This window comes from Octodon degus, unplaced genomic scaffold, assembly GCF_000260255.1.
Source record: "Octodon degus isolate 3935 unplaced genomic scaffold, OctDeg1.0 scaffold00081, whole genome shotgun sequence".
Classification (NCBI taxonomy): domain Eukaryota; kingdom Metazoa; phylum Chordata; class Mammalia; order Rodentia; family Octodontidae; genus Octodon; species Octodon degus.
Window position 1 is genome coordinate 1183971 of NW_004524657.1, and position 70669 is coordinate 1254639.

Genomic DNA, 70669 nt, shown 5'->3' on the forward strand with positions numbered 1-70669 from the left:
AAGCATGGAACCCCAAAACATTAGATACTATCTCAGTTGTGTAGTGCAAATTACTCTGCATATCCTTCTCTGCATATTGCAGAGATAAATACAGGTCTCCTATCTAGCCCAGCTCACAGTACTCACCTACTTCCTGCCATTCTCAGTCACTTGTCCTCAAGCTACTCCTCCTTCATGTCTGAATAAAACCTGGGTCCAGCCTTGGGTTCAGGCCTTTGTTCTGGATAGCCATTACCATGACTGGACTTAGGACCCCTTGGCTCCCCATAACTATAAATATGCTTTAGTGTCTTTATTCTTATGCGCCATGGGTTGCACTAGAAGTGATAGATTGGAATTAACTTGATGAGATTCCAATATTTTATCCATGGAATTATAAATATAAATATCCTGGACTGAGAGGAGGACCAGAAAGGGCTCTCTACAAAAAACCAGCAACTAGTCCTAGACTAATTTAGAATACTGTGGGAGTGTGCTCCCCAAGGTTACCTGATCTCTACCACCTTGTACACCCCTTGATGGGAACCTCCAGGGCTAAATCCTGAATGGTAAAAGTGGACTGAACTCACCAGAAAAAGATACAATACAATAAACACAAGAAGGTACAAAATGGCTCAAAACATTGGATGAGATATCCTAGAAGCTGCACCTATGATATTTCCGACACGAAAGACTGCTTTACAATTCAATCATGCAAACAGAAAAGAGGTATCTATAGGAGATTTTTGGGGTATACTAGTAAGTACATAGTGGGAATCATCTCAACTTGGGAGTTGGGAAAATATCCCCCCATCTCATTTTGTCAACAGTTAAACTGCAACCCAGGATGTAAGCCAGAAACAGATCAGACGATGAGCAGCCCTGGAATAGAAGCTCCGGGCATGCACTCTGCAAGCAAAAAGGCAGATGGGACCCAGAGCAGACTGTGGTCCTGTAAGCCAAACCTGGTGTCCACAACCCTGCCCACTGCCCACCCACGAGGACATTCACTGGTGGTGTCAGTAGAAGGGACACTGGAAAAAAAGTCTGTCCTTTGTTACAAAAGAAAAGACAAAGCAAGAGAAAGACCCTTGAGCCTAGCTAGTGAATTGAGTGCTCAAACATTGCCTCATAACGCGCAGGGGAACCCACTGTGGGTATAAGTGCTGTGCTAGTTTCCTGGGGTTGCTGTCACTAATTGCCACATGCTGGGTGTTGCAAAACTACAGAAAGGTAGTCCTCTCAGCTCTGGAAGCTGGTGACCCAAATCAAGGTGTCGGCCTGACCTGGCTCCCTCGGAAGAAGCTGAGAAGGAGCTCCTGGACTCTCATAATTTCTGGTGGTCATATTTAGATGCCAATAGAATATTCACCACTGACAGGACAAAAAAATACAAAGGAAAGATCATTTTGTATTTACATAGACCAAATAGGATAAATTTACAGCTACTTTCGCTTAACTCAATGAGAAGAAAGAGGTGTACTAACAATGTTTGGACAGAATATCCTGTCTGCTTCTTGTACTATGGTTAACCACTAAGAAGATAACAATGTACAGTGTATTGACTATCAAAACTGTCCTATTAATCAGCTATGAAACTGTCTCATTCATATTTATTTCTCAATAAAAGATAAATATAAAAAATAATTTCTGGTGGTCACCATCACACCTTGGCATTTCTGGGCATATGGCTACATCATCCAAACTTTGCTTCTGTCTTGCAATATGTCCTGCCCCCATCTTTTTTTTTTTCTTCAGTTATAGGGTTTGAATTCAGGACCTCTTGAATGCTGTCACCACAGAGTTGCATCCCAAGCTCCACATATCCCCATAACTTTAAGTGGCCCAGTTACTGGATTCAGCCCCTGACCCATGTCTGGGATGACCTCATGCTAACTTGACACATCTATAAAGACCCTGTTTCCAGGGTCTTTATAGATGTCAAATCTATAAATGTCAAATCCACTGGCCCATGGGTGGGAACTTGAACATAAGTAAGTGTTGCCAATAGCCCATGGGTGTTCAGTGTTCCCACAAGCACTTCCAAGCTTTGATTCTTTGCCCCTTTAAACACTTTTTTTCTGCTCTGTGACATAATCCCTGATAATTTAGGGAGAGATTTACTTTAACCCTAATATCCAATGCTAGCCAGAGCCTTTGGGATTACTTACGAGGTGGCAGAAGATCTCTCTATGGGCATGTAGGTGGCAACTGCTCCAGTGAGTTCCTAATTCTTCATTCATGGGCTTCAGATACAGAGGAGTCTGACATTGTACTTGACGCACTGTGGACCCAAAATTCCACTGATATGGGAAAAATAATTGGAGTTGAGCTAGATCTACCAAACCAGAACGCAGAACCCCCCACCCATCCCTTGAAGCTAAGCCAGGGAAAGAACCAAACCTACACTTCAAAGCTGATATCCCATGATCTTCTGAGCCTGCATTAGCATTCCCGACACCCACCCTGCCAGGAGAAAGCCATTCACATGGGAGAATCCATTGGTTGCAGACTGCAGAGCCATCTGCAGAGTTGCTATCCTTTATGTCCTTATGGAAAGGGTAGAATCAGGTGCCCTACTTACTCTTCCTTGCCTTTGACCTGGACACAAAGTTAGGGCAAAAGTTCCATGAAAAGATTTGTGGATGTTTCTCCTGACGAGGTAATCCCCCACTTAACCTCCAGATTCCTCATACAGTGAAGACCTTGTTAGTGACCAACTGGTTAGCACATTCATCAGCCCACTAACCTCTGAGGATGTCCTGATGTGCCCTCCCTCTCACATATCCAACACCACTGCACCACAGACTGGCCATACTGACTCTGGCTACCCTGACCTTGTAGTGTCTGTTGAAGAAGCACATCTCAACAGTAAAGCAGGACATTTTCAAGCAGGATGTACTATCACTAACTTTAATTCTTCTTTAGAAAGCAGTCTCCTACTTGTGATAAACTCATTGCAAGTGACTAATGTCACTTGGGGTCACTGGCCAACTCACCAAAGCCAGACAGCAAATACCCATAGATAGGAAACATGCTTCCAAGTAGAACATGACCAGGAATGCTGGATTCTCTACTGAACAAAACAACATATTAAGCCACTTTTGATGCCTTCTGCCTCACTAAAGATGACTCTCAAAGTTAGAGAGGTAGAGGAATATGCAAAAGGGATAGTACTGAACCTAAAGGGAGCTCTAGCAGGTCATCATGCAAGCCTCAACCCTGGTTATGTTCTCATCTAGACCTTCAAAAAACTACTGTCTAGTAATTAGGCCATCATAAAATACAAATTGTTTAGTACCTGACTCTGAAAGGGAAGAAGAGGGAAAACTGTACCCTTCATTCAGATACTCAGGTGCCCCCAAGATGGTGGTGTGGGGCTGGGGAGATGGCTTGGCGGTTCAATCCCAGGTACCACATGCTATGCCAGCCCTGCAACCCCAGGCACGCTGACCCAGTGATTGAATCCAGGTGTGGTGGTGCATGCCTATAATCCCAGTGCTGGGGAGGCTGAGACAGGAGGATCACTATGAGTCCAAGCTGTGCATTGAGACCCTGTACCAAATAAGTAAATAAGTAAAAGATTAAAAAAAAAATTTTTAAAGAGGGTGGTTTGGTGGCACCACATGGATCTTACCTAAATTTCTCCATGCAACTACCTTTAAAGCACTATTGACTATTTTGAATCAACACAGAAGAGATGCATTAAGGAGCAGCTGAGGTCATTTTGGGTCATGTGTCACACCTGTCAACATTTCCTGAAAATACTGTCAAGATGGAACATGGCCAGGAGCCCAGGCTTCAGGGTTCTTTGACACACTCAGGGCACAGTGTCTGCTCTCCACTGTGACAGCAGTGAGTCCTGGTCCAGCCTGAGCTCTTCATGTGTCTCCTCTGAACGGTTCCTTTGTGGTCAGGATGCCTGTGCTCAGGTAACATCTTAGGTGCTTTAGGAGCATCACTCCAAAATTTGTCTGCACAGAGAACCTCATTCTGTAAGTCACCAGGGCTAAAGGTTCTAACTCGTGTGTGCTCCGAACATAAGCCACCTATCTCACTGTGTTTTGTGTACCTGTAACAGAACCATCTGAGCAATGCGAAATGAAGGTCATTTATTTTTGGTGGGGAAAGCGCAGTAGTAGAGCTCAGCAGCCACAGCCCCTGGATTCCATGAGTAACACCCAGAACCTGCTAGTTCTGGAGGCTCAGAAGCACAAGACAAGGCATGGCACCCAGTGAAGCCTCCATGGTGTCACCATATGGCAAAGGGGGAAGGCGCAGCACTCAGTCTTATAACAGCACAGCCCACCACGAGGGAGGGGTCCCCATGGCTTTATCCCTCCACAATAACAATGGACTACCAGCGTAGGTTTGGGAAGAGACAAACTTCAAACCTGGAAAGGAAGACTGCAGACCCATCTGTGGGAACCACATGGTGGGGACCATGTCAAGAACCCTGGCCAAACCACAGTGATGCCACCTCCCTCTCTCTTGTTATTTGTGCATTGGTGGCTTTTGCTAAGGCTGCACCTGGGTTAGGGAACAGGAAAGGCAGAATGAGCTTCACAGCACTGGCCAAGGCCACTGGCTCTCAGGTGTCCTCCTGCCTAGTGGGATTTGGTTTTGCTGCAGGATGATCAGCTGCGTCCTTGGTTCAAGCACTTGTTATTGTTTATTCTTGTCACACTGGTCAAGATGCCGTCCCACTTTTTCCTGCCATTGTCAAGCCATTGCCACGATGATGTAACAGAAAACACAAAATCCTCCTAGTATAGCCAGCTGGATGCCCCAAACTGTGGAGATCTGGGTCTCTTACTAGCTTGTATTGGTCAAGGAAGCAGGATCAAGACCCAGAGGGGAGACAGAGAATATTCTTCACAAGCAGGCCATGCAATGGGAGGACTCATATGACCCACGCAGTGACTGCCCCAGACCCTGTACTTTCAGTCTCCCATGACAAGTGGCTCAGAATGGTTAGAACTCAGACAATAACTGCCAACTTCTCTATTTTTTGCCATTTACAACTGAAGAGCCAACCAGAGAAAACAAGGTATGTTCTTCTAACAAGAAGCCAAGGTGCTCTGCTGCCACCCAGCAGCCAGCAGCTCTTAGGCTAGCCACCTCCAATCTCTGCAGACCCAAAGCCTCCCTCACACCCCTGTATTCCCCTGATAAAGTGTTTCCACTCCTCTGTCTGCCTTGGAGTCTTTGCCAGGAAATGACAGGTAAGGCTGGATGACTCCATAACTGTACAAAGCCAGGATGAAGGGCTTCTTCTCTCATTCGAGTGGTGTTGGTCTCATTTTATACAATGGAAAATTAGATAGCAGCCCTTATCTGTGATTTTGCTTTCCATGTTACATGTACCCAAGGTGTGAAATTAAATGAAAACCAGAAATACAACTCCATGTCTTAACCTGTGTGTCCCTGAGTAGCACAAGATGTCCCTGAGACCACACACAAACCGTGCCCTGTCCACTGCCTGCTGGCTTATCATTATATGGTGGCCATCCTGGCCGTCAGAACAGACAGCTTGCCCTGTCTGTTTTCCAACACCCATTGACATCTTGGGTATCTCTTTGGCAGATAAGAGGCAACTGGGGCCGGGGAGATGGCTCAGTAGAATAAGCTCTTGCCTGGAAAGAGCAAGGACCTGAGTTCAATCCCTGGTTCCACAAAAAAAAAAAAAAAAAAAAAAAAAAAAAAAACAACAACAACAAAAAAAAAAGAGGTGACTTCTGGCTAGGTAACTGGACATCTGTTACAAAGCACAATTTCCTGTGATGACACTTCCTTCACCTCCTCCAGTGAATCTGGTGAAGAGTCAGAATTCTTCCACCATCCAAGTCACTTTTTTTTTTTTTTTTGAAACAGGGTTTCACTATGCAGTACAGGCTGATCTCTACAGTAATCCTCCTGCCTCAGCCTCCCAAGTGCTGAGATTAAGGTCATTCTTATTCTTAAAAACTTCCGTAATGCACTTTGCCTTCCATACTCTGATGAAGTCCCCAAAGCCTTGATGTGCACCTTTCCCCTAAGGTTCTGAGGATTTCAGCCTCCTAGGTCCTGTGGCCACAGCTGGCAGGAAAGTGCTCAAGTCTTACCATCTCTCAGAAGAGAGGTATAGGCACAGAAGTCACGGAGGGCCTAGTTGGGAGGAGGCTGTAGGCCAGGTGCTAGTGCTGGCCCTGAAGTCCTCCAGCCAAGGCCTGGTTTCCTGAAGCCTCATGTGCCTTCTTCACTGGGACTAGAACCCAGGTCCAAGACCACTGAGACCCCCAAGGCCCATTCCTCCACTGGGCGTGTGGATGGGGACTGGCACACTGGCAGGTACTGTTTATGCTGCTGACAAAGATAAACAAAATGCTCGAACACCTGAGCTGGACTTCATATTTTCCTTGAAGAAGCTGACATTTTGTATGGTAAATATCATCTATATATGAAATGTCAAAATTCTCTTTTTCTCCAAAACAATGACAATTAATCCTTAGCTTTAGAATGTACTTTCCTTACCTTACTTGCTGGCATCGTTTCCAAATGGAACTATAGTGTCATCCGGAACGATACAATCTGTGGTCTCTTCCACACTACCTGGCCTGTTCCCAACCCCCACGCTGCCACCCCTGGGGTAGGGGACTGAGCTGAGCTGAGCACATCCTTGCCACTCAGCATGATGCTCAAAAGCATGAGCAGAGACAAGCCACAATCTCCCTGGGGTGTCCATGGAGTCTATGTGGTGAGCCATGGGGTGAAGCTGGCCCTTTCAGGGTCCAATGGCCACTGGGGCCTCACGAAGGACACAGTCAGTGCCTGAGTTGAACCACTGGCTCTGGGTCCTTGTGATCTAGACTAAGATGATCTTTCTGATTTCTTTTTTGCTTTGTTTAATTTATATATCTGGTACAGGGTCTCACTGCACAGCTCAAACTCGTAGTGATCCTCCTGTTTTCAGCCATCCCAGTGCTGGGATTATAGGAATGAGCCATCATGTCCAGACTTGGTGTCCTGCTCAGCATGCCCCAGGCAGGAGTGGCACAGCATGTAATGCTGGGGGTCCTTGCACTTGCCTAAGTAGGTGCTTAGTCTGCTGAGCTATCTTGTCTGCCCTGAGATAATTCCTCTAGTAGGTCCCAGTTGCCTTTACAAAGTTCCTACGAAATTTTAGCCAAGGGTGCTGCCTGCCAAGGAGAGGGCAGAGGCAACTTTGTGTGGGCATGGCCATAGAGGCTGAGCGTGTGGACAGGCCAGGCCTGTAGCATGTGCCCTCAAACCCTGCTCATGGCCAGAGGTGGACAGGCTGAAGCCCTCCTGCATCAGCCTTCAAACGTGCCGAGTGCCTGAAGGAATGCAGGGAGCCTCACTCCCTGCTCCACAGCTCAGGGGAGAGTGCTTTCTTTTTGTGTGTGGAAATGACAGTTTCTCTTGTGTATTTCTTTTCATGGACTTATCTAAATGAGCAAGCCTCATGTGTCAAGGGTTAGGAAACAAAAGAACAAGAAATACACATGAGTACTCCTCACAGGCTGTCACTGTTTTTTTTTCCTTCTGTGTACTGGGAACCCAACTCAGGATCTTGCACTTGCCAGGCAAGCACTATGCCACTGAGTTCTCTCCAGCTGAGTAGCAGAATTGTAAGTATATTATACTGAGTTTGCTTATCCTTTTGGAGACTTAACTTTCTTCTTTTTTGTTTTCTTTCTTTGTCCAGGGATTGAACTCCAGTGGCTCATGTGCCACTGAGCTATCGCCCTGGCCTTGACTGTTCTTGAAAAGGGGCTGACAAGATTTCACTTTTCTCAGCCAGGGTCTCTTGCCCCTCCAAGGTGAAGGCTATAGCAGGCTCAGCAGTCAGTATGGAGGCCTGGAAGGTCTACGACATGTCAGAGGACAAAGGCCACCCACAGCCACTCTCTTATATCCAGCCTCTGTGCCTCAGACTGGAGCAGGACACTGTGGACGGACACAGGCACTGAGGGCTGAGCCATGCCCTGTGGCTGAGGCGCGCAGAGCCTGGGCACACCTGTGTGCAGGAAGTAACAGGGCACAGCGTGTACGGGGCAGGTGTTTTCTGGTGACAACTTGCCTTTGTCAACTGCACTGATTGCTCCTGGTAGGGCTTGGAAAAGAGCCCTGGGGTCTGGTGCTGCGTGCTCAGCACCACCCTCCTATCAGGCTGCACCCCCGACCATGTGGGCATCAGTAACAGAGTGGTTCTACTTCACACTCCTAATGCACTCCAGCTTCAAGTACTCAGCTCAAATGACAGAGGACCTCCAGGGTCTGCGCTCAGGGTGGCCCATTCGGCTCGGGAGGCAGCATGGAGCAAAGAGTGGGCACGTGGCCACCATGCTGGGTCACGTCAAGTGTGAGCCTCATCCTTGATAACTCTCAGTCCCCAGGTGCCCTCTGTGATGGATTCTTGTGGACACGATAACTCTTGTGTGGAAATGTCAAAATTACAGATCTGATATTGCCAACTGGGAAGCTAAAAAAATAAGTTTGCACATTTTATGATATATGATTTTATTTACACAACTGAAATTACTGCCTTAGTCACCTTGACTACAAGAACAAATTAACATGGCATAGTTTAATAACCTTTCTTAATGGATTTCACACATTTAATAGCTGACAGATTGCTACTTAACACTCGGCAACACTTAATACTTAGCAATGCCTGCATATATGTGAGTGAACATTTTCTGACAGGATTACTCGGCATGGGTTCTTTTGTAACTCAGCTGGCCGGGTTACTAGGCAAGTGTTAATTCCCCAACCCTGGCTGAGTGTTTGGACCCAGAGGTCTCAAGCCATGAGAAGAAACCAGCTATAAAATTCATACGTATTGGGTGGGCACTTAAATAACTATCTTTAGTTCTGCATTTAATAAAACTATCATGAAACTCATCTGAAAATCAAGACTTTGCCATGACTATAGCAATGCAAAATTTATCACAGTGTATCTGGAAAGTGGCCCCAACTAAAGCCGTGTCACACATCCCTGTGAGCATGTCTGGCTCTCTCTGGATGTGTGTATATGCTTCTACACACACCTACCACAGGGCTGTCACACTCCCATTCAGGCCTTCCTGCCACACAGCAGCCATCACTCGCTGCTTGTGAAGTGCCCACCAGGTGCAGTGTTTATGGAGACCACCTGAAGTCCCTCACAGTGCTGATATCTGATAACCAGGCAGTGTTCTGGTGGTGCAACGCCTTCCTGCTGCATGACTGCTCTGGACTCCTGTAGTCACCCCCACGGCTGCAGGGGTGCAGGGTGTGTCCCCACCAGAGTGCACAGTGACAAGAAACTTACGTCTGAATCTTGGTCAGAATCGAGGAAACCAAAAGATCTTGCTGTCTGCCAGCCGGAAGAGCTGCACTGAGGCTTCCCCAGGCAGAGCTGCAGTGTGGTGCAGTGGTCTGTGGCACTGTCAACATCACTTGTAACATGACTAGCAGATCGGTCCCTTCAGAAGAGAGCACTAGGGGACCTACTAACACACACGCAGCCCCACCTGGTCTGAGTGCTGAGGCCTGTGCTGCTCTCCTCAGGGCACGTGGCAGGGCAGTGGTGGTGTGATGGAGCACCTAGGCCGCCGTGTTCTGTGCTGTGGTGGTAGGGTCATAGTCCTCTCACACGGCCACTTGAGGCCTGCACCTGTCCGTGATCTCCTCCCCAAGGTTGCTGGGCACACAGCAAGGGCAGCATCAGATTTCCATTGTGCTAGATCTAAGAATCGCTTTAATAATGGAGAAGCAAAGTGTCTTCCTAACAAAAGGCTATATGATTTTAAAAACCATTCCTAGCATTTCAAATTTGGAGCTGAGGCCTGTCCTGGTACCCCCTTCCCCTCCTGCTTCAGGGTGGAGGTGGGGTTTGCTGTCACCACTCAGGCCCCACTGGCTTCTTTTGAGTAAGGCCAGTCTACTCTGGTCAGGGTTTTCCTACTGCCCGTGTGTGTGTGTGTGTGTGTGTGTGTGTGTGTGTGTGCTTCACGGTTTCACCTTGTTGCACTGTTTCAGTGGCAACTAGGAAAATCAGACAGTTCAGATACAATATCTTGTACAAGGTAGCAAGTGGCAGGCCCACACGGGACTGGGAGCACATGGTAGTCACCAGTGGCCATGGACAAGAGGGGCTGCCTGGTGCGAAAGCGCAAGGATAACTTAGCGCCAAGACTCAGCACTCACCCAGCGGCCACATCTGCTAGGAGGGACATCACCACCAGCCATCAGGGAAGAAACCACTTTGGAAACCAGTTACAACCAATTACTAGGAACGAGTCTGCCACCTGGGTGTGGCCTGGCCAGGGTGACAGGCACAGCAAGGACCGGTAGACTGTCCATTCTTGGCACGTTCTTCCCCTCCTGAGTCCACGCTCATGCACACAGAAATGTTAACTATTAAACGTGTCCGTTAACTTCGCCGCTGCGGGCGAAACCATCCAGTTAGCATATACACTATCATTTGCATATCTCGGAAACCCAGTGTTAGTGCCATCGGCTCTCGGGAGTGGTACAGGACTCTCTCCAGGCCAGCTCGGGTCTGACATGCCTAAAAATGAAAACACATCATTTGTTCTGCACCGAAGGACCCACATGTCAGGTGCAGACAGTGAGGCCTTGGCAAAACTCCCTTTGATATTCAAGCCAAATTTGTGCTTTCAGTGCTAATTACACTCATGGCTTTACATTCCTGGTTTCCAAAACACTACCCTGTTGGGGCAAAGATCATGTGCTCTTAGTAAAATGGAATTTAGCAGACACTAACACTAACAATTTTGACCTTTCAGGGGTTCAGACTCTCAAATCTGCTCTGTTTGCTGAACTGCTTAACTGTCTTCCTCCGGGAGTGTGAGGCACCGGCACAAGGCTGTACAACAAAGCTTGCTGTGGTGGGAACATCCTAGAAAATGAGCCTGTTTTTCCATCTGTTGGCCACCACGGTGAGGAGCATCCCCGTGTGAGTACACAGCACCCACAGCCTTGTTGGCACACACCCGGCCCAACGTCAGTGGGGACTGTGAGCTCAGGGTAGTGGAAGGAGCATCCTGGCTTAAGAAATGCCTGGATCTGAAGTGCTTAGTGATGAAATTAGGAAGCAGGAAAAATTTCAAGTATTTAATGCAAGACAAAAGAAGGAGTTTTGGCAAGAACCTTATTTACTGTCCATTGCAAGGCCACAGCACCACAGACTATGTTCTTTCAAAAAGCATCGGCTCCAGCATTTAGCACTGGCTTCATAAGTGACAACCACGGGGAAGGATGTGAAAACAGCATGTCTGTGTGTCTGGCAGAGCCATCCGGCACTGCCTCACTACACCAGCGGGGCTGGGGCCCGGGTGACCTCTGCAAAGTGGCCCCACTGCATCTAGTGCACACAGAGTCCGACCCTCCCTTCTGATTTAAATCGCCCCCATCAGGCAAATTTACCCAAATAACAAAACTGGAAATACTGAGTCTTGGATCACTCCTGAAATGACATGTTCATCACTTCTACAATGTCCCCTGAGAATTCAGCCCTGATGGTTTCTGCTGTTTTTGTTTTTGTTTTTTTTTTTTAAGTTGCTGGGCAATGTGGTAATGACGCTTATTTTCACATCCTTTTGGAAAGACATAGTCAAAAGAAAAAAAAAAGGCCCACATATAAACTGGATGCAAAGTCAGACATTTACAAAGAAAAGGGTTCAGCGTAGACTTTGGTTTTGTTCAGGTCAGAGACACTTTTAGAAAGCATTACAGATAGTAAAGACAGTGCAGAGGGTAACACTGCTAGAACCGAGTAAAGGCATGGGAGATTCTACCATAGAGTTTGTTTTCAATCCATGTGGAGGGGAGGGCACGAGGGAGGGGGGCACTGCTGCAGTCCACCAGCGGCGTCTCCTCCTCTGAGAGGCCGTCGTCATACAGCAGCGAGTCTGACGGGGTAGACGCTGCAAGGTCCAGGTAGTCCTGGAAGACAGGGATGGCCAGTCACCCCCAGCTCATGATGTCCTTAGACAAGGGTTCTGGATGTGTCCCCACCTCGTAGGACTGGCAGAGCCTCTCTCCAGGGTGGCTCTAGCTCTGCTGACACCTGAGTGTCATTTGTTTCTTCTGTCCCCCTTTGGGTCTCCAGGGCCTGTGGGACAGCCAGGGATGCCTGCCTTGCAGGGAAGGGCTGGTGACTGCCTATGCCAGACACTGGCATGGAACAGCTCATTTGACACTCATCACTTGTGGAAGTGACCTGTGTCAAGCACAAGATGCAGTCTCCCCCTTGGCCCTCCCCCTGGAGCTCATGTCAGGGCTTAGAAATGGAAACTACCCCACTGATACTGGCTGTGCTCAGGATAATGCCACAGGTGCCAGCTCCCAGCATGACTGTCACATGTGCATGTGTGTGTACATACATGTGTATATGTGCGCACACATGCACAAAGGGCTGGCACAGGTCATGCTGTTCCTTGGCATTGTCCCCGGAGCTGGCTCTTGGAGTCAGGACAGCCCAATTCACAGCACTCAAGGTTCCACCCCAGCACTGACCGTGCTATAATGCTCTGCTGCACGGGCTTCACCAAATACCCATTTTACGTTTGTAAAGGATGCCCCTACTAAGCATACCAACAGGAGCCAGACTTCTATATGAGGCTGTGAGGGCTTGGCTGGTTCACTGCATTCCTGGCATCCAGTACTTAATAGTTCCTCAAGAAGTATCAGCCCAAGGCGAGCCGATGTGCTCGCTCCCTCAGTCGTGAAGACGTGTGCAGGCCAACTGATGCCTCCACATAGGCTTTGCTTGGCTCACACTGGGCTTTTGAAAGCTTTTAAGTGAGTTAGCAGAACTGGGAGACTTGACACATGCCTCTTGAAATCAGGGTGATCTGGCACCTGGGATGGTACCTGGCCACAGATGGTGACAGCCTGGGGCTTGTGGAAGGATTAGAACCATAGCCCCCCATCCTCTCAGCCCTGCTGCACCCACTGAGAGAGCTTCAACCCTGTGAGAGATCTTCTAGGATCAAGAGAGGAACTGTGGTTGCTCTGTGATTTGAGGAGCAGGTCAGGTCCCCTCCTGACACCGACTGTCTGACCTGGGGGCAGCATACCCTCCCCCTGCCTCCCGGGCCCTCTACCGCAGCCCAGGAACTGTAGCACCTAGGGGAAGGCCGGGACTCACTCTGCTCTTGACCATCATCTTCTCCAAGTCTTTGCTGATGTCAGCAAACACAGGCCTCTTGTCTGGCTCCTGCTTCCAGCACTGCAACATGAGTCGGTACCTGGGGGTGGGGGAGGCATGGTGGTAAGGATCTGTACTGAAGCTCTGCTGCTTTGCTAGTCTTGTTAGGATATGGGACATGGCCTCATTCCAAACCCAGAGGCTCCCCTGCCCTCCAGGTTTACCTTCCCTTTCCTTAAGAACATCGTAAACAGTGGATCCAATATTGCTCAAGGGTGGTGGCTGAGCAGAAGTGCCAGACTGAGCTTTCAGGTGTGGGTGGCCGAACCTCCAACTGACATGTTCCTAGTTTCTGCAGGAGCCCAGGCACGGCCAATGGACAGGGATCCAGAGCATACTAAGGTGTGTGATGCTGGTTGGGCACCATGTCCCAAGCAGGGCACAGACTGTGGCACCAGTTCCTGCCTCTGGACAGCTCCTCCTTGTCTGTTTTTACACTGGAACCATCTAGAACCTTCTGGAACCACCTTTAGCTTTTTGAACCCATATGGGACCACCTGGCTGAATTGCTTGATAGAAAATAGGATGCCTCTGGTGTTCTCAGGCTGAGTATTCTCCATCGCCTGCCTGTGTGTCTTATGGGCTCTTAGGCTCACTGCCCCATAGCTTGTTGTTGTCCCAGCATCTGTCACCATGTAATGGGCTCTCTGCTGTTACTTTGCATTTCCTGAGGTGGCAGCCCAGCACTGCTTGGGTAGGAACTGGCTTGCTGTATCCCTTCCATGGGATGTCCAATGTGAGGGGCAGAGGTGGGTGGGGTGGCTGTGTCCCCTCTCATGGGAGGCCCAATGAGTGCGGCAGAGCATAGCTGATGAAGCAAACCAGCTCACATCTCTTCGCTGCAGTTGTCTGGCCTGTCCATGCGGTGGCCCGTCTTTAGGAGGTTGAACAGTCGCTCAGGAGGAATCCCAGGGTATGGGTTACCCCCGAGGGTCACGATCTCCCACAGTAGGACCCCGAAGGACCACCTGCAGTGACCAAGAGGACAATGAGTGTCTCTACCTACCACAGCCCAGTGCCCACCCCACAGCTGCCAGGCTTGCCAGCCCCTAGTACCAAGAATGGACTGCTGGCTGTCAGCTGGGTCTTGATAGCCCTCCTGTCTTCTTGTTCCCTGGTTTCCCTGTCCTCATGGCTAGCACTTTTCTGGCCAAACTATACAGAGGGCATTGCAGCCTCCACCTCCCCATCTGGACAGCCATAGCCACACTTACACGTCACTCTGTGTGGTATAAATGTGGTCGAAGAGGGACTCGATCGCCATCCACTTGACAGGAATCCGGCCCTGTAGGGGGCACTCGTGTGACTTGTAGTCCCAGTCAGGGCCAGCCACAAGGCCCGGAGCCTCAGCCAGAGCTACAACTGCAGGGAGCTACTGAAATGCTGGTGGGGAGCTGCCTACTGCCACACTGGTCCCAGAGGATCTGGGGCTGTAGTTTTGCAGGCCACAACCACCTCTTTAAAGCCTCCAGAGACATGGACTTAAGGCCACAGCATTTATTGCAGTTCCCCATTCCCAAAAGCATTCTCTGAGACCCTGTGTTCACATCCACTCCTTCTGGGGGGCACAGGAGGAGGCTGTCTGTGAGGCTGCAGGCCCCTTCCTGCCCTGTATCATGGGAAGGTGCCATCACACACCCTGTCAGGCCCATCAGCAGTCCCCCACTCTCCCCTCAGTGGTTCTGAGATCTCTGTTGCCATGGAAACTCTAGAAAAAGCAAACAGGGCCCTCAAAACCAGCAGCAGTGGCTTCTGCTCCTCATAGCACAGCTGAGCTGAGAAATTGTGTCCAGGGCTACTCCTTCCCTGTGGGGTCAGCCCATGACCCCTGGTCACAAACTCACCCCACCTGGACCATTGCTAGGCTTTGGGACAGTGGCAGATACTGACAAAACTAAGGTGGTTGCCTGGGGGAAAGACAGTATTAGGACTCCAAAGATCCTGAGCTACAGCCCCATACCAAGCCTTTTCCAAGGCCTGAAGTAGCCTTGTAAAGTGACAGTGATAGCAAGCCAAGCATCCTCCTGAAGGCCTCAGGAAGGAAGGCCAGGACATGGAAGAGCAGGGATGCAGGAACAACAGGAAGAGGGTCCCTGCAGACCCAAGGTGGAGACAGATCAGGGCTGGCAGTTTCAAAGAGTTCAGTGCCCTGAAAGTTGCTGCATCTGCCCAGAGGACCTGAGGGTACCATCGCTGCTGTGACCCCTTTTGGGGCACTCTGTACAGAATACCTTGCTCCTTTTCACGTAGGAGTCTTCCTCATACACGTCGCGGGACAGCCCAAAGTCTGAGATCTTCATCTTCCGCCCTTCGGCCACCAGGATGTTCCTGGCTGCCAGGTCCCGGTGCACGAGCTGTGGGGAAGGACAGTGGGACCCTCAGGTGACCAGTGGGTGGGCTGGGCAGGGCGGGGGCGAGATGAGGAGAGCTGGGCAGACAGCCCACGCCTACCTTCATCTCAGCCAGATACTGCATACCCCTGGAGATCTGCCATGCGAAGGAGATGAGGTCACCCATGGTCAGCGCCCGCTCATCTGGGTGATCCAGGGCACCAGAGTTGCGGCTACCTCCACTGCCCACATAGCCGGGCCCCACCTTGCGGCTGTCCCGGAGGAAACCTCTCAGGGACCCATACTTGGCATACTCCACGATGAGGAGGAGTGGTCCTGGAGGCGGGAATGTGGGCATAAGGCCACATGGCAGGTGGGGCAGCAGTCACCTAAGTGAGCACAGGACCCTGACACAGCCCTGCTGGGGTGGCTCTGAGGAATGCAAAACCTGGAACCCCCACAGCCATCCCCAAGGGCACCAGCCCCCTCCAGGGAACAATGGCCACCAATCCTTTCAATGTCCTCATCTACTACTGCAGGACTCTGAGGGTCAGTGGAGGTGGGAAGGCCTGAGTGGTCCCGGTGCTGGGCTGGTGCTGCCCTGTCCCTGCACGGATGCACACATTTACGCACACACACACATGCTCAAAAGCCTTGAGCAGCACTGAGGGTTTGAAATGAAGATGTATGAGGTGTTCTCCTTGTTCTCAGCTGAAAAACAGTGACAGTGTCCTGCTGTGCAGGTCTGCATCAGGTCACCTGGAGGCCACATACACCCAGGATCTGCAAGTCCTTGGAGCTCAGCTAAAAACTGGAACCCCCTAGAGACCCATGAGCACCACAGGCACGAACCCTAGCGGTACAGGGGTGGAGCCATCGGCCTGCTCACCATCCTGGCTGCAGGCCCCGTACAACCTGATAACATGCGGGTGGTTGACCTGCTTCAGGAGGTTGAACTCAGACATCAGGTCACGAAGCTCGCTCTGGGATGCATTCTCTGCAAGACATGTGGACAGCAGGCTGCACCCCAGGTCCCTGCCACTGTGCTGGGCTGGCACAGCATCTCTCTCAGGGCACAGGGACCAGGATCTCCTGAGGGCCTCACAGTATCCCACAGCACTGGAGCAGGAGGTGGAGGAGGGGCCCGGGATATATCTGAAGTATCCTTCTGTGGAGCCCCCTCCTTATCCTTGTGACAAGGACTCTAGGCCACATGCCAGCTGCTCTGTCCTGCATTTGCAAGGCTGGAGCCTGGCTATGGGGGAGGGCCAATGCCCACATGGTCACTGGAAAGTCTAAGGGGCTTCCTGGTAGGAGCTTCTCACAGGACCCCATGGGGGGGGCAACTGTCACAAAAAGACGCAGTACTCGTAGTGCAGGATACTACACGTTCTGTTGCCTCTCCAGGGGCATGGCTGCCCTGTCCACATACCTTTCAGCATCTTCACAGCCACCGTGGTGTAGCCAGCTCTGCCCTTCAAGCGGAAGGCTGTGGCCTTTACCACCTTCCCAAACTCGCCCTCTCCCAGCGTCTTCCCAAGAACCAAGTCCTTGCGTGGGAATTCCCACTTTGGGTCCTCCTGTGTGGGTTAGAGGGACGGAGGAGAGAGAAGTACAGTGAGTACAGAGGCATAACCACGGCGGAGTCCAAGGACAAGTCCTGAGCGAGGAGTGGCTGCCTGGCTGGGAATCCTCACCTGGATCTTGACGGTGTCCACAGAAACCTGGTTCTCCATGGAGTCCAGCGAGGGCCGGCGGGCCCCTGCTGAGGAGTAGCTGACCGGGAAGGTCTGGGAAGGCCTGCAGAAGGTCATCTCTGCAGACGCGATAGGCGGTTTATGTGTGTGCTTGTGATAGCGGTAGATGCAGAAGGAGGACAGCAGCACCGAGACGATGAAGGAGAAGAACACAGCCACCACGATCACTATGCGGCACAGGTCGTCACACAGCGGGCCTGTGTGGGTGGACACAGCGAGGCCCTGTGAGCCCAAGGCACCCACCAGTGGACCTGCCCCACCTTAGGCTACTTTCTCCTAAGCACCGTGGGGACGGAGAGCTTGGGCAGCCTGCCCAGGTCACACAGCTGGGCAATACCCTCTGCAGATGACAGGGACCCAAAGGTGACAGCTGGACAGGGACAGGATGGGGGCTCAAGAAGGGACAGGTGCCAGATGAAGAGCTTTGTACTGCCTCAGCTGTTATCAAAGAACACAGGGCAGAAGATGGCAGAGGCCGCTGTGCCTCTGCTGGGCTGCACCCATGGGAACACTGAGGCTTGGCAAGGTACAGACTTGAAATCTGCTGTCCTTGTCCTAGCAGCTACACCCTCACCCTGGCTGTCCTCAGGCTCGCAGAAGCACTTTCTTTCCTCTGGGAAGCAGCTGCAGGTGCCATAGCCAGCTCTGATCCCCCGGCGCTCCCCTGGCTCATGGCCGCCAACGATGCTGCCCCCTGAGGATAGATGTGATGATTACCCAGGGTAGCCTTAAGCTGAGTTCATGGACATGAGGGCTTCTCCCACCTAGACCTTGTTTGCAGGCTCAGTCAGGAGCTGCTTACCTGGGCAGGGCGCTTACCGCCATGCCCCCAGGCCAACTCCCTGGTTGTGTAGGGGAGGAACCCAGATTGCCCAGGGTCGCTGCAGAGCCCCCAGAAAGCACCCCTGGGTGTCTCAGGAGCAAAGCAGGGGTAGGGTAGCCCATAGGGAGCAGAAGAATGCAGTGCTGCAGGTGAGGTTAGGCACTAGGGCCACCATGTTGGGGACGGAACCCTTGTCTAGGTGAGAGGTAGGAGCCTGCTCATCTTCATGACTAGTCCTGGCTCCTCCTGTGACACTTAGTTCTGTGGCCATGCCAGGGATGAAACCCAGATCTGCACAAGGCACCAGCTGCACTGCCATGCCCAGCCTGCTCCCTACATATGGATCTGGCCACTGTCCCGCCAGCCCCACCATCCTCAGCTTACGTAGGCAGTCCTGGGGGCAGATGTGGGGGTCCTGGTTCTCCACAACATCACAGTGGCCATCGGGGCAGGTCTTGGTGCTGGGGGAGCAGGTGGAGAAGTTTCTGGAGATCCCTGCAGTGTGACATAGCCATCACCACATGGATGCTGCCACAGAGACACCCCACGGCCTCTCAGACCCAGCCATGTGCTTCAAGCAAGGGAAACTGAGGCCCCACAAGAGAAATCTTATAGTACTCCTGGCCACCATTGAAGGCGCATAGGGTCCCCAGTGGACAACAATGGTGACAGGCTCACTGCAGTGAAGTGACAGTGGGAGCCACTGTCCCACACATCTACCCTTGACTCTGATCTGCCCCATAGGCAGTGCATCAGCCTGGGCTCCTCTGGTCCCAGTGGAAGAGCCACGGTGGGTACCCAATGACTGGCATGCTGCAATCAGGCAGGCTGAGTGTAGGATCCATGTTTGGTGCCACCCTCCCCAGAAGCACCCCGCCCCTGGCTTGGCCCACCTTTGCCGTCACCCTGCCGCCACTCGCACCGGCCGGACAGGGCCCCCAGGCCACCGCACTCCTCGCACTCGGAACGCCTCTTACTGACTGCACAGGACAGGGGGCAGCCCACTGCCTCGGCCACATCTGTAGAGCAGACAAGCCAGGGTCATAGAGGTCATGCTATTCCCAAGTTGTACTTGGTGACCCACAATACCATGGTGGCATGGGGGCACCAGGGTCACAGGTGGGGGACACTCCTTGGAGAAGAAGGAAAGACATCCTCTGCAGATGACAGGAACCTGAAGGCGACAGCAGGACAGGGACAGAATAGGGCTCAGGAAGGGACAGGTGTCAGGAAGAGTTCTGTACTGCCTCAGCTGTCATCAAAGAACATGGGGCAGAAGATGGGTTGATGATAGCTGGCTTGACGTCATACCACACTGGGGGCACTTCAGTTGAAGATGGACGAAAGCTCTGTGAATGCCTGTCCCTAACACAAATAGAATGCCCTAAACTTTGGACTGTGTCTCTCACGTGCAGAGTGGCACAGAAGCTCTGCATTTTGATCCTGGGACTGTCATGTGTGCATCCTGAGAGGTCCAGGGTGGGACCAAGGCTAAATGGGAAGTCTGCAGTGGCTCGCAGCACATCTGTCCTGGAGCCCCAAGCCCACCTGTTGCTCCTGGAAGTCTCAGGGCACTGTATTCTGTGACCTGACACCAAACTGAACGTGGGATTTTCTACCTACACCAGGTCAGCACTGAAAATGTCCTGATTCTGAAGCATCTTGGATTTAGGATTGAGGGATACTCAGCTTGCTCCAAGCCAACTGCATACTGATCATGCAGAACTCAGATTTAAGCAGGGTTCTGAGTCTTATGCAGCAGTTGCAAGGTGAGTGCACTGACCAGGTGACAAGAATGTTCCCCACACAGCCATACTGTCCCCATCAGCTTCCTGCCAGGCTTTGAGGAGGCACTGTGATTCAGGCACAGGGAGGAGGCTCAGGCACAGGGAGAAACTGGGGGTGACTCCCCCAGCCTGGACTCACATGTCCTCTCCACAGTGACCATCAGCATGGCCTGGGCCTGAATGTGGGTCTCCAGGTCGGTGGCCACCACCGTGTACTGCAGCTCATCACACTCGGGCCGCCGTAGAGCCTCTGTGTCATTCACGAACAGGGTCCCTGAGGTATCCTTGGCCGAACTGAGCACCCCCAAGGCGCTGCAGTTGGCGCTGGATGGCTGAAGCTTGTACTGGACATGGATACCGCTGAGCTCCTGGCAGTGCTCCACACAGACCTTGCCGACCTGGGGGCACAGGGTGGCTCAGCAGTTGTGACTGGCCTCAGATTGTCCCTTGCATGGCCAAGTCCCTGAGTCATCACTATCTCTGTTCCCAGGAGCCAGAGGTGTAGGCAACACCCTGTCCTGCTGCCTGCCAGCTGTACAACTAATGCAGCACAGACTCCTGGCCCCCACAAGACCAAGGACCCTCACAGCTACAACAGCCAGAGCCAAGAACTCCAGATGGGGTAAGGGTGGGGCAGGTGCTGCCCATGAGCCAGAGCCAGCCCTGAGAGTGCCCCACCCAGGCCCCATGCAGAGCCAAGCACCCCTTCTCCATGGGAGGGGTAAGGAGCCAGAGGCTGAGGCTGGAGGGAGAGTAGAACAGTGGGTGGCCCTCCACCCATGGCCTCTCTGCTCCTAGCACTCTCTGCTTGTCACTCAATACCTGATACTGCTATGCATGCCCAACTTTTCAGACATATCCCTTGTGTGGTAGGGATGGGTATCTCTGGGCTGGTGCCAGGACCAACAGAGAGAACTGCCAAATCACTGGGATGAGAGGAGCCAGGCTTGATGTGACATTCTGTAGAGGATGTGCTACTCCCTGAGAGGCCATGCACATAGACAGGGGCTCTTGGCTCAAAAAGTGCTTAGGAAACAGTGCTCATTTGGCTGTGGGTGTGGAAGGGGCACTCTTCCCCCTCCTCACCTTTAACAAGTCCTTATGGCTTTATCTGTCCACATCTGATTGTTTTCCAGCATAAACATATGCACGCCATAAGCTCTGGCAGATACCCAGGCTGAGTAGAAGCTAGGCATCCATCTTCCCCCAGAGGGCACCATTGCTTACTGTACGACACACATTTGGAGACTGAGTGAGGTTTGGTCTGCAGAGGCCCAGCCTGAAATCTTTTCTGCAAACACCTTCCCATTCCACAAATTTTCCAGGGGCATGTTTCCAAGTGAGGGTGCACAGGTTCACCTGCTAGTACTCTTATATTAGGGCAAAATATGATGTAAAGACACCAAGGAGGAAGAGGAAATAAACAGGGCTCAAGGAGCCCCAAGCTGCACCTCAACGAGGTCCCCCAGCCTGCATCTACGGCCCAGCTGACTACTTGGGTATCACCCAACCACCTGCCTGCCACCTGTTCCTGTGCCCTTACCTGGGCGTAACGGTGGGCCTGCCTGCTTACAGAGAAGGTATAGGTGCTGGGCAGGCGTAGGTGGACAGGCAGCACTGACACGTTGAAGTGGAGGAGGAGGATGCCTGAGCCTGGGCCCTGGAAGGTGGAGTCATTGACCAGCACATCCAGCTGCAGTGTTCGGCTCTCTGAGATGGGCAGGCTCTGGTTAAGAACCAGCTCTGTGGGTGGGGACAGGACAGTGACAACCAGGCTTGGAGCACAACATGACACCTCTTCCCAGGCATACCCTGTGAACATGTACTTTCACATTCAGAGCCCAGACAACAGACCAAAGTCAGCCCTAAGAATCAACGTTGGATGCTGGCTGCCCAGCTGAACACACGTCCCAAGAGCCTGTCTCAATGAGGGCAGCCTTTGTGTGCATAAAAGTGTGTGAAAGGTATGTGCTGTGAGGAGGGTCTGCATGGTATGTGTACACACAGTGTGCATAGATCTGGGTACAGACAGACCTATGAGGTGTAAACAGGATGGGTGTGGTATGTTTGCATGCAGTATGATACCTATATGTGGTGTGCAGGTGTACACAGGCCTATAATATGTGTGGTACAATACGTGTCAGTGCACATAGGGGAGTGTATGATATGGAGTGTGGTGTATGCACAGTATCTAGACAGGAGCCTGCTGGATACACATGTGTTGTGGTATGTGCAGGGCATACATGAGTGTGCAGTGTGCATATGTGGCGTGTGAGGTGTGTACGCAGGAGTTTACAGTCCACACAGTAGCATGTGGTGTGCACATGCCATAATGTGTGGGGTGTTCACACGTGGTGTGTATAGTCACAGGCAGGCAGACGAGCCCCCTTACTAAAGTCGTGCACAGTGGCACGCACGGTGCCGCCGTCCTCAGCCACCACACGGGTCTCGTTGGGTGCATGCTCCAGGCGGAAATGCTGATGGGCCCAGGGATCCCCGGGCAGCAGGGTGCCGGTGTAGCGTCGGACTAGCTCTGCTGAGGCCGGTACCACATCTGCGTCAAACACCCGTAGCATAGCCACTACAGTGCCCTGTGAGAGGCGGAAGGGCTATTAGAGGACCCAGGACAACCCCAACAGCCGTGTTCCCAACTTGCTGCCAGGGTCCACTGCTCCCTTCCAAAAGGAGGCCCCGCCCACAGCTCACCAGAGACACCCCCCGCAAGTCCCCTAACCCTTTCCAGCCCACCAGGGCCCCGCTTATCAGATACCACCCCCCACAGTCCACATAGGCCCCGCTCACCTCCAGCCCACCAGAGAGCTCCGCCCCACAAACCCACTAGGGGGCACTAGCCCCTCTCCGCAGGTTCCTGCAAGCAGAGGTTCCTCTTGTTTGCCGCCAGCCACTTCTGTGGCTGGCTGCCTGCCGCCTCTGTCGCTGGCGCTCCCTCCATGGCCCGGGGGTGGGACAAGGAGCAGCTAACGGTGGCGGCGCACTCATACCTCCTTGCGCCTGAAGGCCACCTCCGCGTTGGCTGTGTCTGAGGCTCCCGCTACTACGCTGGGCGCCGAGTCGTCCTCGTCGTACACAGTGATCGGGAAGGGCTCCCGCACCACCTCCTCCTCACGTGCGCCGGACCTCACCGTGCACACAGCCACCAGGTCAAAACGCTCCTGGCGCTCACGGTCCAGGGTGCGGCGCGTGCTCACTTCCAAGCTGTCCGGGGCGCAGCGAAAGGGACCACTGTCACCACCTCCTGAGGCAGAAACAAGCCAGGTTGACCGTAGGGCCTCTCTATGAGCAGGGCTAAAGATGTTTACGTTATGAGGGCAGCCTTTGCCTGTCTTGGAAAGCACCACAAGTAAAACCACCACCCTGCCCTTGATCAGAATAAGTGGTGGCTCTCTCTGCCCTGTGGAGATTTCACCGATGCTGTCACCAGGCTGGCGAGTGTGGCTCTGGTGTGGCCCTAGGTCCCCAGCTGAGTGGCCTCCATGACCATCACCACCTGTCCCATACCAGCCCTCCCCAGGCCCAGTTTCCACAGCGGGTGGCTGTCTATCCCGTGTGCTCAGGAGCAACCTTGGAACAATGATCAGTACCCACAGCCAGAAGAGGAAGAAATCAAATCCCCTGGTCCCCTGCCTGCTGGCTTCCAGGCTCACACAGTCACACTGGCTCCGGGGTCTCCTTGCTTCCATCTACACCTGCAACCCCATACCATGCCCAAGGCTGGAGCCTAGCTGGCCCTTTTCAAGTTACGTCAACCTCCCATGACTCCCTTGCCCCTCAGGTTGCCCTCTCAAGCCTGGGGACGAGCTGCTCACCAGCCTCAGCCCCATTGCCTGTTCTAATTCCTATTTGCCCTGGGGCCTGCGCCTTGCCTACCTGGCTGAGTCAGTGTCTCCACTTGTCCACCCCATCCTTTCCTGTCCTTTAGAAGCCACTGGCCCTGGGGATGGGAGGACAGCTGCCTGTGACCTTCCCAGGCACTGCCTTCAGGTCAGGATAGCATGTGGTCAGCACAGGCCCAGCAGTGACCAGCCACTTACCTTGCAGAAGCTTGTAGACCACGCTGATGTTGGGGCACAAGAAGTGCACGGGCAGCAGACGGAACTGGTGGAAGGTGCCAGGTGGCCTGTTCTCTCGGATTCGGAAGGATAGCCCATTTTCTGGGAAGCAGATCTCCCGGGATGAAAGGGAGCTGCAGGCCGGGAAGGAGGCGTTGATGAAGGAGAAGTATACTCGGGCACACCCTGGCCAGTGGCACTCGCCCTCACGCAGGGGTGGGGATGACAGGAAGACATGGAGGAAGATGGTCAGCAGGGGAAAGCCACCGTCTGTGGGGAGAGAAGAGTCAGGCTGGGTGCAGGCCTTACTTATCCAGTGGACATGGGGCACGGAACAGATAGGGGTCCAAGGTTCATATTCATCAGCGATTGCTTCCATCTCCCAGCTCCATGTAGGGCCCTAAGGTTGTAGCACCTAGCCTTCCATGCCCACCTGCTGTCACTGGCACTGGCCTCATGGTGTCCCCATCTCCTATGGTGGCAGGTCCCCAAGGTAGGCTCCTACAGACAGCCCATTGCTATGGGTCTTTGACTGGGACTCACCAAAGACAGACATCCCCAGACCCTGGAGGGCATTTCCATGGCACTCCTACCATGGTACCACGTGGCAAGGAAGCTGGGGTCCAGCAGAATAGGGCGCTCTGGGGCACTGGCTGCTCTCATCTGCTCACTCTGCTTGTCCCTAACCTGACCTTCTCCATCTAACCCCAGCTGTGGTCAGTCATTCCTCACACAAACCCCAGGCTCCTTCCCTAATGGTGTCCAGCAGTGTGTGGACATAGCCAGTTCCGGCCTCCCAGGAAGTGCAGACCCTGCGAGGCCCAGGAAGAGCCTGGCCACAAGCAGGCATACCTAGAATCTAGTCACATCCTCTAAGACCTGGATGGCTACTTATCTGGCCTTCCCCTGCCCAGTGACCCCAACTGGACCAGGGCTGTGGCTGGTGTGAGCCTGAGGCACTTGATCCATTTTCCCTCAGAGTGGGTTTCATGAGGCTGAGACTCTGGTTCTGGCCAGGTCTCCCAGGCTACCTTCCTTCTAGGACCCCTTGGCCAGGACCAAGTGCTTGCCTGTGGGAGGGAGGAGCTCTCTGGGACTGACACCACTCCAGCAAGCTTTGGTGCTGGCTGAATCAAGCCCTGAGGCTTTTCCAGTTCCAGGTAGCTCTTACAACTTCCAAACCCTCAGTGCTTCCTGGAACGTACCCAGGTTCTGCTGTAGTGAGCACCTAGACCCCTGAAGGTTCCATCACCACTAGACATGGGCACCAATGCCATCTTTGCTCTCTACCCCCACCTCCCTAATGGGAGCATGGTGCCCTTGCAGCCTCTGCCAGGGCTGTACAGGCTGAAGCAGTGCTGGTTGTTCTTACTTCGCAGGCTGAGCTGCTCCCAGGAGCCGAGGTCCAGGCTGCGGTTGAGGTAGAGAAGGCCAGTTTCCTCCACACGGATCCAGTCATTTCTGTGCAGCGGCTTGTGGTAGACACCATAGAGGTGCTGGCCCAGGTGAAAGCTGGGCACCTCCCCGGGTGCGTCACGCAGGGCGTGCACATAGAGCAGCGGTGTGCCAGCTGGCTGGTCCAAGTACAGCCGCTCCCAGTAGGCATCCCTTGGGAAGTACAGGCCCAGAGGGGCTGCAGGAGTCAGGGGCCAAGAGAGAAAGGCAGGGACAAGAAAGCCATCAGCCTAAATTTCTGCTCTTGATGGGATTCTTTATCTCTGGTACAAGGAACAGAAACAAAGGAACACACGTACACAAGGCTGAAAATACTTTTCATTACAACAGAGAGGAGAAGGAGAAGGCAGAAATAAGACATGTAGCAGAATCACCATCAGCCACCCTGGAGCACCTACACCCCAGAGTCCATGCTAGCTTCTGAGCAAATCACTGTAGTATGTAAGGGCATATGACACCACCAGACAAGCAGGACAGGGGGTGCTAGGCAGCAACAAAGGCAGCCCTGGGAAAGAGACTGACTGACCCTTACCCAAACCCACTGCTACCTAGGACCCAGGGGTTCCACACCATTCAGTGGCAACACACCTACATGAGACTTTGATCATATGCAGGATTATTTGCAGTGGCCTCCATGACCATGAAACCCCACACAGTGAGAAAGGATGTGCTCTTGCAACACGAGGCCTCACAGACACCACACAAACCGAAGTCATGGCAGGAGGCCACATGCCATGGCTTCCAGAGTGAACCCTATGTGCAATCAGATAGCTGCTGAGGGGGCAAGTAGCCTGGGAACAGCAGGAAGGCGTCCTGAGAATGCCAGTGCAGGCACAGGTTATGGTAGTATCTACACACTGACATGGCACAGCTGAGACCCGGGTCTCCACCTACAAAAGTCCTGCCTAAAAGACTGGAAAATCAACGTTAGGCTGAGGGCAGATATGGGAGGACTCGGGATGCTGGCCATGCCTGGCCTGGTCCCACCTGGAGCTCACTGCCTATGTTGTGGCTGCGCATGCCCAGACTTTAAAAATGAAAAGCATTCTCTGGACAGTGAGTGTGTGAGCCCTGTGTACTGCTGGAGGGGGGACGCAGAGTGTGAAACTTCATGGAGGATGGTGGCTCCTCAAAACATCACACGCCAACTCATGCATGACCCAGCCGTTACCAGCCCAGCCCGAGTCCAGACTCAGACCTCCAAGCTGGGTACCGAGGGCCCTGCACAAGCACTCATAGCAGCACTGCTCACCACAGCCCGAGGGGGAAGCCCTCAGGTGTCCATCACAAGAGTAGTGAGCCCTCAGAAGAAAAGGAAGTTGTGCCGAGTGACACAAGCCAGTCTCAAAGGGTCCAACCCTGCACCTCACTTCTATGAGATAGCGGAAATGGTCACATCTAGAGACAGAGAGATGGACAGTGGCAGTTGGGGGTTGGGGGTGGGCTTGGGGATCGTCACTTCATGGGCAGAAGCTCAAGTGGGTGGATGGAAAGTTCTGGGGGTGGGCAGTGTTGATGGTAGCAACGCCCACCGTGGGTGTTCTTCTTTTCTTTTTCTCTTGTTTTGGTTTTTGGAAAAAGGGTCTTGTTGTGTGGTCCAAGCTGGGATCAAACTCACAATGATCCTCTTGCCTCGGCCTCCTAAGTGCTGGGATTACAGGCTTGTGCCCCAGGCCGGGCAGCACTGTGGAGGTTAACAGTTCTGAACCAACACAGTTGAAAATGATTAAGAAAGTTCACTTTATGTGGACTTTTGAATAAAAAAATAGTAAAGATATTTTAAAAATATGGGTAAATAGGAAAAAAAAACATTTGCAACACATTTTAAAGCTTGAAATGATTCTGTAATGCACAGAAAGCACTGACACACAAAGCAGGCCCTGAACCCTGTGCTTAAGGCCAAGTGACTGTTCTGTCCTGGGTGGCCCTTCTTGGGCACCAGCTAGGGCGTGGTCCCTGGGGCTCAGACAAAGTCCAGGGCCAAGTGGGCCCAGCAGGCAAAGGACAGATCCCCAGTGGGAATCAGAAGGCATTGTACACCCTGGACTATTCCCCAAGGTGGGCACAAAGACAGCTCAGAGGCTGAGCAGGGCCCCTCGGTGACTAAGTGACACCCTGTTCCCAAATAAAAAGGGCTGGGAGATGGCTGCATGCACAGGCCCTGGACTGGATCCTGGGAAGAAAGAAAAAGGCCAACATCTGCCTGTTCTAGTGGTGCCTGGCCCAGGTTGGGATAAAAGCACTGAGTCAGAGCCTGGGATGCAGCGAAGGTCATCCCTGGAGACACCTAGGTCTCTGTGGTCCTGCCCAGGCCATGGAGGCTGCAGGGGACCTGGGGAGCCAGGCTGAGCCCTGCCACCAGGGGGCATCCAGGCCACAATGTGGAGCAGGAGGGGACCCCAGGAGCCACATATTGGGGTGCTACTGGAGGAAGAGCCAAGACCCATCCAACCTCACTAGAGAGCCCATCAGGAGCCACCTCCCTTCCACTGACCCAGGGGCCAGAGCCTCCACAGTGGCACCGAGCTGACTTCTGCCAGTCCAGCCACCGGAAGGGCAGCTCTGTCCCATCCTAGCTCTCGGGAGCTGCCCAGTGCACCCCACCCTTTGCGTGGGGACTCCACCAAGGCTCTAAGATGCTTCGTGCCTTCAGAGGTAGGGGCTGGAGTGGGCAGCTCACAGGGCTGCCTGTGACAATTACTGTTCCACATACTGCCTGTGACAAGTCACAGGGTATGTAGACACAGCAGGAAAGGACATGAAGGCCCCACAACTTGAGATCCCCCTACTTCCCAGCTCCCCCTTACCCTAGCCTGGTGAAGGCAGGATGGGGTCTTCTGCTGCCTGGAGGACCGTGGGGCAGGAGACAATGAGACTAGAGTCCAAATGCACTTAAGATGCCTCCAGGAGGCACACAGAAGACACCCCCTCCTGTAATGCTGTCACTGAAAACAGGGCTGAAGACAGGTGGGCACAGGCAATGCTGGTGCGTGATGAGCTGCCCACAGGGCTCCCACTGGGCTGGGGGCTCTGCTGCATTTCTGCAAGTCCTGCCCACAATCGAAGCAGCCAACTGCAGCAAGAAAACAAAATGAACCACTAGCAAGGGACCCCACATGGAAGGGGGCCCCCACAGAGCACTGGCCCACTCTGGGCCTCAGTTTCTCTAACTGAGGTGCTCTGGGGTCAGGGGCAGCAGCCAGGCCCTCGCCTCTTACTAGACACGGGCCCCTCATTGCCTATTCCCAGGCCTCCCTGTGGGAATGTGGGCAGGGCAGGTGTTGTGTTCCCAGGGCAGCTCACACTGCAGGCTCTGGGGCCTCATTGTGATCACTCTCCCCATGCTCCTGCCCACCTTGGGGCCCAGCATGACTCCTGCTAGGCTGCAGATCAGGTGGCTGAATATCCCAGAGGACTCCACACTGCCTGCCACATGCCTAGCCTTGTCTACGGGCAGCCCCAGCCCTCGCTGCTTAGACCATGCTTACAGACCACCAAGCCAAGTTTGATCCGAGAAACTTAGGACTTGTCACAGGCAGAAAGGGACATGAAGGCCTCACAACTCGAGATCCCCCTACTTCCCAGTTCCCCCTTACCCTAGCCTGGTGAGACCTCTGCATTCCACATTGCCCAGGTGTGGGTTTACTGGCATCTGGGTTCAGATTCAATCAGTCTTGGGCCCCCTTCCTTCATGCACACACAGGGCACACACGCGCCTTGCCGTATACCTGGCCACCTGTGTTTGTATGCACACAAGTCATGCACATGCAAGCCTTGCCAGATACCCCTGCCCACGTGCGCTTGTGCATGGGATCACTCTGTGCAGGCCAGAACCACACCTGCCTGTGTTTCCAGCAGACTGTGGTTCAGTGCAGGCACACAAGGGGCACAGGTATAGGGATCCGGAGGCATGGGTATGGGGACCCAGGGGCCAGATGCGGGACACCAGAGGTGCAAACTGGTACACCCAGCATACCCTACTCCAGCCATGTGCCCAAAGCATGTTGTGATGCTTAAACCTTGCTGTCTATTTGATTGGTCTGAGAGCCACCCCCAAGCTTAGTAAAGCCACTTCTGGGTGTGTCTGTGTGTCATGTTGGTATGGCCTTGGGGTCTGGTCCTTGCTTCCTCTTTAGTGCTGCCTACTGCTCTGATTTCCTGATGCTATGAGCTGAGAAGCTTTTTTCTCTACCACACCCTTCTGCCACAATGTTGGAGCCAGCTGACCATGGACTGAATCCTTAGAAACCATGAGCCAAACTGTGCCTCTCCTCCTCTAAGCTGTGGTGTTAGGTTTTGTGTCCCGACAGCAGAAAAATGACCCCCACGCACTGTCCTTTGGTACCTGTGTGACCCCTGCCTGAGCCCAGCCATCAGTTGACCATGACGTTAAGCAGGGTCTGCTGTGTCAGCTGCAGTTCTGGCTGGCCCAGCCTCAGGCTCCCCAGTGAGCTCTGCTCCAGCAAGGGTACCCCTTGCCCATGCCCTACCTGGGCTGGTCCACACTCATGGCTGCTGTCACCTGGGTCCAGGAGCTCTTGGGATATGCTCCTTCCTGTGACCATGTGGGTCTGACTCACCTCACGCGTGTTCTCTCACACATAGAGCACCATATGCTACCCCTCACCTTGGGCCTGGGCAGAGCACATACACGCTCACCATATCAGTCCCCTCATAGCCTACTCACTCACTGTCCACGAGTGCTGCCCACTGTTGCCCACCAGCACACACATCCTCCCACAGGCTCAGCATGGACCCGCTGTGAGCCCTCCCTAGGCACTGGGTTCTGCTGCAGTCCCAGGCTGGCTGTAGGATCACTCACAAGACCACATACCCAGCCCCTGGAACAGGCACCTGTGGGGTGAAGGAGGCCCCTCTCTGACAGGCTAAGCAATGTGGGAGTGGGATGAACATGTTCAGGGTGATGTTTACCTTAAAATCAAAAGAAATGAAATATAACAAGGAATGTAACAGGACAAAAGTAGCCTGGGTTCTATTTTGTCTTATACCAATACAGCAACAATATATTGTTATTGTCAAAGGTCTCACTGTAATGCCCAGACTGGCATCAAACTCCCAGGTTCAAGTGATTCTCCTGTGTCAGCTTCCCAAGGGCTAGGACTATATGGAGCCTGCAGTCTCAGGGAAGGCAGGGACTGTCTAGGGCTTTTGGAGAAGGTATCTGAAGCCCAGACTGGACATCTTTTCCCACACCTCCTCGTCCACAGGCTGCTATGCCCACTAGAGTCCTTGTCAGTCATGGGCACTGCCTTCTAGCTGAAGGCCCTTCCTGGCATGGTGGTCTGCTTCCCTGGCTGTCTCTGAGCTGCAGGCTTAGTAGTTACCTGGCTTTGCATCTACCTATGGCCACTCACACATGTCCCTGTGTCCCCAGTGTCCACCCCTCCCAACTCCACAGGTGCACAGCCTCTTGTCTTCTCTGCCTACCTAAAGCCACCCACTGCCATCCTTTGGTGCCTGTATGACTCCTGCCTGAGCCCAGCCTTCAGTTGACCATGACCCCCAGACAGGGTCTGCTATGTCAGCTGCTGTCCTAGCTGCCCCTTGCTCCAGCCCCACCTCCACCCTAGGCCTGGCCTCTGCTCATCTGATGACCACAAGACCACAGGCCAGTGCCTGGCATGGTCTCCTCATCTTTTAACACGAGTCTCTGTGAGCTCCCCCAACCAGGCTCTGGAGGGAGCGAGCCCAGGGACCATGGAAGTCCCAGTTGTGGGCATCCATGAAATTCCAAGATAACATGAGGTGGGAGCATCCATACAGGGAGGCCCAGCTCCAGCTCTAAGCAATGCCCCAGAAGGCCCTGAGCAATGCCCAGCCCCATGCTGCCAGTCCTGTATGGGCCAGGGGCACTGCCAGGGCCTGGAGCCCACGATCCCCACTTCCCTCTGCAACAGTGGAGATGGAGCCACCCTCACAGGATATCAGGAGCCAGACCAAGCCAGTGACATGAGTTATCACAACAGGGGCTGGCATACACTGCCTCCCCAAAGCCTCATCCCTCCCTGGTCCCAGTTGTCATTACTCCCAGCTCCCTGTGACCTCCACCCAGCCTTCACCCCAGCACCATCACCCAAGGCCTAGATTCCCTCCCTCTGACCTCCACCCTGTGTTATCCCTACTACTGTCACTGTCCACATCCGTATCACCTACCCCACAGCTGTCATGTACATCACTCTCCTGTCCTCTCCATCACACATGTGCCAGGGGCACCAGCTACCACACACAGGTAGAATGAAGGGGCCGTCCTTGCAGGCACCAAGTGGCAAGGCTCCCTGGAGAAGCACTGGGGTCTCCACACCACTGTCCCCAGAGCCAGCTCTTGCCCACAGTGCTTGTGACCATCTCCTGGGGCTTCAGGGCTCTGCCAACATGACCACTGTCTGAGTGAGTACAGGGAAGATGGGCGCCGTCCCCGCTCACCCAGCATGTCCTGTGCTCTTCATCCACACTGCTGTCCTCATCAGTGCTAGGACACAAGCTGGTACTTGCCTGGCACCCTGGCAGGGTCCTGACCCTGTGCCAGCCCAGAGTCTGCTGAGATCAGAGTGGTAGGTTCCAAGGGACCAACACCTGAGGGCATCCTTGGCACAGCCCAGGCCTGCTCCCAGGAGCCCCAGGCTGTCCTGTGGGCACCATGCCATCACCCACCCCCACCCAGAGCAGCTGCCATTCCCCAAGGGAAGATGGACGCATGCCCACGTGTGACTCCCAGCTGCTACTGATCTCATCCGGGCTGCTGCAACCCTTCCGGCTGCTGCACGAGGAAACCGCCAATTAGGTGGCAATTAACTCCTTCCCAGGACAAGGCCTGGTGGAGAAGGACTGGCCACCCACATGGCCAACAGGGACAGTACAGGTCACCAGACCCGGGGCTCTTGACACTCTCTGGGCCCTGTGCCCCCAGCTGACAGCACCATGCAATGGCCCAGGGGCCACCTCGTACCCTTCCCCACCCCTATGGGTTCTCTATTGGCCCAGTGGCCACAGTTTACTTAGACACATCAGTCACTGTGTCCCTGATACTGGGGATAATTCTAGCCCTCCTCATACTCCTCCAGAAATGGTAGTGGGGACGGGGAGGATGATGATGATGATGGTAGGGAGGAGAATGGGATGGAGGTCACAGGGATGTAGTGACTTGATGGGGATGGTGGGGATGGGGACGGCATAGGTGTGGGAAAGCCAGGGGCCTCCCAGAGGCTCTCCAGCCCCCAGCCCCGGAGGACCCACACACATAAGCAGGGAATGTCCCTGGCATCACCATGATCATGCAGGACCATCGAGGAACTCGGCCCTGCACTAAAGAGAATCCCAGGCCTGCTCTGGGGTCATTCACAGAGGTAGCACCCAGGCCCATGGCACTGTGCCCTTAACAGGGCTCTAACAGGGTGACCACTGCACATCCCTCTAGCCTGTTTCCCCATTTGCATGCAGAACAAATGTGCTACACCTGACACAAGGCCATTCCGGAGCCCCTTGGAGCCCATGGGACTCACAGAGTAAACATCTGTGCCCAGGACCAGGGCAAGATATGGCCAGAAAAGTCCCCTGAGGCTCAAGGGACCAGGGAGGACACAGTGTCCCCTTAGATCCCAGGGAAGGACAGCATAACACCTGGAGCAGACAGTGCAGGTGGCTTGGCCTTGTCTATGCCTGCTGGGCTGTGTGGCGGGGTGCAGAGTGGGTTTCTCTGGCTCCAGCTGTGAGTGGGACAGGACCCCTCCCCGGGGGCCACTGGGTGTGGAACTGCTGCCTAAGGGGCATTCCCAACCCCAACTCCTGCCTGGAAACAGTTTTGCTGGAGCCCAGAAAAGCCCACCCTCATGCCAGCCCCCGATGGGTACACAGAAGAGGGACTACTATGGTCTGCACACACAGTGCCATCCTTGGCAGGGGACCTGGTCGGCAGTGTGAATCACAGCTGTGCTGACTGTGATCAGTTTACATTGGACCTGCCGGTCATTTTAGTCTGGACGGAGGATGCGCACCCTCAGGGAAGGGGCAGGGGCAGCTGGCCCCCAGCAGTACCGTCCTCAGTCCTCAGGGCAGTGCTGCCACAGCGCCCACACGAGGATACCACGTGGCCTTGTCCTGCCAGAAGAACCCAGAGAACAGGGCCCTGACTGCCAGGCTGCTGAACGGGCAGCTTCCCAGCCACACTTGGCAGAGTTGGGACTCAGCCCTAATGGACAAGAGAGGACAGGACAGGACAGGACAGCTCTCCGTCAGACAGTGGCTCCTCCCCAGACCTGAAACTCCGCCCTAGACAAACCTGGCCAATGAGTTCCAGAAGATGCACAATGGGGAACCCCCGAACCCCAAGGAGGCCCCTGTACTTAGCCTGACCCCAAGTTTAAATAACAAGTGTTTCTGAGGATGTAGATACATTGTAACCTTCATGCCTATTCCTGGCAAAAAAAAACAGGAAAGACCTAGCATTTTATATGCCTTAGAGACTTGAAAACAATAGGAAAGACAGCCTATAACACAAGTGTTATAGCAACATTGTTTTTAATGACAACTGGTGAAAAACATCCCAACATCCTTCAAGACTGATACGTCCTTCAAGACCTACTGATACCCAGCTGTGGCAAATCTTCAGACAGGAATATTATTTACTCTTGAAAAGGAACCTGGTCCTGGTACTGCTACAAAGAAGAGGAAAACACTAAACCCAGTGAAAGCAAACCATGCCCACTGTGACCTGCACCCCATGCCCATCCTGTGTGCTCCACTCAGCTCACCCCAAGGTCCCGAGACCAGCATGCACCTCTTCTCGAGCACTTCCCCAGTCATTACTAGATTTAAGAAATTTCACTTTTTTCTCTTTCCCTTTCTGGAACCTCAAGGTAAGAATTTTCTGCAAGTACAGAGGCATTTAAGGTTTTCTTGTTTTTTTCTTTAACAGAAATGGGGAAGGAACACTGGGCCTCGCAGCTACCAGGCAGGTGCTCTACCATGGAGCTACTGGGTCTCATACTTTGCCTGGACTATCTGTCCTCAAACGTGGGATCCTCCTGCCTCAGTTCTGAGGTAGAGGCTGAACACTGTGTAGTCTCCCCTACCTTCTGTTCTGGGGCCAGACATAGCCATGGCACTTGAGGTCTGCAAAATCCAATATTAGCCCACTCACCTCAGCCTGCATGGACCCCCGTTCCATGGGTCTCTCTGGCGTCGCATAGGAGGCCTGCAGGTGGCCCTTGTGGCACATACCTGCCCAGGGGCACAGGTGACTGGTTTGCAGTACTTAGGCCACTGTTTGGTGCAGCCACCCACGCAGCAAGAACACACGCAAGGCTGGTCACCTGCTCTCCTCAGGGTTCAGAGGGTGGTGTGAGGTCCCTCAGTGCCACCTGGTGTCATTTGCCACACCAGCCAGGAAGGCACCGGCTCTGGCCAGCAGGGGCTCCTGGCATAATGGCACTCTTGTCCTCCTGCCCAGTTTGTCCTGTGATCAACTCAGGCACAGAGGCCTAGGCATTGAAGGTAGCAGCGTGGGAAGGAGGGAGGCCTGCATGGGCCGCCTGGCTTGGCGGTTGAGTGGGGTGAGCCTGGCCTCAACACCTGGCCTGGCACTTCCTTCCCTGCTCCATGGGCTCAGTGCCTCCTCAGTGATACCAGGCCAGATCTCAGACTCTGTGCTCTGCAGTCAAAGCACTTCCAGCCCACACGGCCTGGCAACCCTGCGACCCTGTCCTTACCTGCCAGGGATTCCCTGCCTGGCTCCCAGCATCGTTCCCACTCACACCCTGCCTGCGGCCTGTCTTATGCTTCCCAACCAAATCAAACACGTGTCGCACAGATGTGAGAGGTCACCTGCTGGGGTGAGTACACCTCTCCTGGGTGTTCGTGGCAGGTCCAGCTCTTTACATAGCAAACAACTGGGAAAGAGGGAAGAAGATGAGGGGTAGAGGGCACGGCAGGACGCAGAGGAGCTGGAGCCGCAACCCAGGCAGGCTGGACCCCTGGCTCCCACAGTGCCCACACAGCTGCAGGAGGGAAGGAAGTTGCTAGCGCCTGCTTTTCTCCTCCTGGGGTTCCACAATCAGATGCTGGGTGCCAGACAATAGCTGACATCAACCCACATGGGTGTCCAGGGACACGCAGGCCCACACCAGGAAGGCATGGGGATGCCCTCCTGCCACACTGTTCACACACATGCCCTTCCAGGAACCCACTAAAGAGCCATTGGAGAGACCCAGGGGTTCTCACCTGGGTGGTGGCCTGGCACCATGTGTTTCTCTAGACGTCCGCAGGTCCAGGCCCGTAGATGGTTAGGCTTGGGGCCATGTCCCTCCTTGGAGCCCAGAATCCACACCTCTGAGAGCCCTCAGCCTCCTGTCTGTACGTTGCAAAAATGAGGCCAAGGCCCTCCTGGAGCTTCTAGGAAGATCACAGGGCCTAGGGCCACTTGCTATGAGCCTTTGGGTGACTACAGTTCTAGTCACTGTCCTAAGACAGGGGACACAGGGTTCTCCGTCATGATGCTGAGGGAGAAAGCTCCCCGGGAAGCACAGCTTCCAGGTTCCTCCCTCAGCACCCCTGTTCCATTTCCAACACACATTGTAATTTTTAATTACTTTTCTCCTCCCTCGACTAAGAGGCCATTAGTGCCCCATTAGGTGAAAGCATCCCGTTTTCTCCCACCATCGAGGAAACAGTGATTTACTTAGCTTGGCCCTAAAGCAATTCTGTAGAATAAAGGCAATTTAGCAATGGGGCCCCATAAGTGTCTGCTGGGTTGCCCAGTGCAGGCCCTGCCCAGGGAACGAGGAGGGAGTGTGTGTGGGGGGGCAAGGCAGGATCTCCCTCTCTCTGTGTCTGTCTCTCTGTCCCCCTGCTCCATAACCCCTGGCCCACTCTCAAGGGGTCACCTGGGTAGCTGAGCCTAGACACACATCACTCTCAGGGCGAGGTCCCCTGTTACAGGCCACTCGGGGCTGGGCAGTGCCCAAGAGGGCAGGGGTTCCAGGGTGTGCGGGTTGAGGTGAGCAGTGCATCCATGGCCTACAAGAACATCCTCCCCAGGAAAGAAGGACACGAGGCTCCGTATGCCTCCACGAGTGTGGAGCACGAGCTGAGGGAGACCCTCCCCTAGGAGACCTTTCCTGCCCTAGGCAAAAGGCCACCGGAGCAGTGCGTCCACTAGAGGGCGCAGGAGCACCCTGGGAGCCGCGTCTGGACTCCGCTCAGAGCCAAGCTTCGACCCTGGTATAGAGCCCCCCGGCCCCCCGCAGGGACCTGCTATCTCTTCCTGGGTGGGGTGGGGCCACCACTCCATAACTAGTGCCTCCAATCGTGGCTTTTTGGTCTTCCCGTGGGAAGAGGCTCACGTTCCCTGGACTGGGAGACAGTTTGTGGCCCCCAACGCTGTGGTCAGGGGTCTCCACAGGAAGCAACTTGCATTCCTGCAAGCGTGCTGAACCCCGCCTGGCAACCCACAACCTCACCAGGCACTCTGAGGCTGAAGTTGGACGGGGGTTGGAGGTGCCAGCATAGGACCTCTGTATCACACGGGCCACAGGCCCACCCTGGTCAGGCTGGACAGTCACAGGTGGGAGCCTTCGGCTGGCTTCTGCCCTCTGCCCAGCCTGCTGCTTGATGACTGGGAATCGTGTGACGGAGACCCAAACCCTGGAGAACCCGTTCCTGTCCCACGGGATAAACAGTCCTCGTCTGCGCCTCTGCACTGCGCCCCTCTGGCTCTCTCCCTGCTAGGCGGTGGGCAGCAAAGGGCCAGTGGGGGCAACGGCCTTTTCTTTACAGGGCAGAGCGACGCCCTTTTGTGAAGAGCAGAGAGTCCCTCCCGTCTTCCAGAAACTCGGTTCGTCTTATCCGACTCGGCTCTGTTGGGGTTCGCTCCAGGTGGGGTCACGCTAGAGGGCTCGGGCCTGGCTGGACCACACCTCATAACAGACCCGTGCGGGACATGACGGCCGCACCCTGTCCTGCCCGCGCGGGTCCAGAGCCCTGGGCCGCACAAGAATACCGGCGTGGAACTCGGCTCAAGCGTCCGGGAAATCACAGCTTCTGGACTAAGACCCGATTGGCAAAATCACCTCGTGTGAGGTGCGAGGAGACCCGAACCGCGGGATACCGGGGCTGCAGGGACGCCGCAGAGCCGCGCACAGCGCCGGCGTCCGTGCGCCCCCTCATCCATGCGCCTTGCGTCCAGCGCCTTGGACTCACCTTCGCCGAGCAGCGGCAGCAACAGCAGGAGCCGCAGCCCCACGGCACCGGACGTCGCCTTCGCCATCGCCGCGCGCTGGCCGGGGACGCGGGTCGGGAGCGGCGTTCAAGCGGGGCGGCCCATGCCGCGGGGTGCGGGGTTCGGGGTGCGGAGTGCGCGGTCCAGGTGCGGACGCCGGGCGCGGGGTCCGGGTGCGGGATACGGCGGCCAGGATTCCCCCGCGCTGCACTCTCAGCTGGACGTTAGGGCTCACCGCTGCGCCGCGGGACTGAGACCGCGGGCTGCGCCGCAGGAGCGGGCGGGGCGGGGCGAGGGGCGGGGCCGGGCTGCGGGCGGGACCAGGCTGCGGGGTGTGTGCGGAGAGCTGGGACCCGGTAGTTGGCGGGGAGGGGGGGGTCCTTCCGCAGTGGGGGTCCCGTGCGGCCCGGCCGCGCCCCTGCACACAGCTGCCCTCTCGCTCCTCACCGAGTCTGTGGTTCCAACTCACCCTTTCCTGCCGCGCGCGAAAAGGACCCAGAGACCGGATCCTCAACTGCTGGGGCGCGGATCCCCCGCAGCTTCTCAGCGGAGCAGAGAGGGGCGGGGTCGCCGGCTGTGCTGTGAATCCACTTGGACACACCTCCCTCCAAGGGAAGAGCTGTGGCCTAAGGAGGTGCTAAGGGCGGGGCTCTTGAAGTTCCCCCAAACAATTGATGCCTGTGAACATGCAGATAAGAAGCGTTGGGCCTGCTGTCTATGTGTGGGCGAGGCCAGCGGTGGAGGGCTCTCTGCTTCTCGCTTCGCGCGGGATCCTCCTTGGAGGTCCGGGCCTAGTGGCGCAGGGGTGGGGAGACCCAGGCCTGAGGTGCAGGCGACCCCTTCCCTAATGCCCCGCCTTTCACCCAGAGCTGGCTGAGTAAGCGCAGCACACATCACAGCGCTCTGCAGAGATGAAGTCAAAGTGAAGTCACTGGGGAGGAGGGGCTGCCAGGAGAGCCGGCTTGGGCCAGGGCCAGCTGAGATGTCCATTTTGCTGCCTATGGTGGGCAGACAGGCCACAGGCCTGCCAGCCAGGACAGCCCGTCCTGCATCCTGGGCCCTGTTCTGCCTGCTGTCCGCCCACAGGAGCTGAAATTGGCCGTGGGGTCCCTCCGGTGGTCTGGAGGCACAGGCAGCTGGCCAAAACCTCAACCTGAATCCAGGAAGCCCTGTTTAGGGAGAGGACTGGGACTCTAGTTACCTCCAGGGCTGCCACTGGGAGAAGCAGGGAGAAAAGGACTGGGTCTATTTCCGTTTGAAGACCTCTAGTCAGGGATTGTCTGATCCTGCAGACTGACATCTGGCTGGGCTCTTCTGCCCCTAGGGCCTCTGCGCCCAGGTGGGGTCTTGCCTTTGCCGTCAGAGAAGGCCTGGGGGGTCTACTTGTGAACCCCTTCACACATGCTGTATGCACACAGGCCTTGCTCAGACACGAAGACCTGCTCAGGTGCATATTCTCACCCCTATAGGCACCCAGGGAACTGTGCAGTGGGAGGGGCACCAAGTGGAGGGCAGCCGGGAAGTTGGGCCTGCCAGCCTGGGGCCTCGGAGCAGGACCAGAACCTAGGAAGCAAGAGGGAGCATCCTCACCTGGCTTACAAGTGGGTACCATGCCAGGCCCTCCTGTACAAGCGTGGAGCCGTAAGCACCTGTGCTACCTGGAGGCCCACCTCACTGCCTTTGTCTTGGGCACACATCCCTTGAGTCTTGCTTTCCCCAAATGTAGGGTTCTGTTTCTGGAAAGAGGGAAACATCAAGAGGGCAGGTTGGGTCTTGCATGTGTGGCAGGGCCAGCACTCCATGTGCCGGCCTGGGCAGGGCACATGTGTGTTGTTCTGCTTCTTGATTTTGCAGTGCTGGGGATGAAACTCAGTATCTGATGCACACTAGGGGAGCACTGTGCCAGGAACCCCAGCCCCAGCTCCGAAACCACATCCATGGAGAGGAAGTTCCCTGAGCTGCTTCTGCCAAGCATGGGTTCTGTCCCTTAGAATTAGGCAATTGCATGAATTGCTACCTCTGAGCCTCAGTTTTGTCAACTGCCACTTGGGGACAAGCACTTTTCCCCTTTGTTGTCTGTAAAGATGAGAGGTGGGCAGCTCTCAGGGCATCCTGGAGCGAGGCAAAGTGTGCAGAGCATCTCTTGGGGCCCCACATTCTGTGCAGCCTTGCGGTGGGGAGGAGTGGCTGGGAGCAGGCAGGGTTGCTGTGCTGGACCCCAAGCTGGCTGATATGGGTGTCCAGAGGCACCCAGGTGTTGAGGGCAGGGACAGGATCCCTGGCTGGGAAACATGTAGGGGTCAGTCACAGCACAGCCTTGGGGGCCAGGCAGTGACCTGGAACTGGTTGCTGAGGCCACCCAGAGAGGTGTGGATGGGGTGCGTGTGTTTACTGCAGGTGGTGTGACGCTGCTGGGAAGCATAGAAGCTGAGGTACCAGACTGCCTCATGCCTCAGTTTCTCTTCTTTGGGTGCTGAAGTGAGTCAGGTAGGTTCTTCCCTGCCCCTGCTGCTGTTGGACCCCTCTCAGGGGAGCAGCAAGAAGAAAATCTTGAACCACCACCCCTATTTGGCCTAGAGGACAACCCTTGTCAAATATGCAAATATGTCCTCCTCATTAGCATACTTGCCCCCTCCAGGTTTTAGGAGGGGCAGCTGGGAGGCTGGCCAGAAAAACCCTCATTTGCACTTATATGGACCCTGAGGTGGCCAGGTTTGTTAGGGTTGGGATCCACAGTGTCTCCAAAGCTGGAGAGCTCAGAGATGGAGCTTTGTTAAGATGCCTGGATGATGACGGGAAGGGTCTGATCACTTCAGGGGAACTGTTTGCTCAGGGGATCATGGTTGGTGACATTCCTGGGAGGTGGGGCTTCAATCAAGGGAGTGGATCATGGAGGTGTGACTGTGAGGACCCTATATGGGCCCCAGCACTCCCTCCCTCTCTCTTCATCTGGGCTGCTCTGGGGGAAGCAGCTTTGCTCCTTGATTCCCTTCCACCATGATGTATCCTTTTGCTTGGAACCCTCTGCAACCTCAGTCCCAGATACACCATTTTTCCTTTGTGTTGCTGATGTCAGGAGAGCTGATGGATAGAGTGCCTGGGTCGAGCCCCAGATCCCCAGTGAAAGCAGCTAGGAAGGTACTGTCCCCGTGGAACCTGAGGTCGGGCAGAGGCACCTGTGCTTCCCCTTGTCTCTCAGTTACCTTCCATGTGTCCCTTCTGAGCCAGGTTTCTCCTCTAAACTTCCTCATTCCTTGCCCCCTTTTCTAGGAGGAATCTGCTCTATTGAGGTGGCTTTGGCAGCACGGGGTGACTGCAGGGGATGTCCTCACAGACTGCTTTTTCTAGGCTCTGTCCAAACTGCCTGGGGATGGCTGGGGAGAGGTGTGGTGTGAGGTGCTGACCTAGGCAAGTTACCAGCTTTGAGGCCTCTGTGGGAAGGCAAGTCCCTCCTCCCTGAGTTGCCTGAGGTCAAGCTGGCCAGTCCACAAGGAGCCCCAGGGAGGGCCACCCTTGTTAGTACTGTTCACCCAGCAGCTGTGAGGTATAAAGCCAGAGGATGTTGCTAGGGCAGCACAGCAAGCCAGGTGGCCCTAATCCCAAACCACCCACTTCCCTCTTCTCTGGGCCTCCCACCTGCCCAGGTAACAACCACACCTGTGTGGGAAGCACGGGCCCAGCTGCCACAGCTAACAGCTGTCTTCTGCCTTTCACTTGGCCCAGGCTTGAGCCCTGCTGGGGTAGAGAGCCCCAGATCCCCAGAGCTGTCTGCATAGCGGTAGACCGCCTAGTGACCTTGAAATCATACGGATGGGAATAGCAGTGTCCTGGACTCTGTGCACAGCACGTCTCTGGGCCTGTGTATCACAGTGGAAGCCCCAACCAGCTAGTGCCTCTGTGCCAGCCTTGAGCCAGGAGCTCAGCTGCAGGCCAGGCCGGCAGATGTGGCCTGAGCTGCCTCTCAGAAAAAGCCATCTCCCAAGGCAGCTTCATAATCTGCCTTGTAATGCAGATTTAGACAACTTTTTACGAATGCACTTTTAAAAATAGGTCTTAATGGATGCTTTGCAGTAGTTACAGTCCATTGTGTAAATGCAAACAGAAGGCTTTTTGAAAACATGTATTATTGATCAGAAAGGCAGCAGCAATTAGGAGCCGGTGTGTCATATTGTTCAATATACACTTCCTATACAGCCCTGCTGGACGCACTCATAACTTTCTGACAAATTATCCTGTCACTGGGAAGCCCTTTCTCTTCCTTTAAGTTTCTAGAAGCTAGGAAGGCCTGCCCATCTGTTATTAGCTGCAGGTAAATGAAAAATTAAGCTTACGTTGTCATCGAGAAGCCTATTTATGACTTCTCAGGTTTCCAGACTAAAATGGCAAGGCCTTCAGGTAAGATAGATGATGTCTCCTGATTTAATCTCCAGTTCAGTGCACCAAAAACACAATCAGGCAGCACTGCTAGGACTGCAGTCGCTGAGGACTGTGGGGAACCCACACATGGGGTCCCTGTGTCTTCCCTTTCTATATGTGGAACCCTAAAATGATCAACAGCAACTTGTTTTTGGTCAAAAACTCCCACTAGCTCCTTCCCTAGACTGTATACCGTATTTTCCATTTTACTTTCTCAAACAATCCATTTAGTTCATGGACTTACTATATTCAGAGTCCATTTCCAGAAAAGGGGCTGCTGATGTGAATAAAATAAAGCTCCCCCCACAATGATCCCCTGAACAGGAGGCCACAAGGGATGTACCTGCCCAGGGGGGACAGGGGCTATGCAGCCTGGACCCCACCCAGGAAGCTGACTCTGGGCATGGGCGCCAATCTGTAGACACCAGGAAGTAGTGGCCATGGGCCTGAGTCCCATGGTGTCCTCGTGGGCACAGGCACCCCTGGCCATGCCCCAGCAGAGCATCCCTTTGCATAGGGAGCACTCCTGCCTTGGAGGGCTTATGAGCTGAAGTACATGGCCCATAAGGCTCTGTGTGTCTCCCTTGCCTGGTCACCGTGGCCCAGCTTATTCAGCCTGGCACTGTCAGGAGCAGAGGCAGGAGGGCTGCAAGCTATTGGCAGTGTAGGGCAGGGGGCAGCCTGGAAACTCCTACCCCAGCCTGGCCTCTGTCTGCAGATGGGAGCAGGAGCCTGGCATCCACAAGCCCATTCTGGGGGAATCTCAGGCCCTCGGCAACTTTCCTTCTGTGAACCTGCTTAGAGTCCTGCCAGGGCTCCCATGCCTGCAGACCCTATCCACTCCCCTGAACTGGAGCCCAGCTGACCATATCGCCCGAATGCTCTGACCAGATGGACAGGTTCCTACCTGTGTTGTTAGAGCACTAGTATAACATAGGAACTGAAGTCTTAATTTGGAATGAATCACCTGGGGCCTAGCATTTGATTTTAGAATCATGTAAAATCAGAGAGCCACTCATGGCATAAACACTGGGCAGTGCTGTTCTAGAAATGAACTCCCAGCCTTTCCCTGAGTACCTGAGCAAGGGATTCCCCACCTCCTCCAGTGGAGAGGCAACAGGGCATAGCCTGAGAGAATCCCAACCAGGCCAGGCCCTGGGGTCAGTGGTGGCCTAAAGTTGCCACAGCTCTGAAGGCAAGATGGCATTTTGGGGTACACCCTGGCACCGGGTCCCAGGAGATCTGACCTTTCCAGTACAGGCTCAACTCCTAGTTTTCTGCTCTTCTTTTCTGTGCAGCCCACAAGGCTGCCTTCCGGGCCTCTTTGGAAGTGCCGAGGGGCTCATGTGTATTATGATGTGGTGATGAATTGCTGGCCAGGGACCAGGGTCTGTGGCTAAGGCTGGGACCTCACTGCCTGCCCCTCCCCACTTCCTCCTGGCCTCTGCCACTCAGCTTCTCATCCTGTCCATCAAAATGGCCCTCTTCCCATCTCTGCCCAATGCTCTGTGTGGGGGTCACTGTGGGCCCTCTCTTCTTCATAGTCCTAGGCACTGGACTCATTTGTAGCCCTGAGGCACTTGCAGCTTGGTGGCTCCTGTCTCGTTGTCATAGTTGTCCCCATGCATGGTCTGTCTTCCCCTGCCATGGGGACCATGGTTCACTGGTGCTGGCCCCTAGCCCCTTGTGCAGGTGAGGTTCTCATAAATGGTGCCCAGACTGGGGGGGGGGAAGGGGGCAGCAAATGCTCTGTGGGCTGATAAGCAGTGTAGCAGCCCCCACAGCCCCACACCCTCTGCACCCCTCTCCTTCTGGGAGTCCGGGTGCATACACAGCAGCTGCAGGAGATCGAGCAGCCCTGAGCCAGGAGAGAGCAAGGCGCCCCAAATGAATCACCCGGGACCCGGCATTTGGAGCTTTTGCGCTAGAGACCAAACACAGATGCCCTTTAGATAAATATGTTTTTGAGAAGCATCCTCAGGCAAAGTTTATGACTTTAATAGGTTTTTAGTGCCAGACAGGCATCAGGAAATGTTTTGTGGAGAGGCTCAGAAAGCTCAGGAACATGTTCTTCCCTGTCTCAGGAGCTGAGGACCTCAGGTCCCAGTGGGGGTACAGGGTGGGAAGGTACCACCCTCTAGTCCTGGGTCTGGTGGGGCTGAGGCATATTCAGAAAGGTTCTTTGGGCCTCAGGCCTCTAGGAGAAAGCTGGTGCAGGGATCTCTGGAAACCTGGTTATTTACTGAGCACTCTAGATCCCACTCCTGATGTGGTCCTCAGGGACATGGGCGTGGGTCCCAGGCTCCAGAGGTGGCCATGTTCTGCACAGTCCATGTGGAGCAGAGCCCAGGAGTGGGAAGGAGCTGAGCTCACTGTGGGCCCTGAGCCAGAGCCGGAAACAGAAGAGAAGGTCGGATGCAGTCATGTCTGGAAGGTGTTCCTTCCATTCCAGGGACTGGCCCCCACATGCCTGCCTGGGCTCTGCTAGTCCTGCCGCTGTCCTTGGCTTACTGCCCTTGGAGGACCAGGCTGTGGAGGGCAGGCAGGTGCCCATCTCAGGCCCAAGCCCAGATCTCACTCACCTAGACGAGGCTAGCACTCTGGTGCTGAACAAGGTGTTTGCCAGTGCCACTTGGGGGCTGGTGGCTGTCCTGGCTGGGTTGGCCATGGTGGCTCAGCTCTGCAGCACAATGTGCAGGGTGGATGGGGTGCCCTGAGAGAAGAGCAGGAGGATCAGAGCTTCCTGGAGTGGTCTGAGCACAGGGCCAGGGATTTTGCCATCTTTGGGACATCTGCCCTCCTGCCCAGCCCCTCAGAAGGATGGAGCAAGGCCAGGCCTCCTTGCTGTTCCACCTGTGTGCATGGGCACTGCAGGTGTGGGCAACAAGTGTGCAGGATGAGTGGGATCCAGTCTACCCGCTCCATGCAGTGCCCCTGTCCCTCTGGGGTCGTGCCTTTACCTGTTCTGTCCCTGCTAGGGGCCTCATTTGAGAAAGTAATAGGTACGTAGTGATGTTGTGGAATACAGGACCCTGACCCCATCCTGTATGTCTCTGCAGAGCCTCTGTGGACAGCTTATTTCTTAGTAGCACTCACACCTTCCCTGGTTTTGCCTCAGTGGTGTCTCAGATGCAGTTCTAGGAGGAGACAGGACTGTGGTTGGCCACAGTGCCACAAGTCACTCCTGGGTGTCAGGCAGCTGTCTCCATGAGTCTCCTCATAGTGACGCCCACTGTGTGTCTGTGTCCATTTTTCCCCTTCGGAGGGTGCTGGTCACAGTGGGGTCAGGCCACACTGGCAGCATGGACTGTCATTTCTCTGTTGTCATACCATCCTCAATAGAGCTACAGCCAGGTCCTGGGTTGGCCCTCAACAGAGGAACTTTGGGTACATAAAGTCAGCCCACAGTAATGCCACCATCTGAGTACATGCTCACATCTTCAGTAAGACTCAGGATGGCCCTCAGGCCAGGTAGCAGAGCGCAGAGCATCGGCTCAGAGCCAGGACGCCAAGGGGTACCAGCATTATTCTTGGAAAATCCCACCAGGTTCTGCCACCATCAAGTGTAGGGAGCTTCTGGCCCGGCCCCCTGCATCTCACATCTTGCTACCCCCACATCCAGAAGCACATGGTGGGGTGACCAGGGTGGTTCTATTTTGTCCTCAGCACCCTCTAGACAGCTGCCACTGCCACCCCTCACAGGCCCAGCTGTCCCAGGCTGTCCCTACGGAGCGTGGTGACTGACACCCAGGACAAGATTATAAATCAGTGTCTCCTAGATTCACCCCAGGGAGGACTTGCTGTGGGCTTGAATCTGGGCACTGAAGCTTTCCAGTGAGTTTCTCCTGGGCCAGGGTCATCTCCCTCCTTGACTGGTCTCTCCTCTTCCCTGGTGCAGAGTCACCTGAGGACTGCATGTGGTGCTGTGAATGGCGGGTAAGTGTCGCAAAGGGAGCTGCCCCACTGCCAAGGCTGCGTTGAGGGCAGAACTTCTTTGACACAAAGCCTCAGGCCTTGGAAATAACCAAACCTAGGCCTGTGTTGCAGCCACCATCATCACCCATGCTTGGGGCCTAGTACTACCTGGGAACCCCTGGCCATGGGTACAGGGTCTGCAGCCTCCCCAGGGCCAGAGGGAAAGGCCTCATGGGGCTGGTGAGGGCCAGAGCAGATCACATAGGGACAGGGACAATAGCATATTCAGGAGTCACCAGGAAGGGTCTGGTGGGAGACAGGAGGCTGATGGGGCCCAGCGAGGCTGAGCAGGATCAAGCTGTGTTCCTCAGAGTGGGGTTCCAGAGGACACCAGTATCCAAAGCATATGCAGATCCTCTGAATATCCCCTGTGCCTGGTCCTGGGCAGAGGAACCAACTGGAGGGCACTCAGCATTTTTGAGTGGGTGCTACAACCCTGCCTGGCCTTGTGGAGCATGGTGGAACACTCAGGTGGAGCAGGTACAGAGGGGAGAGGCCACTCTGAGCCAGGCCACATGGGCATGCTGCGGCTCTGCCAAGGCCACCCAGGGCCTGTGCCTGAGAAACCAGGCCAAGTCAGGCCTTGATGTCCCTCCTGGAAAAGGTGGTGACACAACATGACACAGGATAGGGCCACAGCCTCACCAGGCCTCCACCAAGGATCCATGCCAGGGCCACCTGAGCATGTAAACCTGCTAAGTGGAGGGACAGCAGCACTGGACACAGCCTCTGTTTCCTCATTCTCAGCTGGGGATCTGCAGCCTCTCATTGGCCAGGAGCCCAAGTGGTGACAGCCAGCCTTGGGCTGGAATCTGGCAAATTGAATTCTCCTTCCTTTCTGGCCTCCTGGGAGAGGTGTGGTGTCCTCTACCCACACAGACCCACCAAGGCGCAATTCCCACAGACTGAGAAATGGCAGGGAGCTCACCCTTCTGAGAGGGGCTGTGTGTGAGGGAGACGAGAACCTCTGCCCAGGGTGGTGGGCACAGGGCTGCACCTGTCCCTCTTAGCCTCCTTGTGAGGAGCCAGGCTGCACACTGTGGCTTAGAGCCTTTCTCCCGCAGGGTCCATGTAGCCCGCTACTTCTGGAAAGCAGTCAGTGCTGATGTCCAGGCACGCTTTGGGCCCCAGCCAGGGCAAGTGTTGCTGGAAGACTGGTGCTCTCAGGAGACTCCTGCCCTTGAGCTGTAGGTGCATCAGCCACCTGCCTGCCAGGTGAAGGCACAGTGGTCAGAGCTGAGCTGGTGAAGCCTGAAGACAGGTCTCAGGTCACAGGTCACAGGTCACAGGTCACAGTTCCTGGATCCAGAGACATGGTCTCTCCGTAGCTCACAGGTTTCTCTGTTCACAGCTAGACTCTCCTCCTGTTCTCCCCATTTGGCCCTACCCAGATGGACCCCAGGAGCTAGGACAGGAGGAACTCTCAGGGAGCTCTGCCACTCACCTTAACCCTAATTGAGGCCCTGTGGGTTTCCTAAGAGGGATCACAGGAGTGGCCCGGTGGGGTTTTCTTACCCCCTCTGCTGTCAGCACTATGAGGCCAAATGCTCAACATGGTTCCCATCTGTGTGGAACTAAGTATGGTCCAATGGCACAGTTCAGGCAAATGAGATTAAAGTGGCACTCAGCAGAGATTTGGCTCATTCTCCTGATAAAGGAACAAGTGTGGCTGGTATTTCCAGTTTTCTCTTGGTTTCCTGCTTTCTACATTGAAGGTGGCAGTGATGCCAAGAGCTGAGGCAGCCACGATGTAACCCTGAGGCAGAACACGTGAGAGGATAAACACTTGCTGAGACAAAGCCCTGATGTGGCTGTAGTCCATCTGCTGAATCAGGGCCAGAGGTAAATTCTCTACTGTTCTCCTAGGTGGAGGAGGAGCCTGGGTGTGGAAGCTTCAGTGCTTGGAATTCCTGTGGCTAAGGGAATTCCAGGGAAGTGCTTATTCTGTTGAGCCATCTCCCCAGTGGTTAAGGGCATTCCCAGTGGCACACACCACTCCCTACCCCCTCATGCAGGACCACACCTTTGTTCCAGGCCTGTGACACTGGAGACAGACAAGGATGCAACAGTTGTGACCACCTGAGTGGGAAGAGCCAAGCAGTGTTTCCCAAATGCCTGATGAATCTACTGCTGTCCTGCATGCTGGGTCTTGGTCTTCCTGCTGCCCTCTGGGGATGCTGTACAGATGGTGAGGCCGAGGCACAGGGGGGTTCAGGAGAATGGCCAGGCTGGTGAGCGCAGGGGCAGGACTCAGGCTGTCCTCCTGACTATGTGGGGCTCCCATGGCCACCATACTCCATTCACATGGGCACTTGGGGGCCAGGATCAGAGCTGGGGCATGGGAGGAGGGGGACCCTACAAGGCCACCAGCACTCAGAGAACATGGCTAAGGGACTAGTCCCCATTTAAGGCAATGACACCTTCCCTGCATCACCCTCCCATTGTCTCCTCCAGGATGCATGGGCAGCTCTGAACTGCTGCCCCCCTGAGAGCAGCTTATGGTCTCCAGCATGGCTTTCATCTATAAGTGCTGAGGGAGTCCTGCAGCTGGCAGTGGCGACCCTGCGTGGCTCAGTGTGGGGCTCAGTTGGATTATGTAGAGCCAGTTCCTCCAGGTGGGCAGCTCTGTGCAGGATCAGGGTCTTTTCTTGGTGCTATGTGAGACCTGGAGGGGACCTGAGAGCCTGTGCCGTGTTCTCTGGTGGGCTTCACTCTCCAGCAGTTTTTAATCTATTTATTTTATTTATTATTTTTTCATGTATTTGGTACAGGGTCTCACTATGCAGCTTGGACCCATAGTGATTCTCCTGTCTTCAGCCTCCCTAGTGCTGGGATTATAGGCATATGCCACCATGCCAGGTCTTGGTGTGTTGAACCCCAGTTCCTGTGCTTGCCTAAGCAGATGCTTAGTCTGCTGAGCTATCTCGCTGGCCCTCTCCAGCGGCTTTGCTGACACCCAGTGACACCCATCACATTCTCCACTGAAAGGAGCTTGGATCCTTGGAAAAGAGATTTTAGGGTGGGCAATGGGAAATAATGAAGACGGGCATCTTGCTGTGACAGAGGAAGGAAGTGCTCCAAGAGGATGCGGACAACTGAAGGGCACAGGCTCAACCCGGGAGCCATTCAGAGCAGCTCAGGGACTGCGATCATGCATTACAGCTGTGAAATGAAATGAAATCCCGAGTCCACAGTGACACAAAGGAAATGTGAAAGTAGGGGGAGCCAGTTTGCATAGTGGGGTGTCAGGTAATACATATAGGCAGAGTGTATACACGTCACTTGATGCAGTGTTACTGGTCATTTCAGGCAAGAGAGTGTTAGCAGATGCTGAATTTGCCGATGGCGCAGGAGTCTGAACAGGAACACAGATCACAGCACAAAGTGTCTGCCCACAGAAGCACACATACATTCTAGAGGGGAGCAGTGCCTGGGCCCCCAGGCGGCCTGATGAGTATAGCTTTATCCTAGTGACCAAAGACATCTGCTTAGCAGTGGGAGCAGCGCACTGTCCACCCAGGGCACAGCCTGTGTCCCCACCTAAAGCGCAGGACTTGGATTTGGCCCTGAGGAAATCACCAACCCAGGTTTTGTGAGCTCTCCAACCTATGTAGAGAGCTCCCTTCCCCACATCCACCTTGTGAAGGCAGTGAAGGGTGGAGGCATCCCCAGATGGAAAGAGACCCCAGGAATGGTCCAGTATGGCATGTGGTCCTAGATGGAGAATGTCACTATGTGAGGTGAAGCCAGGGAAACTCTGAAACCCAAGGTGGCTTCAGATGAGAGAAATGCAGGGGCCAGTACAGAATGCATGGTAGTGTTTTACCAGCACCAACTTGCCACAGTAGTACTGTGGTTCTGCCGTGCTGGCTCCACCCCTGGGGTGTGCTGAGATGGCAATTGAGACGGCATGGTGGTATGTGCCTGTAATCCCAGCACTTGGGAGGCTGTAAACAGGAGAATCACTACAAGTCCGATCTAGTAGTGAGACCCTGTGGACCCTTCCCTAAAATAGAGAAAAACAAACAAGCAAACAAAAAACCCAAACCAGTAGTACTGTGGTTAATAAGTAGGAGCAAGACCTTGTCTGCAGAAGATGGAGGTTGAAATATCTGGGGGTGAGGAGGCATGAAGAGATGGGTGTAACATACCACCAAGTGGCTCAGGAGAGAAATCATATGTGCATGTCCATGTGCAGAAATACACACCTGTGTGTAGACGAGTGCATGTGTGCAAGGAGGGGAGAGAGACAAAAGGTGAACCTGAGGAAGTGGGATGGGGCTTCTTTGCACAGCTGTCTGATTTTGCTGTAAGTTTGAGCTGTCTTAGGAAGAGGCAGACACCTGCCGGGTGTTTTACAGTGACTTGGCCTCATGGCTAGAGACCTTGAGCATGTTTTTGCATAGTAGATGTACCTAGTTCTTTTGTAAATTGTCTCTACTCATAATCTAGACTTTTTAAAATCAATTTTGTTTTGGTAAATGAGATGCTATCTGAACCTGCACTGAACTTTTCTGCTTTGCGCGCTGCGCAGTTCCCTCCCTTCTGCTGTTGACCTCAAGCCTGGGTGGTGTCCTGAGTTGGCATCTGCCACCCTTCCCTTGCCATCGTACCTCCCACCTGTGTCATCTTTGACCTCCTAACAGGGTCTTTTGTGCAGCAGAGGCTTTGAATTTCAGTGGAGCCATCTTACTAATATTTCTTCTGGTTGTCAAATCTGTGTGCTCTGCTTTAATGTCACACCTAGGAACTCCTGCCTAGTCCTAAATCTCAAATAGTTTATCATTTTGGGAGGAAAAATTTTAGATTTTGCTTTGTTTTGCATTTAACTCCGCGACTCACATGGAGCAGGTTCTTGTGAAAGGACTGTGCTTAGTTGGAGGTCCGTGCTCTGACTGTGGCTGCCCATATGCCCCAGCACCACGAGGTACAGATGATCCTCCTTTACACCTTGCTTTTGTGCTTCTGCAATAATCCCTTGGACATGGGTCAGCTTCCAAGCTCTCTCCTGCACAGGCCAGTGCCCCTTGGCCCTAGACACATGGTCTTCGGTCTAGTGTCAATGTTAACAAATCTTGCGAGCAGGTGTGTTATGGTTTGCCTCTAGATGTCCCTTCAAAGCCTCATACAGTGGGGCAGGCTTCTGGAGTTTGTGATGCATTCCTGGACTACTGCTGGAATTATGGGCATGAGTGCTACACCCGCCCTGGCGTGAGCATCCTGAATGCAGTACAGAGGAGGAAGAGAGGCTTGCTCTTGCTCATCCCTTTTTGTTCTTGTTGCTTTTGCTATTTTCCATGCCATAAACTGCTTCTCTCTGCCATGTGACACTCTGCCCTGGAGCCAGCCAACTACAGACTGAGACCTCTACAAACTGTGAGCTAAGTAAACATTTCCTTCCTTAATTTTAGGTGTCAGGTATGTGTCTTGGCAACAAGAAAAAAGTAACCAAGACAAGGTGGGATGCTTCATTTCAGTTTCTCTTTTTTCAAGAGAATATTTTAGCTATTCCAGTTTTTGTCTTTCCATACACATGCTAAAATTGTCTTGTCTGCATCACCCAAAGAATTTCCTGATGTTTTTACAAGACAGTGTTGTACTTCCGGGTCAATGTGGGAAGAAGTGGTCTTTCCTATGCTGATTCTTTCTCCTGACTGGGTGGAGTTTCTTTGCAGGTCTTTTTTTTTTTTTTTTTGTGGTACTAGGGATTGAACTCAGGACCTTGTTCTTGCCAGGCAGGCACTATGCCACTGAGCTATCTCCCTGGCTCTCTTTCCAGGTCTTGACATTTGCAGGCCTTACACCAAGGTGCTTTGTTGTCTTGAGTGACTGTAAATGTTACTGCACTTTTAATTTCAGTATTCACATATTCTTTACATACAATGGATCGCATATACTGGGATTCTTTATTTTAAGAGGTTTTTCCTTTTTAATTGAAGTCCTTAATGTTTTCTATCTCTAGTTGTGAGAATAGATTTCTTTGTTTTTGATACCAGGGATCAAACTCAGGACCTTGCACTTGCCAGGCTGGTGCTTATACCACTGAGCTATCTCCCTGGTTCATAGTTTTGTTTTTTACTTTCCATCTTGTTTTTCTTTATCTCCATTTTGTTCCCTCAGTGCACAACTGGAACTGTGGAATAGAACAGGGGACCATGGATGTTCATGCCTTGGCATGGATCTTGGGACAGTATTCAGTCTTTTGGTAATGAACACAATCTGGCTGCAGACATTTGTTTTTCATTCATCTTCATCTTTCCTTTTCTTTTCCTTCCCTTCTTCCTTCCCTCCCTTCATCTCTTCCTTCCTTTTTTTTTTCTTTGTGTTATTGGATCTTGAGCCCAGGTCTTTTCAATGAACTATGTTCCCAACCCTTTTTAAAATTTTGAGACAGATCTGGCAAAGTTTCTGATTTACTCTGGCTAGGCTTGAACTTGTGATTTTCCTGTATCAGCCCTCACAGAGCCCTGGAATTGCAGGTGCATGCCACCCTTTAACCTGATTGACAGGGGAAAAAAATGGGCACCAGGTAGTTTGAAAAACTTTGTTTTTCTTTTTGTAGATGTTATGTACTAAGTTGAGGAAGTACCCTCTGTTATTATTTTCTGTATGTTTCTAAAATGGAAAATGAGGGCCAGGCATGTAGCTCAGCAATGCAGAGCCTGTCTAGTAAGTCTGAGGCCCTGAACTGATTCTTGGTACCAAAAAATAAAATGAGGAGTAAATGCAGAATTTGTGAAATGCATTTTTTGTATGAACTGATAAGGTCACATAATTTCTCTTCTTTGTCTTGTTTATATGGTAGATTCCACTGAATGTGAGAACTGGGCTCACCTTCCTGGAATAAACCCTACTTAGCCATGGTTTGCAATTTTTTTGTGTGTGCCACTGACTCCTTTTTACTGTTATTTTGCTAAGCAGTTTTGCATTTTTATGTTCAATAATATTATGGATCTAGTCTTTTGGGGGTAGCATTTTTGTCATCAAAGTAATGCTAGTTTTGTAGAATGAGTTGGGAAGAGTCTTTCCTTTTCTATTTCTTGGAAAAGATTTGTAGAGTCATTGTTAATCTTTTTTTAAGCGTCTGGACTTGAAATTTTTGTGTGCATTTAAAAAATTATAAACTCAATTTCTTTAATAGTCATAGGCCTACTAAAATTACCTATCTCATATTTTATGAATGGTGGTAGCTTGAGTTGAACGAATTGGTCAATTTTGGCTATGTCATCAAATGTATTTATAGCTGTTCCTTATGAAGCTTTTGATGTCTGCAGGCTGTGTAGTGGTAGCACTTTTTTCATTCATAATATTATAACTTATAATAGTTATAAGTTAACTATTTTTCCCCCTGTCAATCAGGTTAAAGTCTTTGTTGCTTTTCTTCTTTCTTTCTTTCTTTCTTTCTTTCTTTCTTTCTTTCTTTCTTTCTTTCTTTCTTTCTTCTTTCTTTTTTTGAGACAGGGTCTTGCTATGTAGTCCAGGATGGCCTTAAACTCACTATACAGCCTAGGCTGACTTTAAACTCACTGCAGTCCTTTTGTCTGAGCCTCCCAAGTGCTGGGATTAGAGGCCTGCCCCACCATGGCTGGCTTATCAGTCTTATTAATGGTTTGTCAATTTTGTTGATCTTTTCAAAGAACCAGTTCTTCGTTCTATTGATTTTCTTTGATGTGTTTCTGCATTCACTTTCACTGACTTCTCCTCTGCTTTTTATTATTTCCTTCTTTCTGCTTGCTTTGCAGTTACTTTGCTGTTCTCCTCGGCTGTTGAGGGAGGAGCTGCCTTTTCTGCTCTTCTGTTGCAAGTGTGTAGTGCTACAGATTTTCCTTCATTAGTGCTGCAGCTATGGACCATGAATTTTGATGTTTCCTGATCCATGGATTATTTAGAAGTTGTGTTGTTTCATTTCCAAGTGTCTGGCAATTTTCCAACTCTCTTCTTAGTTTTATTCTTTTGTAGTAAGAGGAAATGCTGTATCATCTTAATTCCTTCACAGTTGTGGGCATGAGTTTTGCAGTCCAGGGCAGAGCTCACCATAGTGTGTGCTCTGTGAGCTCCAGAAGGATTCATGTTCCACGGGTGCTGCAATGACGTCAGTGCTGATAACTTCCTGCTGGTGCATGGTGTTTGTTATGGTTGGTGTCTAGTTGCCCCCGCAAAGCCTCATGCAGTCATGCGGCAGGTTCTGGAGTTTGTGATTGATTATTGTGGGTGTGGGTGCTGCATCTGCTCTACGGCAGGTAACCTGCATTACAATGTAAGGAGGAGAAAGAGTCTAGCTAGTTGCCAAAGCTGCTGCTTCTCCCTTCACTCTTTGCTGCCACTGTGAACAGCTGCTCTGTACCATGTGCCACTTTGCCTTGGAGCCAGCTGAGTATGGACCGAAACTTCCACTAACTGTGAGCTAAAAACTCTCTCCTTCCTTAATTTTGGGTGTTGAGTATTTTGTCCCAGCATTGAGTAAAAAGTACCAGAGACAGTACTGGGTGAAGACTTCAGCACTGTGAGTGTATGCCTCCCCCTCTCAGTTCTGTCATGTTTTGCCCACATGTTTTGCAGTCTCTTGCTTGGTATATTTAGGTCATTACATCTCCTGGCTGATGGGCTTCTCAGCAGTGTGTGACAGCTCTGTCTTCAGCAACTTTCTTTGCTCTGAAGCTCATTTGTCTGATGTCAACATAGCCATTCCTGCTTCCTTTAATGGTGCTTCTGTAGTGCACCCTTCATCATTATTTTACTTTAAACATTACCCAAATCTTTATATTTTAAGCGTGTTTCCTGCAGAAAGCATTCATTGGGTCATACTTTACAGTCCACTTTGTCAGTTGATTGGTGTGTGCATCCCACCTCCTAACGTGGCTATGTCTAGGGCTGATGTCTTCTCTCTCTGCACCTTGTCCTCTGCAGCTGCTCTTGGGGGTGGATGTACAGCCCACATGAGCCTCCCACTCCACATGCTTTATTCACAGTTCCAGGATGCAGATATTCAGAGAACATTAGGTGCTATGGCTGTTATGGTACCTAGATGTCCCCCCCCAAAGCCTCATATAGTAATGGGGGAGCAGTTTCAGAGGTGGCTGAATTTGTGATTGACTCATGGTGCAATGCTAGGATTAAGGGTGGGTGATTATTAAATAATTATTAACCTAATCCACTGATTAGGCACTACCCTAATCCCAGTAGACTAGAGAGGTATAAACGGGCAGAAAAAGCTAAGGGCCTTGCTTGCTTTGCTACTTTCTGCCTACCATGGACTGTTTCTCTTCTGTGATGCCCCTTTGCCATCCACCCAGCCTTGGAGCCAGGCAACTTTGAACTAACCTCTGGTATTTTGTTTCAGCAATGAGGAAAATAATTAAGACATTGAGTCTGTGCTGAACACACGCAGGATATTTTCATCAGTCTCTAAACAGCACAGCGTGACACAGAGTAGTCACAGTGTGTTGAGAGCAGGGTAGCGGGGGGATGAGTTCAGCACATGCAGGATTCATAGGTTCTGTGTACAAACTACACAGTTGTGGGAGGGTCTTGGGTGTCCGCGGGTGGGGTGTTTTCTGTCCCCATCCATGATGACCTGCACACTGATGGTTCCCAAAAGTGTGTTTCCGCTCAGATTCTCCATAATCCCAGTCTCCCACACTCATTGCCTGGCTGACCTGAGGTCCTGCAGGAGCCAAGACTTAGCAGACTTGAAGCTGAATTCTTAGCGTTCTCCTCAAGGGGAGTCCCTCCATGTCTTCTCCAACCTCAAGTAAATGCAAAGGTGTTTGTATTTGACCGTGCTCCCATCAAACCCTGACTTCTCTCTTTATGCAGTCTGTATTCAAAATGTGAGTTGGCACAGACACAGACAAAAGGCCCAGAATCATCTAGACATGTCCAGGGCTGGTAGTGGCTTGGGTGTGAGGTTTGGCTCCAGGCTGTCTGTGTCTTGGTGACAGACATTATTCCAAGAGGCTGAGGCAGTGAGCGTGCACCCAAGACAGAGGGTACAGTCTTCTCACCAGCCAGCCTTGGAAGACATTTGTCACAGGTGTTCTGTGCTTTAGAGGGGACCACCAAATTGGGGACACAGGTGCGAACCCAGGGTGCAGGCCACCCGATCTATCACACAGCCCAGCCCTAGGCATGCTGGTCTGTGCTTCTGGCAGCACACAGGCATTTGCTGTCCCAGTCTCACTGCCTGAGGCCTTCTTGCTCTGATAAGCAGAATTTGCTTCCTCAGCTCCTTAGGTCCTGTTTTACAGAGGCCTCTGGCCATTCTGCCTAAAACTACAAACCTGGGGCTGGGGAGATGGCTCAGTGGAATAAGTGCTTCCCTGGCAAGCATAAGAGTCTGAGTTCAATCCCTGGTTCTGCTGAATAAATAACTAAATAAATAACTAAATAAATAAAATAAAACTGCAAACCAGTTCCACACCCACCCTGCACCTCCTCGGTTAGGCCTACAGCACCAATTGCCAGCTCAGGCACTGCATATGCTGATTTGATGACTTCCTGCTCCTCTCAGAGAGCTGCTCTGTGGCCAGGTACTTTGCTCACGGTTGCACCTCCACCTCTGGGCCAGAAGACCCAGGAACTTCAAACCAGTTCGGATAAGGGAGTGGCCAAGGCTTGTGTTCAAATGATTTCTTTAGGGACTAGTCTATGTTTATTTTCCTGGTAGTTACTCTGAAATTTTATTTTTATTTATTTATTTATTTATTTATTTATTTATTTGTATTTAGGATAGGATATACAGTGTGTACAGGGTCTCAGTGTGTAGATTGGACTCATAGCGGTCCTCTTTGGGGGGGGGGTTGCTCCTTGAATGCCTTCAGGGCACTTTTGCACGGCTGGAGTGTTGTGGGGATCGAACTACAGCAAACTGAGGCTGCCAGCATTGTGGAAGCAGCCACTTAAAGAACTGAGCTAGGGCTGGGCCCCCCATAGCGGTCCTCTTGTTTACAGCCTCCTAAGTGCTGGGGTTACAGGCGTGCATCACCACTCCTAGTCTCAATAGCTGTCTCAGTGCACCCCAGGGGCAGGGCCAGCAGGGCAGGCCTGGGGATCGAACTCCCAGCCCCTGCGTCTGCCTAAGCAGGCACTTTAACTCACTGAACTATTTGGCCAGCTCTACTCTGAAATTTTAAATACAAATATTTTTGTATCAGTATATTTAATCAGCTATGTTTTCCATGACAGGAAATGAAGACCACAGCCTGCTTCGCCCTCTGTGTCTCTCTTGGATGAATTCATCCAGTGCTGCACTGATCGGGGGTTTCAATCTCAGCACTTATTCATCCTTACATTCAGCCAGGATTTAGAGAGCGTCTACTGGGTTTACAGCAATTAAAAATGAATTAAGCCTCGTTCGCCACCGTGCCAGGGCCGTGTGCTACCTGGGCGCACCTGTTTATTGAAATTGCACAGCTAATGTTTGCACATCTCCGTGGAGAGGCCGAGGCACACAGATGAGGGCCAGCAGCGTGTAAAACAGAACTTTGCCCTGTGGCCGCTGCACTGCCTAGAAATGTGCCGAATCCCACTATCTGTTAGCTGTGCAGGGAGCCGGCCTGCTACCTCTAGAGTCACCTCAGAAGTAAGACAGTAGCTCTTGTAATGTCAGGCCCCGTGTGGCCAGTGACCCGTAACAGACAAAGGTCATACAGGGTGCCTGAGCCTGCCAGCCACCTCCAGCCTCACTGCCTCAGCTTCTGATCAGGGTCTCAGTGCCCTGTTTGCCCTGGTCAGGAAGGAGACCGTGGAGGCTGCTGCCCTGGGGTGGCAGGCCAAGTACACAGCTGTGCCGGCTCGTGCAGCTGGCCTCTCTCTCTCTGCACACCATGTGCACACTGATGGCTTTTTAAGGGCTGCTGATCTAATGCTGGGCCTTATGCAGGTTAGGCAAGGACTCTGCCCCCAAGTCACACCCTGAGCCCAGCATGGGGGAATTTCTTCTACACAAAAAGCTGCAAGAGATGAGTGGAGGTGAGGTTTTGGTGCAGGGACAGAGGTCAGTGACCATCAAAGCCGGTGGTGGCACTTAGGGACTCCTGTTGCTCTTCTATTTAATTTCTATGTTCTGAGCTTTTCTGTGGTGAATGTTTGCATTGTACAGGTGTGGCCCATATGGCTTCCCTCTGTCTCTTTCTATTGGATACACTTTTCTGGAATGGTTCCCTTTCAGGTCACAGGAGAGCGTTGCTTGGCACCCATGCCAGTCAACCGTGCCTGGCAGCCAGTGGATGAGTCTGTTGTGTGATCATAAGGGAACCACTGGAGGTGACAAGGGGTTGATGTTCTTCTATTTAGTGCAGGATAAGATTCGGGCAGTGAAGGGGCTCAGGGTTGCTCTGGACAGGACCAAAGAACCAGAATCTGACGGAAGTGAGCCAGAGCAAATCACCAAGGGAAGAATGCTCCTGGCTGGGCCTGGGACAATTCTGGAAGCTTCTCAAGGCCCCCAGCCCAGCACACACACATCTCACACTGGCCGCCCCACCCCTCCTGGCTGGCGTCACGTCCTGATCATCTGCATGTGCCTGTGCTGCACTTGAGGCTTGGCTTTGCTGACAGTAGGCCTGGCACTTTGGAGGAGCAGCAGGAGGCCATGGTGCCTGGTGCACAGGGTGTAGGGTTAGGTGGGGTGCTTTGCCCCAGGACAGATGGTGGCCCAGGAGGGCAGCAGGGTAGCTTTAGGACTAGTTTCTGTGCTCTCAGGAGCACTATATTGGAAATCATGGGCTAGAGGATCAGCAGGGTGGGGACAGGCGAAGCAGTGCAGGCTGCCAGCAACTTGGGCTTCCTGGTGAGTGCCCAGGAGGGTGAGGAGGGCAGCCTGAGGCGCATGTGAATTGGGAGCAATCAGGACATCTTAAGAGCTTCTGAGAGGGTCTGTGCAATGTGCGAGGGCTCATGGAGCGGGACTCCAGGGCCACACAAGACCCCCAAGGGGGAAAAAGAGGCTGGGGTCCTGGCCTTCCAGAGTCAGAGCAGAAGAGGAGCTGGGGCACAGGCAAGAAAGTCCAGGCTCCAGGCCACCTGCACAGGCCAGTGACCTCCAGAAAGAGAAGGTTCCAGGGAGGAGGACTTGGCATAGGGCCTAGGTGAAAGGTGTGGGTGAGAGCACCCAGGAGAAAGAGACTGGGCAGGTGTCTGACAGGCCCCTGGGACTGGGGTCCCTCCAGTGTCCCTACTTCCTCTCCTATGTCATTAGCTCTCAGGAGGAGCAGTGATTGACTTTTGATGACTTTCTTTTTCTCAATGATCTGCTTTGAACAGATTTCATATAAGACACAAAATCCAGCAAAATTCTTGGTGAAAGGTGGAGTTATAGGGCAGTGGACCAGTGGCAACCCCATCCCCCAGGAGGTTGGGGTAGGTTCCTGCCAAAGAGCCCACAGTTTGAAACCCAGGTACCTAGGAGGAGTGGCCTCTGGCTGGACCCAGACGTGGTGGTGGTTTCAGACAGCACATGCAGCCTCAGGGAGTCACGGTCCCTCCTCTGACTGCAGGGCTTCAGTGGCAGCCTCGGCCTCTCTTGCCCACTGGGGGATCTGAATGTTGTGTTTGAGCTGCCCATTTTCCCCAAATTGCACACACCAGACAAGTTACTTCTTTAAGTTAAAATTCAGTGCTTTTGTTCACATGCCAAAGTAGAGCTAGGCTTGTCCGGCACACGGGAGGCTTTGGGTTTGCTTCCCAGCAACACAAAAGCAAACAAATAAACAAGTTTCTAAAATGTGAAATGTGGAGTTGGCAGTTAGAAAGACGGAAGCCCTTGACACTGAGCACACGTGTCCCAGGCTGCTGCCAGCACAGTGTCCGTCCCCACAGTTACTACTGACCTCTCAGAGCCTCTGTTATCTGGCGGCCACAGGGACACCCACTGCCTGCTAATTTATCACCCAAGCTCGTAGCTGGGCTGGTAACCTCGGCCTCCGATCTCCCCTTGTTGCTGCTTCCTACCATCTTTCTTTTTATAAAATGACCAAAAGAAATACAACTTCCCATTTAAGTGGGGAAAAAAAAACCCTTTCATCTAAGTAGCCTTTTCATAAGAACAGAGGCTGTCCCCCATCACAAAATCAATTAGCAGTGGAGAATTTTATTAGTCAATCATGTAAGTAATTAAAAATATTGATTGATGGGCAGTCTAGCTGAGGACTGCTTCCCCTCCGGCAAGTGGGCCATGGCTGGCATGTGGCTGTAGGGAGGATCTGGACCAGGGGCTTTTAAATCACTCCAGCGTGTTACCTCCAAGGTCACTTGGGGACACAGGAAATAAGAGCACAGGTGATCTGAACCGAGCCAGCTTTCCCTTCCCATGTAGTCACAGTTGTACATCCTGGCGCTTTTGGTGGACTGCAGTCTGGTGGGCGGGGGCTCAGTGCCCAGCCTGTGTTCCTGAGGGCAGGAGTCATGGTTCCAGATCCAGCCTTGTCCCTCAGCCTCGGAGGGACAGAACGGTCATGGGCTCCAGCTTCCTGCATGTGGCTCTCGGTGCGGGGCTTACCCTGGCAGTCTGACTTTGGGGCCCATTGGCCAGCAGTTTGTCACTGGGACCCATACTTTAAGAGGAGAGGTTTAATTTGGCTCATGGTTTCAGAAGAGTCAGTCAGAGGTTGCCTGGGGCCGAGGCAGGTGCATCATGGTGGGAGGGCGTGGCAGAGGAAAGCTGGTTGCCTCATAGAAGCTGGAAGCAGGGTACACAGGGACCCCACTCCATGGTGCCCCACCTCCTAGCAGCACGCTCAGGGGTGAACAGCATGATCTCATTTACGCATGAGTATAGTGACCTCTTGATCTGGTCACCTTTCCTCAGGCTGTCTCCTGGGCTGGGTACATTGACAATTAAGCTTGACCTTCACAGGGTTGACACAGGATACGAAGGAGCTCTGCCACCCTCTGCTCAGCCACATTCGGGGTCCAGAAAAGTAAGGCTGAGCCCTGTATACTGACCCTTGCCCATGTCCCACGGTGTTACCAAGCACTCCAATGCTGGGTGTCAAGGACTAGCTGCCTTTGTCCCTGAGGCTGCGCATGGCGTGGGTGTGGAGGGGACACTTTGTCTCCTCTGCGGGCACCCTGGGGGTGGTGGAGTCATCTGGAGGCCTCACTGGGCACACCTGTCCCTTCCTTCCTTCACTGCCAGGGTCATTGTGACCCTAAACATGCCCCCCCCCCCAACTGGGAAGGAATCTGCTTCCTGATGCAGTTTCCCAAGCCACCTCTGAAAGTGGGCCCGGGAGGCTCCATACAGCGTCTGCCCGTCCTCCATAAACCTGGCTGTTTGTTTAGACTGGCTGACATTTCCACGCTCTTTTATTAAAGAAAATATCCTGGGGAAAAGGCAGGATGTTTGCACAGTGCTTATGCCCTCTGCCTCTGGCACCCGCAGCCCAAAGCTGTGGCTCAGAAGAGCCCCTGGGAGGTGAGACCTACCCCACCGTCCCCCAGGCAAGGCTGGGGCTGTGTCCTCCCCTGTCTTGTGCAGAGAGGTGGGAACGGCACCATCCACAGGACAGGTGGGCTCCAGGGCCCTGCTTAGCCCTTCCCTGGGCTCTGAGTGAAGTCTGGGCCTCTCTGGGTGCTTGGCCCGGGGGGAGGGTGGCTGATGATGAATGTCATGTAGAACACATGATCTTAATTCTGCTTTGAATCCATCTCAGCAGCCACATGTGGCCGGTAGCATCCCCTGCCAGGGCTTCCTGAGGCACCGTCCTTGGCCCTCATGCAGCCTCTCTGAGGAGGGGATGACTCTGCTCAGGCTTTCACTCCATAGCTACCCCCTTCCGAGCCCCAGACCACATTGTTACCCTTGCAGGACCTGGCTGTGGGTCCAGCTCCCCAGGTGCTGGCAGAGTGACTCCGAGAGCACTGAGAGCCATGTGGCGAGAGGGTGTGGTGAGCCTGTGGTCCACGTGCTAAAGGCCCTGGCACCCACGGTGTGGGTGGGTCATGCCCAGGGCCACCTGCTCACATCTCTGTCTCTTGCTGTGGCCGGGGCAAGGGTGCTCTGAGGGCAGCTGGGCCTGGGACATGGGTCCCAGAGGAGGACAGAAGCCACTGTGCAGCTCCCTCCAACGCAGCCCCGACCAGGCCAGCCAGAGATGGGGGCTGACATGGGTGTCACCAGCTTGCAGGGCACAGGCTGCATGGACCCAACCCTTCCTTCCTTGGGGGTGTCAGGAGGCACCCCGGACCCTAACCTGACCTTTCCTTCTCAGGCTCTTCCTGAATAGCCATAGGGACCACGGATGTCTCTGGGACTCAGAGAACTGGATGGGAGGGGTGATGCTAGAGCCCTAACACCCAGCCCTCCAGGGCCCTGGGTGAAGCCTAAAGTGGGGCAGGAGAGGGTGACCCTGCTGTCCCAGATGTGGTATAGGACTGAGGGGCAGAGGGAGCCAGCAGCCCCACATTAGGGGAGGGGGCCTGGGCTGGAGCTGTCTTTGCTCCACTGGTGACCCCTGACATTCCCAGGCCACCTCTGGCTACTGCAGAATTTTCAGAGTGTGTTCCCTCGAACCAGTGCTGTGGGGGTGGGGGATCAGGGACATTGAGCAGGAATGGGAGCCAGCTCTGATTTCTCATTTTACTTCAGGAGTTTGTTAGGGTTTAGATCAAACTGATGCTCATGGGCAAGCATCAGGTGAATTATCTGGAGTGCAGAGTTGAACACACTGTTGGAAGGTGGGATCTGCTGGGAAGACAGGTTCAGGTAGGGAGCTGTCCACCAGAGACCCCTGTTCAATGCTCTTATACCCTGACCTCACACAGCCTTTCCAGCCCGGTGAGGCTTGGCCCCCCTCCAGCTGTGCCGACATCTGCTGCAGCTGGGCCTGGCCTGCAGCTCTCCAGGTGTTCAGTGAGCTCTCCCCTAGGGATGTCCCACTGCTGTGGGTCTCCTGCAGTTTTCTGTGATGTCACGAGCTCCTGAAGCTGGCTGGGGGCCCTGCTGTGAAGTGACAGCTCTGAGACTCACAGGCTCCTCTGCTCATTAAAAGGACAGTGTTGTGAGTTGCTGAGCCATGGAAACCCCCAGTCCCACTGCCCAAGGCGTGGCCCCGATGGAGTCTTGGGCACTGTGAAATGGAGGGGGCTGGGCTTGTCTTTAGCTCCCTGGGAGGAGGGAATGCAGGCCCTTAGAGCAGTGAAGAGGTGACAGTGAGGTTGTGCAGGCTGGGAGGGGGACCAGGGTCCAGCTGCTGGGCCCAGAGTTGTGTATGGGGTCTGCAGGACTCCAGTGGAGGCAGCAGGGGCAGGAGGAGCAAGGTTTCCCCTCGAAGACACACTCTTGGGGCTGGGGAGATGGCTCAGTAGAATAAGCACTTCCCTGGCAAGTGCAAGGGGGTGAGTTACATCCCCAGTTCCGCCAAAAGAAAAAAAAATTATGGCTTGAAGACACACTCTTGCTGCAGCTGGGTCAGGAAGGACAACTGTGTGCAGAAGGAGCATCCACTCAGCAGCTGGGGACCCTTGAGATGTCCTGCACTGTGTAATTTAGGCAGACAGACCTGGGGCAGGATGGGAGGGACACTTACTCTCCTGCTATCCTGAGTTCTGTGTAGGCCCAAGTGCTAGGTGTGGCGCCCGTCATCCTGGGCAGGCCAGCAGAGTCCCCAAGGCTGCCTTGCTCATGAGAGGTCTGCCTACACCACAGGGGCCTGTGCTGAGGTGGCTCCTGCCCACATCAGGTATGGGTCCTCAGGGTTCTCCTTGGTCTCAGGTGTCCCAGGGCCACCACAGGGCCTGGGCAGCAGGGAGTGAAAGGACTGAAGCAATCAAATGATGAGATCAATCATGACCAGCAAGCCCACGTTATTGTTCTGCCCTCGGTGTCCCTGTGAGCTCACTCTGCAGCTCTGGCGGATGAGGTGTGGACAACTTGTTCCCTGCTACAGACCAGACACCAGCTGGCTCCATGTCTGCTCCAAGGGCCCCCTTTTTGGTCTGGGCTATGCACCCCTGGTTTCCTGCTCCTTTCTTTTCTGAAAAAGCTGTCTCTGGCCCAGAGCCTCTATGCTTCCAAGTGTTTTTCTTGGCTTCCCTGGGGCCTTTCCCTGGGCAGAGTGCGGACTCACCCAGCTCTGCAGGTGTGTGGTGTGCAGTACAAGCCGGCTCTATGGCCTTCACCCTCCACGCTCAGCCTTGTGTCCTCACGGCCTTCCCTGAGCATCTGCAGGAACCAAGGCTTGGACTGATGAGCTCCTCGGGCCACGCTGGCTCCCTGTCACTCTTCTCTGACCTGTCCCCACTCTGGAGCACCCAAGAGGAGCATGGCCATTGAAAAGGTCACCAGCTTCCTGCAAGGTGCAGTCAGCACCCCATGGTGCCACAGAGTGCCTGCCTCAAGGCCTGTCCACACCCCAGACCTGCCCTGTACTTCTCAGCACCCCCTGTGTCAGGAATTGTGCCTCCCCCACTCTGCACCTCTACCCCTGCCATGGGTACCTCTGTACCCACAGCCATCCCTCTGGGGAGCTTCCATGTCCTCTGCTCTCCTCAGGAGTGGCCTTCATCCAAGCTCCCAGCTCTGGCCCTTCAGCCTTGTCCCTTCTTCCTGTCCCTTCATCCCACACTGCGGGGTGAGCAATGCGTGTGTCACAGCTAGGTCTAGTCCTGCTCCACGCTGAGTGGGCTGCTGCTGCTGGGTGGAGGTTAGGGGAAGGGATCAGAGCCACAGCTCACAGGCTGAGCACAAAGGTGCCCCTGGCCTTGCCTATGGAGAAAGTAGATGGATCAGGACAGGACTGAGGCAGAGCCAGAAGGCAGGAGACCATAGGCAGGGCCCAAGGACAGGGATGTGCGGCCTCCTTCCACTCTCAGAGTCCTGAGCCTTGAGGTCCTGGCTAGACACTGACCACAGGTTTCTGCCCATGGAGTGAGTTGGCCATTCTTTTTTTTTGGGGGGGGGAGATTGAACTCAGGCCCTTGTGCTTGCCAGAGAAGCGCTTATTCCACTGAGCCATCTCCCCGGCCCCTAAGTTGGCCATTCTGCTCAGAGTGAGATGGCAGGCCCAACTCCTGGGAGCCTGGGTGGGGTGGGCAGGCAAAACACCTCTTGACACCTGGGCGCCATTGCTGTCTCATTCTAGGGACTGAGAGTTTACAAAACCCTGAGCCACCCTCATGGGAGCAGAAGCTGTAGCAGTGGGGCACCCGGTGCTCCCCAGGGAGAGGCCCAGGGCTGCTACTGCCCGTAGAGCAGCCCCAGGAAGCCCTGTGAGTCTGTCCACACCTCAAGAAAGCCCAGCCTCGCCAAGAGCCTCTACCGGGGCCAGACCCAGAGTCCTCCAGAAGCTCCCAAGAAGCCTCTGTTGCTTAGGTTAGATCTAACACAGTGTCCAGGACTGAAAATTAACTGAGTTATTGCATGGCGAATGCCATAGCTCAGGAAGGGACATACAGGCCCTTCCTACCACTACGGGTGCAAACTCTGAGAGTTCATTGGCCTCTGTATCTGTGGGTTCTGATCCTCAAACTCAACATCTGTGGACTAAAAATATTTGGGGAAAATTATGTCTGATGTCTGTCGGGAAGAACAGACTTCTTTTCCTTTCACTACACCCTAAATGCAGTGTAACCACTATTTGCATAACATTTACATTGTATGAGGCTTAAAATTAATCTAGAGCTATGTGGAGTGTTCCTAGGTTATCAACGTACGCTACATTTCACACAGTGGAATTGAAGAACCCTGGGTTTTGGTACCCAAGGGAGGTCCTGGGAGCCATCCTGCAGATACAGAGGGCTGATCAAATTAGTGAAGGCATCAGCTGTCCACTGAGGGAGGAACGCTTCACAGCCAAGGGCCTGGCTGGTGAGTCATGCAGAGCAACATTAGGCCATTCATTACAGGATTGGACCACTCAGGGTCAGAGGTCAGAGCTCACAGAGGGGCCTTGGGGCTGCAGAGCTTCACTTTCTGACCCAGGGGGTGATGTGGACATTTGAGCTTTGGGGACTTCATGGAGACGGCCCTTAGGATGCATGACCTCTGTGTGGTGTCCCCTTTCAAACAAAGACAAAGACAGCAACCATTGTGGGGAAGAGGCTTGTGCTCCATGGAGCCAACCAAGGATTAACGGCAGAAGGATCAGTGAGAAAAAAATACAGGTAACCTATGGAAAAAGTGAGGAAAGGGTACAAAGCATCATTCCTGGAGAGGAGTGGGCATGGCCAGGAAAAATGGGAAACGCCTTCAGCATCTCTATTAAAAAGCAAATACAAGTTAAAACAATGGAATACCATGCCATGCTGCATGCAGGATGGCAGGTAGGCCTGGGGACCTGTGAGCAGGAGTGTGAATAAACTTGGCCACTTGAGAAGCAGAGCACAGACACCGTGTGTGAATTTGGATAGTGCCTTCCTGTAGATGCTGCAAGTCCTCTCCGGACACAGACCCTTGGGCCTAGCCAGGAGGCTGAGTCTGATTGTGCTTTGAGATGGAGTTTCTCAGAGTAAAGTTGGAAGTCCTTTTTTTTTGGGGGGGGGGTGATAACAAGGATTGAACTTGGGACCTTGTGCTTGACAGACAGGTGCTTATATTGCTGGGTCACTGGCTTATATTCCCCAGCCTAGCACATGTGGTCCCTAGGGAAGTAGTCCCCAGCCTAGCGCGTGTGGTCCCTAGGGAAGTAGTCCCCAGCCTAGCGCGTGTGGTCCCTAGGGAAGTAGGTGAACATGTTTGGAGGTGACCGAGCTTGGATAATCTTTTTTTTTTTTTTTAATGTATTTTAGTACAGGGTCTATAGGGTCTCACTACACAGATCAGACTTGTAGTCATCCTCCTGTTTTCAGCCTCCCAAGCGCTGTGATTACAGCGCACCATCATGCCCAGTCTCAATTGCCGTTTTATCACACCCCTGGGGCAAGGCCTGCACAGTACACCTGGGATCAAATCCCAGTCCCTGCGCCTGCCTAACCAGGCTGCTGAGCTATCTGGCCAGCCCATGGATACTCTTGAAGAGGCTGACATGTATGAATTAGAGCTGGTGTAACAATGTGGATAAGTTCAAAAACTGGTTACTTTTCAGCAAGGGACTCCTGGGCCACTATCATCCATGTGTGTGTTCAGCCATAGATATGTCCTCGCATATCATGAACGTGGACCTGCATCTGGTGCAAACTGTAGGCTGCTGACCCCAGTGACCCGCCTCCTCCAGCCAGCCCCTTCCTAACAGCATACTCAGCTGTGAGCTCATCAATGTATGAACCCATGGATTAGTATAGCACTCTATGATCCAACTGCCTCCCAAATGCCCCATCTCTGAGCATATGAGACTTTTGGGGGATATTTTAGATCTAAACCATAACATGCCACGCCTGGACCCCAGAAAACTCATATTCATCTCATTATACAAAGTACATTCAGTCCATGTCTGAAAGTTGCCAGTGTCTTAACAGTGTTAGCATTGTTCAAACTCAAAATCAAAAGTTTCTTCTAAGATTCAAAGTATGCTCTTAGCTGTAAGTGCCTATAAATCTAAAAGAAAATTATATATTTCCAACGTACAGTATGTGAATTTGGAATGGGGCAGGATAAATTTCTCATTCTAAAAGGGAGAAATAGGTGAATAGAAAGGAACTCAGCAGGACAAATATGGAATCCTGTAGCTCCACATCCAGCACCGGGGGTGGGTTGTGTTAAGATGTGAGCTCCAAGGAGCGTGGGTAGCCCCGCGGCCTTGGTGACTGCAGCCCTCCTGGGCTCTGCTTGGGCGGCCTCTGCTCTCGGCTTTCGGCTTTCCTTAGAAGCTGGTTCATATTCTCTAACTTCCTGAAGTTTCTACTGTACCTTCTACTTCTCTCACAGCTTCATCCATCACCCTTCTTTTGAAGTTGGGTGGAAACCTCTGACCCTACAACTCTTGCACTGTGCACACCTACGAAACCATCGTCACCTGATTGACACCAGGGCCTGCTCTCCGTGGAAGCAATAACCCTGCCCCTCTTGTTCCATGGCTCCAGTAGTCCCCAAGTGTCTGGATGACTGAGCTTGGAGCTATAGTTCCCTAGGCACTCCTGATTAAGCAGGGAATCTTGGAATTCTCTCCTCAAAGCAAAATCTTTCAAAGAAGTTTATCCTTTATACCCTATAGTCTGGGTTGGGTGTAGTCTGACTAATTCCTGAAATGTTCCCCAGCCATCTTTCCTATTGTCCCAGTACAAAGTACTTAGATTTTTTTTTTTTAATAGCCTTAATCTTTTCAGCAACCACACTTTCCTTGGCTCCAACTTTACCTCTGTTTCCTTCCTGGCCAAACTGCAATATTTTCAAATCTCTTGGTTCACTTTTTTTTTTTTTTTTTTTTTAGGAACCAGGGCTTGAACTCAGATCCTTGTGTTTGCCAGACAAGCACTTATCCTACTGAGCCATCTCCCCGGCCCTTCTTGGTTCACTTTTCACTACTGATTCTTCTTGTAGCTCTCACTGAAAGCAGCCTGATGGCTGCTGGGAAATTTCTTCTACAAGATCAATACATCTGTCACCCTTAAGCTGAGCCTCACGCACAGACCCCTGCAGGGTTTGATAGCCTGACTCAATGGAGACTACAGAGGACAGCCCATCACAGACAGTAAGACTCAAGTTCAAGGACTTTCAGGAAAGGGATATGCTTCTCTGGAAAAACCTAGAAAGAACTGAAGCTCTGTTTATTGTAGTGACATTGTGCAGCCACTAGAGAGGTGATCAGGAGCCAGGCAGCCTGACTGGGTCATGAGTGCAGAGGGCATGTCCCTCCGAGCCCTACAGAGCTGGTGTGTACAGGTGTGGGTGAGCACCCCCCATGCAGGGTCATGGATATGCCTATGTGTGTGCACTCCCATGCATGCACACAACTTTGCAGGAGCCCAGGCCATACCACCCTATGTCAGTGCAGTGCCACGGCCCCTCTTGCTCCTCTGAAAATGTCCCTAATGAAGAACTAGGATAAGATCTGCCCTTGGGTCCCATATTAGGAAGACCTAAACATACTAAAAAAGATACAATGTGGGAAAAATTAAAATATGAACCAAATATTAGAACGCAGAACTGCTTCATGGGTATGCTCTCTGATTTTGATGGCTCTGCTGTGTCCCTGCAAGGTGGCCCTTCTGCTGACAGTTGAGGCATTATATGAAGGGCGCCTGGAGTTTGTCACTCCGTTCTTGTAACTTGTAGGTTTGAGGGTATTTTCAAAGCAAAAAGTTGAAAAGACAAACGGTGGTCTTGACAATGCTGTTGGTGTGATTTACAAAGAAGGAAGGAGAGGAGGGGAGGCCAAGGCTGAGGACCCCGGGGAGGGAGTTTGGCCTTGTGACCTGTGCCCTGATGGCCTCCTGAGGTGTTGAGAGGCCCAGAGTGCTCTGAAGTGTAAAGTGGAAGGCGGAGGTCAATTGAAAATCAATGCATGCTCAGGAGCAGGGGTGGGCTACAGGCAGGGAGGCCCCTTCAGGCCTGGGGCATGGGAGGGTGGAGCTGCTCCAGGGCCATGGACCCCACTGTTCTGGGTCTCTTGTAGGTAGAGGTATCTGCACTCAGATGAGAGTTCACAGGGGGTGAGCCCTGCCACGACCGTGCCATGTGCTTGCACTGCTCTGACACAGCCCATGTGCAAGCATGAGCCACAGGAGTATTGCAGATTCCCCACATTGGAATATTCTCAAATGCACACTTAAAACCAGCACTGAGCAATACAGAGATGAATGGTAAAACTCTTCTGGTAGTGTAAATTTTAAATTTTCTTGACTTGCAATTGACATTAAATACCAAGTGAAAATGCTACGTGTAAGAGTGGAAGAGAGGAAGCTTCTTGTGAAGTCCCTGCTTCTCTCTGCCTGGTGCTCCACAAAGAGGGACAGATTGCTGCTTTCAGCACCCGGGCCCCTCCCTACCCCAGTGACTGGCTCCCACTCCAGGGCTTGCTCACTGCTCTCTCCTTTCACTCCTCAGCCCACTCCGTGTTCTGAGGACAACATTGCCCCTTGGGTGTCTGGGGAGCATCGCAGTCCACTTGAAATCGGGATGATAAGGGCCATATCAGTGGTGATGGTTGGGGAGGTGACCCACGCCCTGCCCTGTTCTATTCCAGCTCCAGGACCTGCCCCCCCATCACTGACAGCATCCCCTGGGGGAACCAACACTTGGCCATGTGCAGACTAATCCTAAGGCAGGACTGGGAGAGCCAACTCAGAGGTCCCAGGGGTCCCTTGCAAATGAGAGCCTTCAAAGAGAGAAAGAGATGCTGTTCTAGGCTGGAGCCCTGCAGGACAAAGCTGCAGGACCAGGAAGATGGACACTCACAATTCCTGTCCTGCAGAGCAGGCAGCAGGGCGGGGTCCCCAGATGCTGGGCGGGGCTGGCCAGATCCAGGCTCCACCACAGTCCAGCTGCTGACTAGAGCTGGTGCCTGCAGCCATGGGCAGATTCCAAGATTGTTGTTGAGAGAGAAATAGGGGTTTTTAGAAAGATTTTGAAAAACGGTCTTAAAAATGACTCTGGGATCCAGCAGTTCTGAGATAGTGTGTTCAGCAGCTGGGAGAGGGACAGGACACTTGGGGGTAGGAGGCCAAATAGGCGCAGGCGCAGGGGCTGTGGGGTGAGGCCTGAGGTCGCTACACACCTAGGCTCCCCCAGGGGCCTTTGGTTGTTAGTG

The 70669-nt window shown here is 53.3% G+C and overlaps 1 protein-coding gene across 1 annotated transcript; it reads right to left on the reverse strand.

Annotated features, from left to right (window-relative positions):
- Positions 1-8529: 8529 nt before the first annotated feature.
- Positions 8530-37872, reverse strand: Ret (ret proto-oncogene). The gene is made up of 20 exons (XM_023721314.1): positions 37637-37872; positions 25341-25601; positions 23951-24238; positions 22901-23154; positions 22291-22489; positions 21442-21641; positions 20038-20296; positions 19005-19130; positions 18496-18606; positions 17863-17982; positions 17229-17485; positions 16964-17111; positions 16421-16528; positions 15653-15867; positions 15433-15555; positions 14416-14486; positions 14032-14169; positions 13142-13241; positions 11787-11934; positions 8530-10537 (listed from the first exon to the last, which is right to left on the reverse strand). The coding sequence occupies exons 1-20, from the start codon at positions 37701-37703 to the stop codon at positions 10380-10382; spliced, it is 3351 nt and encodes a 1116-aa protein (XP_023577082.1). The 5' UTR covers positions 37704-37872; the 3' UTR covers positions 8530-10379.
- Positions 37873-70669: the final 32797 nt, after the last annotated feature.

Coding starts and splice junctions, on each gene's coding strand:
- Ret (XM_023721314.1), bottom strand. CDS start 37,703: ATGGCGAAGGCGACGTCCGGTGCCGTGGGGCTGCGGCTCCTGCTGTTG. Junction 21,642..22,290: donor TGCCACTGTGCACGACTTTA/GTAAGGGGGCTC, acceptor CCCCACCCACAG/AGCTGGTTCTTAACCAGAGC. Junction 15,556..15,652: donor AGTATCTGGCTGAGATGAAG/GTAGGCGTGGGC, acceptor CCTTCCCCACAG/CTCGTGCACCGGGACCTGGC.